Source organism: Carya illinoinensis, chromosome 16 (assembly GCF_018687715.1).
Source record: "Carya illinoinensis cultivar Pawnee chromosome 16, C.illinoinensisPawnee_v1, whole genome shotgun sequence".
Classification (NCBI taxonomy): Eukaryota; Viridiplantae; Streptophyta; class Magnoliopsida; order Fagales; family Juglandaceae; genus Carya; species Carya illinoinensis.
Genome location: NC_056767.1, coordinates 24,420,990 through 24,493,078, shown reverse-complemented (window position 1 = coordinate 24,493,078; position 72,089 = coordinate 24,420,990). Strand labels below are relative to the sequence as shown.

Sequence of the window (72,089 nt, the reverse complement as noted above, 5' to 3'; positions counted from 1 at the left end):
TGGGAAAGTTGTGTATTTTATGGTAAAAGAAGATGCGTGGAAACTTGAAATTCACTACTTTGGTTGCAACTCTTTATCTTGTACTGTTTTTCTTCCATTCATTTTTGGATCGATATCTGCTAGCTTCTCCAGTGCTCTCTCTCTCTCTCTCTCTCTCTCTCTCTCTCTCTCTCTCTCTCTCATTGGAAAAGAAAATGACGAAGTGAGGGGATATGATTGGATGGTTTAGGAGTTCACGAAGATGGGATGCTTTTCTTCATCTCGTTTCTTTTTTCCTTTTTTTTATAACATATCATCTGACTTGATTCCCGGGGCGTTCCCCACCCCGATTGCCAATAGAAGAACTCTTGACTCAACTTCGAGCTAGCCATATTGCATGGAAGCAAAAGCATTATTTCTTGAAAAATACTTAAATTATAAAAGGATTACAAAACATATTTTCGTAAAGTGACATGGTTTGATGTAGTACATAAAATTGCAAAATCATTTTTATCATAAATTAAATCTCATAGATCAAATGATGACATGTTAATTTATAAATTTCTTTAATTTAAATATTCTCTTTATAACTATAGTAATTCTAAACCAATCTTTTCAATATATAAGTTCTCCTTTCAAATTTCTAATACTTTTATAATATATAAATATATATATATATATATTGTATAATTGTTGATGGAAACCAAGGTGGAGGTAGCCTTAAAGATCTTTTGCAAGTTCCAGATGGACAAATTACAAGATCAAGAGCCAAGAAGATTAAGGAAGCAATGCAAAAATTGGTGCAAACCACTTGGGATGAAGCTAGGAAAAACCCAACACTCAAGATGGGTTTGAAGGAAGGAGAACCAGTTTTGATCTACTTGATACAAGTTGTGGAAGACATGACTTAGAAATAGGGCCTATTATTGTTAATGCTTTCAATTTATTATTAGTTTAGAATAAATGGGCTTGAGCATGCTTAGCCCATATACGTCATATTTTTAATGAGCTAGGGTTTTTGGATAGGCCTTGTATTTAGGCCAATGATATATTTAAAAAGTCATTATTTTAAGTGAACTAGGGTTTTAGAAGTTACTGTAGCGCAATATTGTTCACACTACAGTACCCGCAGCACTATTCACTTAGGGTTTTTGGGGATTGTTATTTAAACCACTTGTAACCTCATTTGAAAAGGTTAGACAATATTAAATTTTTATTGTGAGTTGAGTTTACTCCTCTTGTTCTTGATTGAACTTCTGAACTTATCAAAGGTAAATCACAACCTTTGTGACGTTCTTCCTTGTAATCTGAGTTCTTGAGACGGGTTCTTCAACGGGTCTAGATTTTAATATAATCTAGGTTCTTGAAACGAGATCTCAATGAATCTAGATTCTCCATTCATAGACTTGAATTTGGCTTTCTCGGGTTTGGTTTTCCAATATTGTTGTTGGATCTCAAAGCGAGTCGATTGGGGTTCACATCATTTGGTATTCAGAACTCGATTTCCAATCAGGTCTGATTCTATCTTTTATTTATTGCATCTTTAATTCTAGGACTTCATTGTTCTAGGGTTGCAAAAAAAAAAAAAGTGCAGAAATTCATTTTTCCTAAGGCTACCAAATTAATTTATCATTTGGGTTTCGTATTCATCATCATAGGGTGGCTAAATTCCTTGTTTAAGGGCTGCCAAAATTTGCACCATCTAGGGTTTGAAATTTCTAGGGTTTCATTGATTCTCTTCTATTTCCTTGTCAATTTTTATGTGTTTGAATTCAATTGTTTGATTATCACAATTGAATATTTCTGTTTGTGGTTGAATTGTTGAGAAGAGAAAAGAAAAGAAAAGAAATCGAAAAAAAAAATCTGAATTTTTATTTTATTGATTGAGCATTATCTTTAAAGGGGTTGAATACATCTTTCTAGTTTGTATCTTGTTTTGTAATTACTCTTTCCATCGTATAAATTCCTTGAGTCTTATGTCATTTTATTCCTTCCATGTTTTTTCTTATTCTTTGTTTCTTGGACCTAATTACTAGTTGGAACAAAACAAGATTATATTGTTTTGATTGAGTTCAATTAGTTCTTAAAGAACTTGAGTGGAAAAACTCTTGAGGTAAAAGGTAAGAGAGTGAGATCATTATTGGAAAAAAAAAAAAGGGGCCAATTAAGAGTGAAACACGAGTGGAGTGCCGTTATTCGAGTGTAAATACGTAAGGGAGCGTGTGGGGTCTTTTCCACTAACATTTTTTTTGTGCAACGCGTACGATATCCCATAAAAGTGACACATCACCAAAGGGGATGGCAGATAACTCCTTTGTGTTGCAGGCCATGCAACAACAATTTGAGCAGTTAAACATGATGTTAGGGGAAGTGAGGGATAGAATGGATCAATAAGATGAAGATATTAGAAATTTGCATGATGAGAGAGATAGGAGAAGACATGAACCTAGAAGAGAACATGAATATGAAGATGAAGGAGATGGTAAGGATGAGGAAGACCTAATGTCTGAAGTTGGGATGGGTAGGCATAAAGGAGTTAGGCGTGAAAGAGGATTTAGGGGAAACCCACGGGGTCGTGATGGAGTTGATAGGGACCTTGAGAACATCAAAATGAAAATACCATCTTTTCAAGGTAGAACTGACCCTGAAGCTTATTTAGAGTGGGAGAAGAAGATAGAGTTGATCTTTGATTGTCGTAACTATTCAGAGGAGAAGAAAGTGAAGTTGGTAGTAATTGAGTTCACTGATTATCCTATTATTTGGTGGGATCAATTAGTGACCAATGGGAGGAGGAATTATGAGAGGCCTATTGAGACATGGGAAAGTTGAAAGCTCTCATGATGCGGAGATTTGTACCTAGCCACTACTATAGGGACCTCTACCATAAATTACAAAATCTTACACAGTGCTCTAGGAGTGTGGAGGACTACTATAAGGAGATGGAGGTGGCTATGATATGAGCCAATGTAGAGGAGGATAGGGAGGCCACTATGGCTTGATTTTTGTGTGGTTTAAATAGGGAGATAGCCAATGTGGTTGAGTTGCAACATTATGTAAAAATAGAAGACATGGTGCACATGGCTATGAAGGTGGAGAGGCAATTAAAGAGGAATGGGATGTCAAGGTATACTTCGGTTTCTAGCACTCCTTGGAAACCAAAGTGGGAGAAAGATGATTGAGCTGTAACAAAGACAAAGACCGAACCACCTAAGGAAAAAGATGAAGGAACTAACAACAAACCGAAGGTAGCATCCAAACCTTCTAGAAATAGAGATATTAAATGCTTTAAGTGTTTGGATTAAGGGCACATTGCTTCTCAATGTCCAAACAAACGTGTGATAATTATGCGTGACAATAAGGAGGTGATGACTGCAAGTGAGGATGATAGTGATGAGATGCTCGAGTTGGAGGATGCTAGTGATTATGATGGAGTAGAATACCCCGTAATAGGTGAGTCTCTTATTGTCAGGCGTGCTCTCAACACACAAATTAAGATGGATGATGCAGAGCAGCAGAGGGAGAACATTTTCCATACTATATGCCACATCAATAGCAAGGTGTGTAGTATGATTATTGATGGGAGGAGTTGTACTAATGTTGCTAGGACTACTTTAGTTGAGTAATTGAATTTACCTACCTTGAAACACCCTAGACCATACAAGTTGCAGTGGTTGAATGATTGTGGGGTGGTTAGGGTGGATAGACAAGTTTTAGTTACTTTTTCTATTGAGAAGTATAAGGATGAAGTACTTTGTGATGTTGTGCCTATGCATGCCGGCCATATCTTGTTGGGAAGGCCGTGGCAGTATGATAGGAGAGTGATACATGATGGATGCAAAAACATGTACAACTTTGTAAAATAGGGCAAAACAATCAAGTTTGCTCCTTTAACTCCAGGACAGGTCTATGAGGACCAATTGAAATTGAAAAGTGAGGTTGCTAAAAAAAGAAAGAGTGAAAATGAGAGTGATAAAAAAAAGAAAGAGTGGAATTGAGAGTGATCAAAAAAGAAAGAGTGAAAAGAAATTGAACAAAAAAGAAAGAGTGAAACAGAGATTGAGCAAAAAAGAAAGAGTGAGAGTGAAAATGAGCAAAAAAGAAAGAGAGCCTGGAGAGAGAAAAGGAAAGACAAAAGTGAGTTTCTATGCAAAAAAGAGTGAGGTTAAGAGGGCTTTCTCAGCAAATTGCCCTATGATTTTTCTTGTTTATAAAGAGTCTTATCTTAATCTTGATGAAACTAACCAGTCTCTTCCTAGTTTGGCTGTTTCTTTGTTGCATGAGTTTGAGGATGTATTCCCAAAGGAAATGCCTAATGAGTTGCCACCCATTAGAGGCACTGAGCACCAGATTGATTTTGTGCCCGGGGCTGCTATTCCAAACTGACCAGCTTATAGGAGTAATCCAGATGAGACAAAGGAGCTTCAGAGGCAAGTTGAGGATTTGATGAGCAAGGGATACGTGAGGGAGAGCATGAGCCAATGTGTAGTACCAGTGCTTCTAGTGCCTAAGAAGGATGGGATGTGGTGAATGTGCATTGATTACAAGGCAATTAATAATATCATGGTAAAGTATCGTCATCCCATTCCTAGATTAGATAATATGCTTGATGAATTGCATGGCTCATGTATTTTTAGTAAAATTGATCTTAAAAGTGGGTACCATCAAATTAGAATGAAAAAGGGTGATGAATGGGAAACTGCTTTTAAGACTAAGTATGGGCTTTATGAATGGTTGGTTATGCCATTTGGACTTACAAATGCGCCCAGTACTTTCATAAGATTAATTAACCATGTCCTACGTGCATTCATAGGCAAGTTTGTGGTTGTATACTTTGATGATATCCTAGTGTACATCAAGGACTTAAATGAACATATTGAGCATTTGAGATATATGTTTAATGTGTTGAGATGTGAAAAGTTGTATGCTAATTCAAGAAATGTACCTTTTGCATGGAGAAAGTTGTTTTTCTTGGTTATGTTGTTAGTACAAAGGTATTGAAGTTGATGAAGAGAAAGTCAAGGCCATCAAGGAGTGGCCAACGCCAAAGAGCATCACTAAGGTAAGGAGCTTTCATGGTTTAGCTAGCTTTTATTGGCTTTTGTTAAAGACTTTAGTACCATTGCTGTACCACTCATTGAAGTCATTAAAAAGAATGTTGGGTTTCATTGAGGGGCTAATCAAGAGAATGCTTTTGCCACTATTAAAGAAAGGTTTTGCTCTGCACCCTTGTTAGCATTACCTGATTTTAACAAACCTTTTGAGATTGAATGTGGTGCCTCAGGAATAGGGATTGGAGCCGTTTTGATGTAGGATAGGCGGCCCATCGCCTTATTTAATGAGAAGCTAAATGGGGCATCCCTGATTATGACAAAGAGCTTTATGCTCTTGTTCGTGCATTAGAGAGTTGGCAGCACTACTTGTGGCCTAGGGAATTTGTGATCCACACCGATCATGAATCATTGAAGCATCTCAAGGGTCAAGGTAAGTTGAATAAGAGGCATGCTAGATGGATGGAATACATTGAGACTTTTCCATATGTCATCCGTTACAAGCAAGGTAAGGAGAATATTGTTACTGATGCTTTATCCCGGAGGTATGTACTTCTTACTTCTATGAGTGCTAAAATGCTTGGGTTTGAATATGTGAAAGACATGTATGCCGATGACGTTGACTTTTCTGATGTGTATATGGCATGTGATAAGGAGCATTTGGTAAGTTTTACAAGCATGATGGTTACTTGTTTAAAGAAAATAAACTATGTGTGCCTAGTTGTTCTATGCATGAGTTATTGGTGCGTGAGGCACATGGTGGGGGATTAATGGGATACTTTGGTGTCAAGAAAACCTTAGACATATTGCATGAACATTTCTTTTGGCCTAAGATGAAAAGATACGTCAATCGCATTTGCAGTAGGTGCATCACATGTAAAAAGGCCAAATATAAGGTTTTGCCACATGGGTTGTATACACCCTTACCTGTTCCTAGTGAGCCATGGGTAGACATATCTATGGATTTTGTTTTGGAGCTGCCTAGGACAAAAAGGGGTAGAGATTCTATTTTTATGGTTGTGGATAGATTTAGCAAGATGACACATTACATTCCATGCCATAAAATAAATGATGCCACAAACATAGTTGACTTGTTTTTCAAAGATATAGTGCGACTCCATGGTGTGCCCAGGAGTCTTGTTTTTTATAGGGATGTTAAATTCCTTAGCTACTTTTGGAAGGTGTTATGAAGGAAATTAGGTAGTAAGCTCTTATTTTTCACTACTTGTCACCCACAGACTGATGGTCAAACTGAAGTAGTTAATAGGACTTTAACTCAGCTTTTACACACTGTTGTTCATAAGAATTTACTGATTTGGGAGGATTGTTTGCCATTTATAGAGTTTGCATATAATAGAACTATGCATACTACTACTTCATACTCTCCTTTTGAAATTGTTTATGGTTTTAATCTATTTACTCCTTTAGATTTGATGCATTTACCTGTTGATGGCGGGAGTAGCTTAGATGGACAAAAGAAAACGAAGTTGGTGAAGTCACTTCATGAGAGAGTACGGCTTCAAATTGCCCAAAAGAATGAAATGGTTGCTTCACAGGTCAATAAAGAGCGAAGGCGTGTCATCTTTGAACCAGGAGATTGGGTTTGGGTTCACATGCGCAAAGAAAGATTCCCAGCACATAGACGGACTAAGTTGCATTCTCGAGGAGATGGACCTTTCCAAATTCTTGAGAAAATTAATGACAATGCATATCAAGTGGATCTTCCAGGTGAGTATAATGTTTCTGCTACCTTCAATGTTTCTAATCTTTTTCCTTTTGATGTAGGTAAAGATTTGAGGTTGAATCTTTTTTAGGAGAGGGGGAATGATGGGAACCAACGTGAAGGTAGCCTTAAAGATCCTTTGTAAGTTTTAGATGGGCCAATTACAAGATTAAGAGCCAAAAAGATTAAGGAAACAATGCAAGGATTGATGCAAACCACTTGGAATGAAGCTAGGAAGAGCCCAACACTCAAGATGGGTTTGAAGGAAGGAGAACCAGATTTGATCCACTTGATACAAGTTGTGGAAGACATGACTTAGAAATAGGGTCTATTGTTATTAAGGCTTTCAATTTATTATTAGTTTAGAATAAATGGGCTTGAGGATGCTTAGCCCATATACGTCATATTTCTAATGAGCTAGGGCTTTTGGGTAGGTCTTGTATTTTGGCCAATGGCATATTTGGAAAGTTATTATTTTAAGTGAATTAGGGTTTTAGAAGTTACTGTAGCGTGAAAAGAGCGCGGTACTGTTCACGCTACAGTACCTGCGGCACTATTCACTTAGGATTTTTAGAGATTGTTATTTAAACCACTTGTAGCCTCATTTGAGAAGGTTAGACAATATTAAATTTTCATTGTAAATTAAGTTTACTCATCTTGTTCTTGATTGAACTTCTGAACTTATCAAAGGTAAATCACAACCTTTGTGGCGTTCTTCCTTATAATTCGGGTTCTTCAACGGGTCTAGATTTCAATATGATCCAGGGTTTTTAAACGAGATCTCAACGGGTCTAGATTCTCCATTCATATACTTGAGTTTGGCTTTCTTGAGTTTGATTTTCCAATATTGTTGTTGGGTTTCAAAGCGAGTTGATTAGAGTTCATATCAATTGTTCTTCAGACCTATCATCGATCCTCCAGTCAAATCAAAAGGCTATACGCACTGGAATAGATCAATATGCATTCAGATTTCCACCAATCTTAAACGGAAAATGATATAAACGAATGCCAATGGGAGTTTCCACTCTTATTTTTTATTTTTTATCTTTTTAAACTTAGTAATTGAAAAATTATTTTTTAATAATGTTTTTATTTTTTTTGCTTTTTGAAAATATATTTAATAATATTTAAAAAAAGTCAAAAGTCAAAAACGGGGAGCTACAGTGGGATCCTAGCACCACCGAAAACAAAGAATTCAAAGAAAACTAAAAGGTAAAACTTAAACATCGGAGTGTCCGTAAATCAATTCAATATCCCATCGTGATAAGACATATTGCAGAGCAGTCGTCCGGAAAATCCTAAAAAGTCAACGCACGTTTCCATCAGCAGCTAGCCCTGCAATTTTTGGGATTAAAAGTCCTAAGAAGTTAATGGTACGTAAGATCATTTATATACATAGAGAGAGTGATCGAGGAACTAATTCATGAATCCTCATGCAAAAAATATCATAGAGAGAAAGAGAGAGATGCAGGAAGAATCATATGTTATGATCGGTGGAGATGGACGACACAGCTACGCCAAAAATTCCAATCTGCAGGTACTTTTGGGAAAGAGTACTTTCTTACTGTGGTTTTTCCATTTGATCGGTCTCTTTGTCCTTGGTATGCATAGAAAAAGAAGAGAATAGCAGTCAAAATTTGAAAGAAGTTTTACATTCTAAAGAATAAAAGCAATTGAGTGAAAAAAAAAACAATAAATTAATCTCACACTTCATGATATTACACACATGACATACGTATATATTAAGATATAAAATAAATAATAAAATTTATATTTTTCTATTGGTTTAAATTTTCTGAACAAACGGTACAGATTTTACAATATCCATCTTACTTTTATTCTCAAATTTATTCTTCCTTTCAGAGAGTGGGAGCTGATCATGCCAAAACCCTGATAATGGAAGCGATTACTGAAAATCTCGACATTGATGAAGATGTCTCATGTCCAGTTTCAAACATATTTGGGATTGCCGATTTAGGCTGTTCTGTTGGCCCTAATACAAATGTTTCCATGAGAAACATCATAGAAGCTGTGGTACAAAAATATAAAAGCAAAGGCCGTCACGATTCTAGCCTCCCGGTCTTTCAAGTGTTCTTCAACGATCATGTTTCCAATGATTTCAACACTCTCTTTGCAAATCTTCCGGTCGACAGGCAATACTTTGCAGCGGGAGTTCCGGGATCTTTCTACCATAGATTATTTCCAAAGGCATCTTTGAAGTTTGTATACTCTGCATATGCACTTCATTGGCTTTCTAAGGCACCACCGGAGGTTGGGGACTTGGATTCGGCTTCATGTAATAAGGGAAAATTATATTATCAAAATGCAAAGAAGGAAGTTGGTCAGGCTTATTCTGCACAGTTTGAGAAAGACATGGAATCCTTTTTAAGTGCTCGAGCAGAAGAGCTTGCTCCTGGAGGATTAATTGCAATCCTAATGTCTGGACGTAAGGAGGGGACTCTTCCAATACAATCCTCACTTGGCCCCCAGTACCAGCCCTTGGAATCATCTCTTCTAGATATGGTCAACGAGGTATATATATAACCTGAAAGCAGCTACTTTAGTGGTTCTTTTTAAATCCTTTTGGGAAGAAATTTTACTCACTAACTCATTCAATTCTACACTTACTTTGCTATTGCTTTGCTTGTGAGCCGATTTGTCAATATGCCACTTGTTTTGAAATTCATTATAGCTATGAAAATAAGTCGCTTTATGCTAGCTGATGTGTGATGCTTTCATGCACGAAGTGGGGTACTGTTGGGTACGTGTGTTAAAGTTCTTGACCGAACTAAAATCAAGAGAAAGATAGACATATAAAGTAAATTCTATGAGAATTTATTAAACCTTTAATGTTGCCTAGTCATTAATGCACTCGGATGACTATAAATGATGTAGAATCCGCTTCATATATCACTTCATGTGTCTATCTCTTTCTCACTCCATACCCTTAATTAATTAAACTCTAAGACATCTCTATCAGTTAATCTCATAAAAGAGGATTAGAAGCTAGAGAAAATAAATAGGAACTTCATATACGTAGGCTCCATGACCATTTCTTTTTCAAACCTATATTGGAATAAAATTAATCCAGATCAGCACAATATTTTCTTCTATTTTTTAGTTACATTTAAATCAAACTTGGATTGAGTGACAATTTCATAAATTAGGAGAACCAATAGAATTCTTGGCCCCATAAAAATCGTATATAATTAATTATAAAAATGTTTGATTCTATCATGCAGGAAATAATAAGCAAAGATAAAATGGACTCCTTCAACTTGCCAATCTACTCGCCATCAGCGGAGGAGATAAAAGGCTTTAGTGATAAAAAATGGGTATTTTGACATTGTGAGATTGGTTACTACTCAAACCAAAAACTCCAGCCTTATGGCCATTACCGTAGAGGTGTTTAGAGCTGCGTTTGATGACCTTTTCAGCAAGCATTTCGGAAGCGAAAACATGGATCAACTTTTCGATCGATTTTCCAAGAAAATTGCTGAGATGCCTCCTCTCAGTGGTGATGATTTGATTAGATTTGGTTTGAACATTATTCTCAAGCGTAAGCCATAGTTATGATCAACATCATCTCGATATAAAGTCAAAACGTCATGAGTTATATATTTAGTTTAGTTTATTTTATCTTTAAGTTGTTTTCTGTAACCATGATTTTGATGTAATCATGCATGGCTTTCTTCAATCCATCATTTAAATTTCAAGTAAAGAAGTGTTAGAGCTACAAAGAAATCACAAAAAATAAATTCACAAACTGACATGACTTCATATAATACAATAGGTCTATTTTACAATCTAATGTACTATATTAAGTCAAGTCAATTTGTGAGTTTATTTTTATAAGATATCTTTATGGCTGAAGCATTTCTCTATAAAGGTAATGAATAAGGTTTTTTTCTTTTAGAAAATGTTATTGTATGTAAAATAGGAATTCCTTCTTAATAGTGTTTTTCTTCTTAATAAGGTCATTTTAGTGGGTCAGAACAGCCAATAATTTCTTAGCTCTTCTGAAATTAATTATTGGAAAGCAAAGAGCTATAACCCCGGCCCTCATCCCTCCCCTCGGTTTGGCTTGTAATGGGTATCAAAATATTATGTGTTGTAGCTTGTAATGGGTATCAAAATATTATATGTTGTACTCTCATGTAACTGTTATTTTATTGTAATGATATGATATTGTCCATTAATCTTTAAATTTGCTATTTCAAAAAATAAGATTTGACCTAATAATTAAATATCGAGACACAAGGAGGGAAGCTTAATTAAGAAAGTACATAAGAGAAACACTAGAAATGACAACCAAAGTGATATATATATATATATATATATATGCCTATAAATGATGTAAATGTGTCATACTGATCCATATGATTAGAAATGACAGAATTCAAAATCAATCACAACATTTACCAGAAAATCAAAACTTACATTTATCGGAGGCTCTTTTTAGGAGGTAATCCACTCGCAGCGGTTATGGCACGAGTGGAAACAATCAGCATTTGCTAGAGAAGATGATGTGCTGGTATTGTTGTCTAGGTGTGGGAGGTCAAGCAGTTGAGTGGCTAGACCTAGGGGTGTAAACTATTTTTGGTCGATTTGATCCTCTATTTGTGGGACTAAATGGGTTTCAGTCCGGTCCGAGGTCTATGATTTTTGGACAAGACCGGACCGAAACTGACCAAACAATATATAAATTTTTAAAATATTTTGTATGTATAATATATTATTTTATATAGTAATTGTATAAGATAATTATGTAATTTTCATTTAATCTATTGTCATTGACCATATAAGATGTTAAATCATATATGTTATCAATTAATATATAATATATCATAAATCATATGATAATTTATGTCATTATATGTGGATACATCATATATACATTCAAACATACTCTACTATTTACACTCAATTAAAGTAATTAGATAATTTTTCTTAAGATAACTAGGTTGCAAACAAGCATTCATAATATATACTATCAATTAATAATATATCATAAATCATATGATTATTTATGTCATCATATGTAGATACATCATACATTCATACATACTATACTAATTATACTTAATTCTTTTTCAAGTTTTTTTCTTTTTGTATATAAATAATTTTAGGCTGAAAATGGGATAAAATGTCAAGACTTGGGCTGAAATCTAACTATAAATGTTAGTTGGGCTAAAAAATATATAACTGGCCCATTTGGTGTTGGGTCAGACCGGTCCAGGTGGGAAAAGGGTGGATCGAAGTGGTCTGGTCTAATCCCAACAAGACCCCTAACTAGACCAGACTGAATTCATCCCTAACTAGACCCGCCTGTTGACTCTCAACAAGGAATTTAGAAAGGTCAGGCAGTCCATGGCCTTTCCAACCATGAATTCGTCGTGAGCGAGGTTGTGACGCCCCAACTATCACATACGGAACCGTGGGAATCGTGACGTCAAGATGATGAAAACACAGGTCACGCACCCCAACAATAAGTGCTTAAAGTGTATGCAATATGTACAATAAAATCGCAGCGGATAAAATAAAGAAATCGATTAAGTACCAGAATTTTAAATACAAGACCACCCAAAATAAAAGTATTACAAAAAATTATATAGTTATCCAGAGAAAATAAAGTAAAAACTAATATTTACATAGCCAAAAAGAGATACATAACCATGCTCCAAAAGTGACCACATGTCAATCATCCGGCGGAGCCAATCCCTTAGGCTCAACATCTTCCTCTGCATCAAAATCTACGATTCTATAAAACAGAATCGTAGAAAATAATACCACGTGAGATTGTCAATCTCAGCAAGTAACCAACCAAATAACCTACGAGATATAAACACATTAATGCAACCAACATACATGCATGCACATGAAGAAACAAGCCAGTGACCCAAAACCATCATTTTCCCCAAATATGAACATTTTCCAACGCACGCCAAAAATCTCGTTTGACCTAAAAGAAGCCATTAAATATCATTGGTCATTTTTCTAAAAAATGGTCCAAACATAAACCTACAATTTTCTCAGAAAATTGTGCTCGTATATGTGACACATCCAACTCTCACGTACGGACACGTGGAAATCGAGAAGTCGGAATGATGACAACACACGTCACACATCCCATCGCCAAGTGCCAAGTGTGTGTACAAGCTAAAGTGTACAACAAAAATAAAGCAGCGGAATAATAAAGTCAGTCGACTAAATACCAGAATTTATTTAAATACAAGTTCGCTTAAAAATAAGCATACCAAAAATATTACAATTAACCAGCATAGATATAATACAAATAAACAACAATAAACAAAAACAGGAAATAAATCACAATCCACGAGTGATCCCCGATCACTCCTCCGGTGAAGCCGCCTCATCAGGCTCAGTCTCCTCGTCCTCTGCATCAAAATCTATGGTACCAAAGACGGTACCGCAGGTAAGTACTAATCCAAACGAACCACAAGATAAAAATACATTCGTACAATAACCAAATGCATGAACATGATGCCATATGCATATGTCTCGAAAATCATCCTTTCCCGAAATAACCAATTTTACACGCATGCCAAAATCTCATTTTGGCCTAAAAATCCAATCTATTAAAACAACCACCATTTTTAGAAAATGGCCCACATATCTAAGTCTTGTCATTTTCCTAAAAAATGACCCAATAACCAAACATCAGAGCACTGTAGGCGAGACTCTACTACCGTCCCTACCTACCACCATTGCTACGGGTGTACCGTAGGCGGAAATCACATGCGGGACTCTACCACCATCCCTGCTTACCATCATCCCTATAGTACCTCTGGCTCAAACCAGTCAATCCAATCGTTCAAATATATCCAAAATCATTTCTCGCTTGAAAATCCAATTTTCAAATATACATATGAACATACATGCAATTACACGAAAACCCAGTTTTCCTTTTCAAACATGAACATGCATGCACTATGCAATGCTTACGACAAGATACCAAAAAATAACCAACAACAACAATTTCCAACATCAAGCAATTATATACACAACTCTGTCCTCCAATCCAACCAACCCCCGACTCCTCGAACTAAGTCCGGCATAACCAATTAAAACACAATTATTGTTAATGCAAAAATATATTTAAATCTTAAAGAAAGTTTAGAATACTTAAAGCGCTATAAAATATTTTTCGAAGGATCACGAAAATGCAAAAAGCGACAGCAAGGTAACGTAACAATGTAAAACGCACTGTGACCGTGGTTCACAAAATACCCACTTTTGAATGGGGACAAACTAAGACTTGAAATTGATAGGAAATGGCTTATAGGTGTTGGTGAAACTAATGGAAGTGGTGGTTGGTCGTGGGTGGCGGCAAAAACAATGGTGGAATGCCAAAAAGGCCAAATCGGATTTTAGCTTCTGATGGTTGCTCCAACGATGGATTGAAACTGGAAATGAGTGGGTTAGGTCGACTAAATGTCGATGATAAAGTGGTGAAAAAATGGTGACTGGAGGTGGAGCGACGGTGGTGGAATGGCCCAAAAGCCATGTGGCTTGGAGGAGTTCGTGGTGGTTAATAGCGGCACTAGGTGGTCTAAAAATTGTTGGAGGTGTTCACCGACCAAAGGGGTACCAAATGGTGGGGGCGGTGAGAAGCACGGCGGTGGGCTGGAGAAGAGGAAAGAAAACAATAGGAGAGGGGAGAAGAGGATGTCGCGCAGGCTGGGGGGAAAAGGGAAGGAAAAGAAGAAAAAGAAAAAGGAGAAAAAAAAGAAGAGAAGAAAATAAAAAAGGGAAAAAGAAAAATGAAGGAAAAGAAAGTAAGATCCAACCCTTACATCTTGGGTCAAGAAACTGATTCAACGAAAACTATTTTCAAAATAACAAGTTAAATAAAATAATTCAAACGCAGTGATTAAATAAAATAAAATGATAAAATCTAAAAACACAATAATTTTAAAGCCCAAAATTAACTAATATAAATTAAAAATAAAATTAAAATATAATATAATAATAAATAGCAAGAAAGCACGTTAGAATAATTTCACAACTTAAAAATCATAAAATAATATTGCAAAAATACCTTTAATTTAAAATAAGAAAATCACTAATTATAATAATTTAAATAAGATTACTCAATAAAAATAAACGTAAAATGGGGATATCACAGTATACATTTAATCATAAACTGTCATTTTCTCAGAAAATGACCCATTAACTAATTATCAACTCATTGTAGGCGGGAATCACAAGCGGAACTACCACCATCCTTACCGCTTGCACCGTAAGCTGGAATTATAGGTAGAATTACCACCATCCCTACTCATCATCATCCCTACCATATGCACCGTAAGCGAGAATTATAGGTAGGACTCTACCATTATCATTGCTTACCACAATCCCAATAATTCTTTTTTTTCCTCTTTCTCAATCCTTTTAATTTATCCATTACAAACCTACCAAATATCATTTCTCATATGAAAACTTAGTTTTCATTTACAACACATGAACATGCATGAACGCAAAGATGAATATCAAGACATCGAACACCACACATACGATATCCCAACATGACATAAAAACACCAAGCATAAACCAATTTAATAACCAATCCCATCCTCCAATCCAACCAGACCCCCATATTCCTCGGACTCAAAGTCTGGCACAACCAACCAGACTGTAGAAAATTTGTTAGTGCAATAATATATTTAAATATCAAGAAATTCTTTGAAAAATTACTTACAGTGATAAAATATAATTTTTGAATGATGAAGGGGATACTAAAGGTGGCAGCACAACAACGTAACAGTGTATTTCAAATTATAACCATGGGTCTCAAAATGTCAAATTTTGAATAGGAACAAACAAAAACTGGGGCTAGCTAGGGAAGGGCCTAAATATGTTGGAGAACCTAGTGGTGATGGTCGTTGGCCGTGAGTGGCGGCGTGGGTGGCCGTTGGAGGCCAAAATGCTCAAATAAAAAATGGAGATGGTAGGACTTCAAGGGTGGTAGATCGGGGATAAGGATGGGTGGGTTAGATAGCTGGGGGGTCGCCAGTGATGTGATGAGAAAATGGGGCCAATGTTGGTGGCACGGCAACACGCGAGCTCAAGGAAGCCGTGGCTTCTGGCCATGCATGAAGGCTAACAGCGACACAAGAAAGGCTAAGACTGGAGGGGGAGAGTTGCTAGTCGGTGGGGAAGAGAATGGGAGGAGTGGTGACGGCCACGGCAGCCCACTGGGAGGATGAAAAAATGATGGGGGAGAGGGGGTAGCGCGCAGGAAGCAGGGGAGGAAAAAAGAAGGAAAAATGAGAAAAAGAGAAAGGAAAAAGAGAAAAAAATAAAAAGGAAGAAAAATGAAGGGAAAGAAATGAGGTCCAGTTCTTTCAACCTAGGTCTCAAAATTAATCCAACGTAAAGAATTTCAAAACAGCAAGTTAATTAAAATAATTTAAACATAGTGGCTAAATAAAATCCAACAATAAAATAATTTAAATAATGAACAATCTTTAATAACAAGAAATTAATCACATTGAAATAAATTTCACAACTTAAAAAAATTATAAAATAATACAACAAAACTCATAAATTTTAAAACAAGAGGACCAATAATAAAATAAATTAAATAATAATTTAATTAAAATACACATAAATATAGGGTATTGCAGAGGTTAGGCAATCGAGTTGCTAGACCCACCTGTTGACTCTCAACGGGGAATTTAGAAAGGTCGGGTAGTCCCTGACCTTTCTTGGCGTGAATTCGCCATGAAGGAGGTTGGGTCAAGTGGCTAGACCTACTTGTTGACGCTCGGCGGGGAATTTAGCAAGGTTAGGCAGTCATTGACCTTTCCCGTCGTGAATTCTCTACAAGGACGTTGGCCAATCTAGTGGCTAGACTCACCTATTAACTCTCGGGAAGGTGTGACCTTTCTTTTGTTTGAAAGAGATACTTAACCATGCTAAAAATGTCAAACCAGTTAGCTTAGATAATCCAAACCACAAATGTGAGATTTGCAAACTTGAATTGTCTTACTAAAACAAGGCAAAGGTTTGAGGTGCACTAGCGAGGCATGTGGGCAGCCATGCTTTGGCAATGATGAAGGTCCGAGGTGCCCACGATACTGAGCAAGGTTATGTATCTGGTGTCTTGTGTTGCGCTGGTGAGTTCTAACAAAATATGTTCCCAGGGTGTGCTAACACTGAGATTCCTGTGGAACCTCGAGAAGTTTGGTTAAGAGACAAGGTGATGAGGCTGTTGTTTCTGATTTTCGCTTGACTGAGTTTGTCCGCTTTCACACACCTTTTGGCAATGTAGACTTATCTACCTCCGAGGACATGTAGGTGTGTAAAAATATGAAGCATCACATAGGACAAACGTGTTCTGAGGACATGCAACACTCTGTCTTTGTATGGAATGTGCAAGGTGTGGCTGAGGAACTATGTTGTTCACCCCATTTTCTATGCACGGCCATAGGATCTCTATTAGTCAATCAAGCTGCAGGGGTCCATTTTTTGTTGGTCTAGCAATTAGGGGTGCCTGTGTGCATTTTAATGCCAAGTAGTCTATTCTGATGGAGACATATTGAGACATCCAAGTTATGTCCAATTGGGGCTATGTAGCCAATGTTTCACACCACAAGAATCAATTTTGTTAGTAAAAATGGAATTCATATAAATTTAGAGGGAGACAAACTAGAGTAATTTAGCTGTTGTAGCCAGTCTTTGCATGACTAAGATTGTCCATTGTTGATTGTTGCTCTTTCATTCCTCTTTCTTTTTTGTTTTTTTTAATTACGTCATTGGGAAAATTCACCATTCACGTAACTTTGATTTCCTTGACGTTCTACTGAATGAGGCCGACAATCGTTATTTTTTAGGTGGGAATAGTGGGTCAATAGGCCATGGATGTCAGTCAAATCTAGGCGGTGCGTGGGTGTATAAGTTGAAAGCAACAGTCAAAGATGGTGAATCAAACATTGTATTCATTGTAGTGGAGGACTTGGAACGTTGCATGGGCCATGCAACGTGTGGCCAAGTAGGACTTTTGTGGCCCGAGAACTCCCTATCAATGATGGAATATGTTGGTGAATGATGAACCATGTGATCTGAGTAGTTTCGACAACTACCATGTCTGAGCAGTGTTGTGGCTAAGAAAGAGTAGTGGCCGAGCAAGGTAGATGAAGCACTTTGCATGGCCTATGCAATGTGTCATGGAGGCAGTCTACGCTAGGTTGGGCCTCTCCTTGTGGCCGAGTGGCTTTTGGTGGCCGGGCAAACCTTGGCTAAGCAACTACAATGTGGCAGTGATGCTCTGTGGTCGAGCAACTCCAAGTGGCCAAGGGACTCCAACAAGCTCAGGTAGTGCATGCATTGGTGCCAAGCAAGCTACTCACGTTGGGATGGTTGTCCTCTATGGGTGAGGGAGCTTTGGCCATGCGAGTGGTGCCTCAAGCCGAGCAACTCTGGCTAAGTTGGCTTTGGCCAGGAATTTTGACAGTTGCTGAGGAGGGTGCTCGAGGAACCTGTGTTCGTGTAGTGGTTGAGGAGTTGTGTGTCAGAGCAGAAGGGCTCAGGCCGAGCAAGGCTCAAGCCTATTTGTTTAGTAGGCAGTTGCTTGCTTGCATGGTCGAGTTACTGGTGGTCAGGCAGCCAGTGGCCGAGGAACTACATCTAGCTTAACAAAGTGGTGACCGAGCACACACAGGTCAAGTGAGGGGTTGCCCACTGTATAGTTTGTGTAATAGTTGCCCACGTGCATAACCGAGGAAGAGGTGGCCGAGGAACACCCACTGGCAACAGAATATGCTAGTGGGTTAGACAATGATCGTCGTTTGCTTGGTGGTGGTCATACCTAGCTCCATGAGCTCACGGTTGGCAGTTTTGTTGTTGTCCCGTGGTGGGTTTCGATTGTGGACCACCAGCGGCAAAACACGTTGATGGTCCAAGCAATTTCCAAGCCATGGAGGTTTGGTTCTCTGAGCTCGTCGAGCAAGCTCCAGCCGTGCACCTGTTGCTCTGCAGTGCACACCCCCATTGCCAGAGATTGTCTCAATGGGAGACAGAAACCACTCATAGACCACGTGGTGGCCGCCTGTGCTGCTCACTGGGAGCCTCCTAGGTGCACAGCAACATGCACCTGTTCCACACACTGTGCATGGCGCCTATGGACGAGTGCCAACGAGGTGCAGACATAAACATCCAATGGGTTAACGGGGCTCACAACTGGCTACCGTGAGCCTGCCAAGTGCACAACAATGTGCACTCGTTCTGCACTGTGCATGGCATTGTGCGTGCCATGCATAGTTTGGACATGCATGGCATTATGTTGCACTGTGCACTTAAGCGCACAATGTTTGCATATTGTATATGTGCATTTAAGTGTACAGAGCACTTACAACTTAAGTGACCAGGTAACTTATCTTCCCAGGTATTATATGTTGGGTTCATGCAGTTTATACACTACGTATTTAAGTGCACATGCACTTAACCACATGGGTGAGAAGATGTTTACTCGCCCAATTTTTAGCAATAGTATTGCTAATAAAAATAAGAGTAAAAAAGTTGAAAACACTTACTTGGAGAAAAATTTATCTGCTTAGTTTGAGATGATTTTGTAAATCAAAAAATCATCATTCTCCCACTTCCAGTGTAGAAAATTAGTCGGGTCTCACAAGCAATGCCAAATGTTGATGCCAAAAATGGCAAAACATGCTAGAAGGGAAGAAATAGTTATTATTGGCCCACTATGACTATTATGGTTTCAATTGGCATGGCTTGGAGCCCCCGACTAGTGTGGTTGTATGGCATCTATACGGAAATAAATCTAGCAATGAATTGAGGAAAAATGAAAGAGATGGAGACAAACAGATTTATATGGTTCAATATTGGGCCTATGTCCACAAGTCGTTTAGAGAGAAAATCTACTATAATTTAATTATTTTATAGTCTCTCATGGTCTCACTTTCTCACTATACAATAAAAGTCGAAGAGCTATTTTCTAGAGGAGATCCTCTCTCTGGAATTCTTGTCCTCAAGTTGAAAAAACTCCTATTTTCTTCTGCCCCCTTCTTCTTTATGTCGCATATCTCACTTTTTTATATCATATACTCTCTTTTTCTTTGACACAATATCCATCCCTTCGCCTTTTGTCTCTCATTTTCCATTCTCTCTCTTCTTTTTTTTATGAGATCGGTCAGGGGGCTAGGCTTGGTAGATTATATTGGACTTAAGATATTTTATCTCTTTTAGAATTTAAAAAGTTTCTTGAATCAACAAAATGAAAAAATATAAAAACTTTGATCAAAACAATAAAAAAGTTAAAAATCATAAAATTATAAAAAAAATAATATCGAGAATTTCTAAAACACAAATTATCAAATTGTTAAAATTATAAAAATAAAAAATAAAACTTAAAGGATAAAATTTAAATTCTAAAAAGTATTAAAAACTAAGACAAAATTAAAAAAAAAATTCTTTTTTAGTAAATGGCCATCCAGGTGGTAGCCATCATTTTTCACTTTTTCATTTTATTAATTTCTCTTAATTCTTTTTATCTTATTTAACATTTTATTTTTATCTTTTTAAGCGTTTTATAAATCTTTAAGAATTTTCATAATTTTTTTTTATAACTAATGTGATTTAGAAATTTTAATATTATCTTTTATATTTGGTTTTATAAACTTAGGTCCTACTTGGAATTTAGACTGAACTGAAATTAACTCAATTCAATCAAATTTTAAGCTGAGTCTAACATTTAAATACCAAACTTTTCATTAAATTCATCTCGACTCCACATTGCTTTATACGTGGGATTCACAAACTTTTCAACTCAACATCTTTTTACATATGAGACTTACAACCTTTTTTAACTTCCCATAAATACATTTAAACTCATCTTAATATGATCCAAACACATCTAAACTCATCTTAAGTAAGCTCTACAAAATTCATTCAATCATTTCAACTCAACTCAACTCATTATCCAAAAGGGATTCTATTTATTTATGTTTTTTTTTATAATTTTTTGTTATTTTCTAAGTTTTTATGTGTTTTTTTTTTAATTTTGTTTATTTCCTAAAATTTGTCTGAAAGTTTTTTAATTTTACGGTTTTTAATTTTTTTTAATATTCATAAGTTTTTTAAGGTTTTTATTTTGTTTATTTTAGCAAATTTATAAATTTATATTTTATCTTTTAAATTATTAGTTTTGTTTGATATTTCTTTAATTTTCTACTGTTCGCTGAGGTGATATGTTGACCATCAGGGCAAAAATATATTTTTTCATTGTTAACAGAGAGGTTTAATTTGGATATAAAAATGCTTTGATATCATCCTAACTCATTTTATCTAATCTAAATATCTAAATATCACAAATATAAATATTTTTCAATTTTAATTTTTAAATTTTTTTATCTAATCATTATCTAATTATTACAATTTTTCTAAACTTACAAATAAAACATAAAAAATAATTTAATTTTTTTAAATTTTTTAACAAAAATTATATTATAGTAATATTTTAACTTTATAAATTTTTTATTCAACTTTTTTTCTTTCCTTTCGCAAAACCTCTTAAAATATTTTAACTCAAATCATTTCTAACTCATCTCATCTCAACTCAAATATCTCATTACTATTTACAAATCATCTCAACTCGACTCACTATCCAAACTAAACCTAAATAATAAGTTGCATATCACCTTAATTGCCATAATAATATTTTTTGTTCAAAAATTCTATTTCGATGTGTGGAGCACACACAGCAAAATATTTACATAACGTAATTTGATTTAGAAAAATTTTAAAATTTAACTATTATAAATCAAATATTATCATTTAAGTAATTTGAATTATATGATCCATATGCCAGCTAAATAGAATAACTCTTTTTGGTTAAGAGATTTAGGGAGAACCAATTACTTGTTTTTGTTTTAAATTAGAGGTAACAATTTTAAGAGTAATATACAATCTTATGGTATACAAGTCTCACACACATTCTTTTTTTTAAATATAATCTATCATTTATATGAATATTATATTTACCCACTTTTAGGACTGAGTAAAAATTCAAAAATCCGACTATGAATCTGGCTTTGTTCTAACTCCGACAAAATAGATTGTTTTTTTTTTTTTAAATTTAGTTGAACTCGGAGGTGTCGCTAGATCGACTCTGATCCAACTACAAATTTATACTCCAACTCTAACTCTGAATTTGACTCCAATATTGTACATATATTATAAAAATATGTATTTATATATATATATATATATCATATATACTAGTATAGTTACATAGTTATATAAGTAGAACTTACATAGTTAAATTCAGTAATATACTAGTATGAGTTAATTATTATAAAACAATATATTTATACTATAATATAAATAGACTAATGATAGTTTAGTATATATAAATATCATAATATTACTACCATGCATAATCAAATATAGAAATAAATTAGACACTAGTATTTAAATAAGCCTAATATAATAAGTTAATAACACATACTAATTTACTAAAGTATAATAACATATAATTAGACACTAGAAAGTCCAATATATAATTAAACTAGAAATAAGTTAGACATTAATATAATAACATATAATATTAATATATAATAACATGTAATTAGACACTAAAAATGATATGTAATACCATAGTCTAATAACATATAATTAGACACTATAATATAAATCAATTATAAAAATAAATTAGATTTAGTATAGAGGTATATTAGCGGTGAATGATTTAGTTTTAATTTTAAAGTTCTTGGAAAATTTGAAATTTGAATGACCACAAAAAATTCTTTTTTAAAATGTGTTAAATATGAAACTTAAAAAAAAAAAGAAAAAACCCAAAAGTGGAACCTAAATCTAACTCTGATAAAGTCAGATCAAAGCCGACATAAGTTGGAATCGAAATTGGAGTTCGAATTTGAACTCTAACAAAGTCGAAGTTAGAGTTGGATTTGAACTCCAACAAAGTTAGAGTAGGAGTCGGATTTAGGATAATACAATTCTGATCAAGTCGATGCTCACCCCTACTCACTTCTTTTAAAAAATAAGTAAATTGTGCTTGCACACATTGGACTTATTTTGTTATTAAACCATCTCAATTAATCTCATATAATCATTACAATTTTTTTAAATTTTCATATAAAATATAACAAAAAATTTAATTTTGTAAATTTTAAAATAAAAATAATATTAAAAATTTATATTCATCTAATATTTTATTTAATTTTTAATTTTTATCTATGCAATCTGTGTAACCAAAAGCCTAAAAAGAGGAAAAATAAAAAATAAAAAAATCAGTCCTGTACAAGCGAAAACCCCAGCCACTGGCAAGGCAAAACCTCTGCAGACCCCTTCTCACCTGTCTCCCTACCCACCACCCAAAACATAGCAACAGTCCGCCACCGTACCAGAACCCTTCTCTCTCTCTCTCTCTCTCTCTCTGTGGCATACTCGCAAAACCTCCTCTACCATGCCCTTCTCAGCCATTTTCCGGACGTATTTCAGAACAAACATGACCTCTTCTTCTCTTATCATGTCTCTCAGACGCACCACCACAGTTCATGTGAGGGTCCACAAAACCCTGAAACCTTCCCTGCTTACTGCCTTGACCAGGCATCGACCACCTGGGATTAGGAACTCGCATGTGCGGCCCTATTCGAGACCGCGGCTCATATGCTCGGCGGTTCAGGTCGACCGGAGGGTGAGGCATAGGAGTCTTCCTATCCCGTTTTGGGACCAGCAGAGCTCGAGTTACGGCCGGTTCGCGTACGAGGACGTCTCCAGCGACGAGTCGGACCGTGAGTTGGGGTCCTCTCAGCGGCAATTGGTCAGTTTACGACTCGCCCATTACGTTGAATTTCATTTCTTTTTATTGGTGTTATGGCATATTGTTGAGTTTGGAAAATTTTCTTTGACCATTCCAAGTGTTTAATGGTTTCAGAAGCTAGAATTTAGCTTTCGTAAGAATCGAAAGTAGTTTTGTTCAGTATTAGTTTGATTTGTTGGAGTGTCTTGTGATGCTTGTTTTTATTTTCTTAAGTGGAGAAAAGGTTTGGACCGGGGATTTATATGGCACAGCCGCGAACTATCCGTTTTCTGTAGTCCCATGTTGAGTAGCCAAAAACGTCGAGGGAAAGAAATTTACAATCTTACAACTTTAATCTTCCAAGAAAAAGAAAAATATGTCGAGTGGTGCCTTTTGCACTTATCGATAAAGAATATTAGTTATAAAAAAAATCCCTTTGGTTTTACTTATCAAGATAAATTCCTTTGGTTTTCTAGCTGCCCTATGATCATATTTTGACCTGAGTATATTATGTTTGATGAATCGATTTCACATTGTATTGATAGATATATAACTTGAAATTGACAAGCAGCTATATTGTTGGCCTTCATTATTAATTCTAGTTACTACTTGCATGCATAAAATCATAGATTACTCAGTCAATTTGTCCTGATGCCACTAGAATTGGGATTATGTTTTCTAGAATGAGTTGAATCATAGAATTAGACCAGTGGGCTCTGAACCCTCTTTTGTTTCCACTTGTCTTTTTTCGCTTTTCTTTGTTTTATAAATAAGAATCAAGGAAACCAATTCCTAAACTAGGTTTACTAAAGTTGTATTGATAAGTAGTTAAAAATTAAAAATTGAGGCAACATATCTAAGATAAAAATTCTGAAATATACACTTGGATTAATGACTTACATCTGAGAATTTTTTTAATTATAAAATTTTAAAACTCTATAAGTTTGTTTTTTGTTTGAGTATATATGTAACGTCTCAATGAAAGGTCCAAACCACATAACTTATACTCCAAAAGGACTAATGACTGATACAATTAGAGCCCCATTGGAACCTTATAAAGAGCAAGAACTTCTCCTTCCCAAACAATGTGGGATCCCATACACTACTTACCCTTATCATTATCATATGGGGTATCACAGTATAGAAGTTAGAAATCAGGCTCTCTTATTTTGAAGACACTAATCACATCCACAACCTAGACCTATTTTACTAATAGCATGTAGGGAATAAGATCCGAAATATATGAAATTAAAATGCTAGTTTGTCAGATAATCAGCAGTTTACGAATTCAATGTGAGCATGGATTGCTCTTTGTTGAGTATCGTACTAAGTGACATAAGGTGTGTGTGCCATTTTTTTTGTTTTCATTTTCATATTCTTTCTTATTGTACCAAGTTACACTTGATACATGAAACTGGGCCCAAGGCAAGATTGTGATTGATTCCAGACCTCAAATAATTTTTGCACTTTTCATATATGTATGTGTACGTGTGTAAAGGCTCAAAATATGTTTTGAACTTTAAGATTCTATATAAAGTTGCACTGCGATTACTGTTGGTCTCACTCTTTGATCTACTTGCTTACTATGTTCATTTCAACTGCCCATGTGATATAGATGGACTATGATGTTTGGATCAGAGTATGTGAACATTTTACATGTTGTACTTTATTAATACATTTTACATGTTGTACTTTATTAATAATATGTGATTGTTTTAATTGAGCAGTTACACTGTCATTTTGGAATGTTGTTAAGCACTGGTGATTTCGTGTCACGCATTTCATTTTTCTACACGTTAATGTTTCTTGCTATATATTCTTTATGGTGCTGTGGTCTCATGCATTCATCAATTTACTTGTCAATAGATGCTTCTTCTATGTTTGTGTGTAACGTGCATTTCTGATAGATAGAGTGCTTGTCTTTTTGCAATGTTGATTTATTGTTAGCAGTGCACTTCAACTCTTGATAATATTGATGGGTGGAGATGGAAGTTAACTATGCTGCTTCGTGACAAAGATGAGCAAGAAGTGGTGTCACGGGAAAAAAAAGATAGACGTGATTTTGAGCAACTTTCAGCATTGGCTAGCAGAATGGGTTTACATAGGTGTTTAATTAAATCTATATAGTAATATTTCGTAATATAATTAGATATCTTCTGTGGCTTATAATATTTTTTTTTTTGGCAGCCGTCAATATGCAAAAGTTGTCGTATTTAGTAAAGTCCCTCTGCCAAATTACAGATCTGACCTGGATGATAAGCGACCACAGAGAGAGGTATTTTCTTGTGTCCTCACTCTTATCTCTTATCTGCATCTTTAGTTTACTTCTTGTTTGGAGAAAAGGGATGACTTGCTTCTCTTTGACCATTTTGTGAAATGCTAAAAGTATGTGTATAATTCCTGAGGGTACTAGATTTTGAATCTTAGTGAATCCAGGGTGGTTTACTTAATATGTTGCGTGCCAACAGGTGATCTTACCTTTGGGATTGCAAAGAGAAGTAGATGGTCATCTCAAAGCCTATCTTTCTAAAAATCCTATGCGTAGTGGAAGTTTCTCAGATAATTCATTGTCAAGTGCAAGCAGTGTTGGAAATGTTGATAATGATGAGGGGTTTTACAAGCAGCAGGAGCCCTCGATACCAAATAGTGCTGCCATGGAAAAAATTTTCCGACCGAAAAGTTTGCAATTGCGAAGTAAACAACAGATATGGCAGGTCTGTCTGAAACCAAGGAACCTTCTGGAGTACTTTCTTTTTTCTTTAGTAATCCTATCTGGCACTTCTGCCTTTGTTATTTTTCAAAATTTATGTATTCCCTCAAAACCTAACAATCCATTAATTAGTCTGAAAAATACCATATTATGATTTCTTTTCCCTTGTCACTATTAAATAACTTAAGTGTTTTGCTAAGTATCTGTTCTTCTATAGGAATCTACTGAAGGTCAAAAGATGCTTGAATTTCGTAGAAGTCTCCCTGCATTTAAAGAGAAAGATGCGTTATTAACAGCCATTTCTGAAAATCAGGTGAGTTATCATTGTTTGGTTACCATTGTAGATTACAATTAACTTTCTTACCTTTAATTTCTTTTTTCTTCCTTTTTTGACAAGCAAGAATCAAATTTTATTGAATCATAGAAAGAGGCGCAGCCGTAGCACACAGGATGTATACAAGAGAAAACGCCTAATTACGAGAAGTGATGGATACAAGGAACTCACTAAAACTAACTCCATCAAAATCTATAGCTGTAGTCCAGAGAAAAAAAAAAAAGTTTTAAAAGAGAGACATTCTAATGAGCATTCCCGATCTTCAAAGCTCCTGTCATTCCTTTCCCTCCAAATACATCTTTGAACGCCTCGTCTCTACATTACCTGTTGTGCCAAAATTAAATTGTGGAGCCATCTCCCACCACATATCTGGTATGCCTAGAGAATTCATTGTGACCTCTTCTAATATTCTTCCCAATGCCACTCTATAAGCTTCTTTTGCTTCATTTGAATACCAACCTCCCTAGGCACCCCCATACTTGTCTACATGCATGAGTTTCCTGAAGAAGAAATTAATCACTAATGTCTTTTATGACTTCCATTAATAATTAATTTGCTATATGCATTGTAATTTATACAAGTTTTTCATTAATTTTTTTTTTTACAAGTAAGAAGATATTTTATTGATATTCAAATAGGCATAGCCCAAGTACACAAGAAGTATACATGTGATTACACCTAGTTAGGAACTAGAAATAGATACAAGGAAATCATGAAAGTGAGACCATTAAAGTCAAGAACTATGGCCCACATAAATAAAGTCTTCTAGAAAAGACTCTTAAAATCTTCCGAGGAGCACTCTCTCGATCCTCAAAATTTTGGTCATTCCTTTTACTCCAAATGCACCAAAGTAGACAAATGGGAGCCATCTTCCACACAGCTGCAATATCCCCTCAACCCCTTCCAACTAGCTAAAATAGGTCAACGACCCTCCCTAGCATAACCCATGCTAATCCCATTTTGCTGAAAAGTAATTCCATGAGGCCCTTGCAAACTCACAATGTAAAGTAAATGATCAACTGTTTCGCTGCTATTTCTGCACATACAGCACCAATCATAAGGATAAACCCACATTTCCTTAGGTTGTCAATGGTCATGATCTTCCCTAAGGATGTGGTCCAAACAAAAAAAGCAGCATTAAGAGGTGCTTTACTTCTCTAAATGCTCTTCCAAGGAAAGTGATTACTAGCTTGAGTAGTAAGAACCTCATAGAAAGAGCATACAGAAAAATTTCCTTTACTAGAAGGAGACCAAACAACTTATCCACCACTGTATCATCAGTTCCAATGGTGTATAACAGTTTAAAGAATTCAACAAGGGCACCAACCTCCCAATCATGTGCCTCCCTTTTGAGGTTTTCGCTAACAAGTTAAAAAATTCCATTATTGTTATGTTGTTGTAAAAGATGCAAGAAATAATAATAAATATTTATTTTTTCAGTACTTAACAATGAACAATCATCTGGAACATTCTGGACTTATCCAATGCACTCTAGAATTTTAACATTGACAGGAATCCTTTCTACCATTTGTCTACTTGTCAGGCCATATATTTCTTTCAATCCAGACACTAAATTAGACCATTTTCTGTTATTGGAAAAAGAACGCTCTGTTCTGTGCCAAAGGAATTTAAAAACAGCAGGCTGGGTGGGAAAAAAAATAAAAATTTTTGTCACTAGTGCTTTATGTTATCCTGAATGTCATTTCATACTGGGGAAGTTTATTTTCCATAACACTGCTGTAAAGCTATCATGTGCACTTTTTTATAAACTGAAGTGTCACAGAGGTAAATTTGCAGTACCAGGTAGGCATACAGAGTTGACCTTGATCAACGAGTTCCCCATTTCTTTTCAAAGTTCTCAGTGTAGATAACATGATTTGCATCGACTCGAAATTAGTCCGCTAATGTCATATATGATTTTGCAGGTCATTGTTGTCTCAGGTGAAACTGGCTGCGGCAAAACCACACAACTTCCTCAATACATCTTGGAATCTGAAATTGAGGCTGCTCGTGGAGCTGTCTGTAGTATTATATGTACTCAGCCAAGACGAATATCTGCCATGTCAGTTTCTGAAAGAGTTGCTGCAGAACGAGGGGAGAAACTGGGAGAATCTGTAAGTTTTGGCTGATCTTATTACTCTTGCTTCAACAACTTAAAGCCATGTTTGGTAAGTCCAATTTTCAAAGTTTTTCAAAAAAATTTCGACATCAAACCAAATATGTTTCAATCTTAAAAAAAAAAATTGTTCTTTCAACTTTTTTTCAAATCATTTGCCTACATTTCAATGAAAAGTAAAAAACACAAACTAAAACAACCTTTACAAAGACTAAAGCAAAAATATCCTAAAAATATTATATATAAACAAAATTTCAACTCTTCCCATCCACTTTCACAAATCCAATAAAACATGTTTTTGAAAAAATATATTCAAGTTTTCCTATCTGCCTTCACATAACCCAATAAAAAACACATCTAATAAATTTCGAAAACAATTCTCAAAATTTAATTAACCAAACATGGCCTAAACTTGCCAAATATTTTCATTATTCTTTAGCGGAACAAAATTTGACTGTCCCCAATTAAATATTATCCTTTTGAAAGGTTGGATACAAAGTTCGGCTGGAGGGAATGAAAGGGAGAGATACTCGCCTTCTTTTTTGCACCACTGGAATATTGTTGAGGAGATTACTTATCGACAGAAATTTGAAAGGTGTAACTCATGTTATTGTCGATGAGATTCATGAGCGTGGAATGAATGAAGGTAATGTTAAGAATTGACTTCCTTTTTGTTTGTCAGTTTATCAAATGTGATGTTTGATGTTTTTTGTTTTCTGCCAGATTTTCTTCTTATTGTCCTGAAAGATCTCCTCCCTCGTAGACCGGAATTAAGGCTGATTTTGATGAGTGCAACCCTAAATGCTGAGCTTTTCTCTTCCTACTTTGGTGGTGCTCCAACAAGGCATATTCCTGTAAGTTTTCAGGATGGTAATCACTAATAATATATGTACGTTTGAACCGCACCACATATTCAATGAGCAATCATAACTTCTCCCCTTGTAAGAACAAAGTGTAGGAAGGTTGTGGGTCGAATCACCAGGTCTGTGTGGAACTTACCGGTAAAAAAATTATTCCATTTGTAATGGGTCTAATAATGTTTTCTTAGTTGTTTGATTCATTGGTTCTTACTTGTCTGCTTAATTTTTGGGTGGTGATAAAATTGGAAGTACAGATTCCTTTACTCTGTTTTTGATCCTCTTTTACATCTACAAGAAAAAGAGAGGATATGACATGATCTGAATGTAAATAATGGTGGACTGACCTTTTTTCTTGGGCTTTTTTGTCCAATTTAAATTTCAGGGTTTTACATACCCAGTGCGCACACATTTTCTGGAGAATATCCTGGAAATGACGGGATATCGATTGACACCCTATAATCAAATTGATGATTATGGTCAAGAAAAGGTGTGGAAAATGCAGAAACAAGCGCAAGCTCTTAGGAAAAGGAAGAGCCAGATTGCTTCTACTGTTGAGGTACACAAATTTTGTGAGCTTATCTGGTTTTTGTTGTTTGTTCTTGGTTCTATAGCAATCTATTCCTGCCCTTGTGAATAGGATGCACTTGAAGCTGCTGACTTTAAGGAGTGCAGCATACGTACTCAGGAGTCTTTATCCTGTTGGAATCCGGATTCAATTGGCTTTAACCTCATTGAGCACGTGCTCTGCCACATAGTCAGAAAAGAAAGGCCTGGTGCCATTTTGGTTTTTATGACTGGTTGGGATGACATAAATACTTTGAAGGACCAACTCCAAGCTCATCCTCTCTTGGGTGATCCGGGAAGGGTGTTGCTGCTTGCATGCCATGGATCCATGGCAAGTTCTGAGCAGGTGATTGCATTATTTATCCTTTATTGTCTTCTCTATTCATGTATATTACCATGATCTTGTCATGGAAAAATATTTGAAACTATTAATATATTCTAGTAAATTCTTGGGCTATGCGTATTTACTTGGTAATAAAATTCTCTTATTATTTATCCAAATATATATATATATATTCCCGTAAATTAGATCCTTTTTTAGGCATCAAGTAAGTCAGTAATGTGTTTTCGTATGAATTATTATTGATCAATCACATCCCTTTTGCCTTGAATTATATATCCATTTACTCTTGGTAGTTTGCACTGAAGATGACTACAGCATTGCTTCATTCTAGCATTTGTGTGTTTTACATCATATCTTATGTACAGGTTAAGATATGAATTGTAACATTCATCTAGTGATTGTAGATTTTCCTGATTCTTTTTTATTTGTTTTGCTTACAGAGGCTAATATTTGATAAGCCTGAAGATGGAGTAAGGAAAATAGTTCTAGCTACAAATATGGCTGAGACTAGTATCACCATCAACGATGTCGTTTTTGTGGTTGATTGTGGAAAGGCAAAAGAGACATCATATGATGCACTAAATAACACTCCTTGTTTGCTGCCAACATGGATATCAAAGGCTGCTGCTCGTCAAGTAAGATCATTATGTTCTGAAGTTAATTATCATGTCCAGATTAAGAGATTATATCTGACATGAGACAGTATTTTTTCTACTTTGGATTTTTCTTTGTTCCGTTCACAAAATGCATCAGTTACTGTCATATGTGCATGCCCAATCTTGTAGCAGGATCCTTGTCAAAATGCTTTCCCTTATGCTGTTCATCATCAATATCATAAACCTGTCATAGCAGGTCTATTTGTGTTTGGTTGATGGCTCACTTGCGTCAGCTAAACAACCTTATTTTGTTTCTTGTATTTGCTTTTTTTAACAAGGTTAGAGGTTTGCTCCCTTTCCATTTAATAATGATTTAAACACCTTCAATTTAAATCTTGGTTTAGCTAAGTACACACACTTGTTCTGGACTGACACAAGTAGTGTCCTTTGAATCCACTAATGGACATTACTTATATATATTAAAAAAAAAAAAAAAAAAAAAGAAAAACTTCCACTTGCATTGTAGTGCACTTATGGTTGTATAATGTATGATGTAACTAGGAGCTTTAAAACCCTCTTGGACTTCTATGAAGTTCATATCAAGGCCCAAGAAAGGAAGTGGAAGTGAGTGGGAATTTGTTTGTGTATGTCGTCCTGGATAAAGTCATCCCGTTTATCCAAGTGAAGGTGCTCATGAAACTCATTCGCAGAAGTTGTGCCACACAATGTATGGCTTAAGTGCCGCCAAAAAATAAATTTTGGATTATTTAGGAGTTATATAGCACTCAGTTTAATTTTTAAGGTGTTTCATTCCGAGTTCTGATTCTTCTTATTGAAAACTGATAATATTAGTTTTTCACTTCTGTGTCGTAGAGGAGGGGAAGAGCTGGTCGAGTTCAACCTGGCGAGTGTTACCATCTCTATCCCAGATGCGTACATGATGCTTTTGCTGATTATCAATTGCCAGAACTTCTAAGGACACCATTACAGTCATTATGTTTACAAATCAAAAGTTTGCAACTTGGGAGTATTTCACAATTTTTATCTAGGGCATTGCAGTCGCCAGAACCTCTATCGGTAAATTTCAAGTCAAGTTTGCTTCTCAGAATCTGCAGTTTTTCTATTGCTTTTTAAGTAAATTTTTTTAATAATGCCCCTATTTTTTTCTGATTCTATGGTGATTTTTAGGTTGTGTTTGGCCACTTGAAATTTTCATCTCAAACTCAAAATTCTCATCTCATCATTACAACTTTTCCAAATCCCAATACAAAATATAATAAATAATTCAAATTTTTCTTAACTTTTTCAAATCCCAAAACAATAATAATATTAAAATATAATATTTTAATATTTTATCTTAAAACTCAAAATTTTCATCTGAAAATTCTTAGTGGCCAAGCAAAACCTTAGTTTCATGTCAGTTCTTTCAATCATGTTTATGGTGTAGGTTCAAAATGCTGTAGAATACTTGAAGGTCATTGGGGCTTTGGATGAGAATGAAAATCTGACTTTGCTAGGTATGGAAATTGTACATGCACACACACCAGCTTTTATTTATGTTTCTATGCTGTTTCAAGGAATTGCTTGTGGTAAATATCCATCATGACATTGCTAGCAGGACGCAACTTGTCGATGCTTCCAGTTGAGCCAAAACTTGGGAAAATGCTCATATTTGGGGCTATTTTCAACTGTCTAGATCCAATCATGACCGTTGTTGCTGGCCTGAGTGTCAGAGATCCATTTCTGATGCCATTCGACAAGAAGGATGTATGTATCATCCTCTGTTCAACAATATATATTGACGTTTTTATATGTTCTAGTATGTATTAGTTAGTGTGTTAATTTATGTTCAGCTTCCCTGCATCCCAGCATGATGTACTTTTGAGTCATTTGGAATTGGTATGGTTCTTCCCTTTATACCTATCCTCTGATTGAACTGTGAGTGATCATCTACAAACTGAATACAAATTAAAAAAAAAAAAAAAAGAAACTGAATACAAATGTATGACATTATGTATAAAGCACATAATTTTGAACTGTGGATTAAAAGTAAGGGAATAGAATTGTTGAGATCATAAATTGATTGTGAGTGCTGCTGGAGAAGTTGGAATATGTAGGTGTAAGACATTCAACTTGGAAGAGCCGCTGCATTTGTTAACTTGTTTTCCTTTACATAAATGCTGTCAAGAATGACTTATGCTGCTTGTATCAGACTTCCAGTTAGTATCAGGTATCAGGTTCTCAAATACCAAGGACTGAGGAATCACATTTTGTCCTTTTCTCATTTTTACAGCTTGCAGAGTCAGCAAAAGCGCAATTCTCAGGCCGTGAATATAGTGACCATCTTGCACTTGTCCGAGCTTATGAGGGTTGGAAAGTTGCTGAAAGACAGCAATCTGGTTATGAGTACTGCTGGAAAAATTTCCTTTCTGTTCAAACCCTGAAAGCCATTGACTCTCTTCGGAAGCAGTTTTTCTGTTTGCTCAAGGATAGCGGTCTAGTTGATCACAACACTGATAACTGCAATAGATGGAGCCATGATGAGCATCTTATCCGAGCAGTCATCTGTGCAGGCTTGTTTCCTGGAATATGTTCTGTTGTGGTAAGTCAGGAGCAACCCCCCTCCTCCCCCTCCACACAGTCAGAAGGTGTACATATAGATATATCTTTTTATTTTTGGTCTTGCTTTTCTTTTAAGCAGAAGTTCCATTTAGCAAAAAGAGAAAGGAATTTGAATGTATTAATCTGGCTGGCCAATAGCCTCCTGAAAGTATATTTATCTCTTAGGCATGCCAATGACTTGTTCTGTGTTATATAGCATGCACTGATAAAATTTTGGTTCCACAGAACAAAGAGAAGTCAATTACATTAAAAACCATGGAGGATGGTCAAGTACTTCTGTACTCGGTTAGTTTCTTGTCTTTCAGCTCCTTATGTAGATCTTACGTGCAACATCATCATTTGAGAACTCTAATGCATCAAAATTCTGATTGCACTTGTGGTTTTTAATTGTCAACTCCATCGAATAGAATTCTGTGAATGCTGCGGTACCCAAAATTCCATATCCATGGCTGGTTTTCAACGAAAAGGTGAAAGTGAATTCTGTATTCCTCCGGGACTCAACTGGTGTGTCTGATTCTCTGCTGCTCTTATTTGGAGGGAACATTTCCAGGGGTGGCTTAGTAAGTTCTTTCACTTCAGTATGCTAATTGCTTCCAGGATGTATTATTGATGGAAAGCACTGACGCTATAACTGGCTTTTGATAGGATGGGCACCTAAAAATGTTGGGAGGATACTTGGAGTTTTTCATGAAACCTGCTTTAGCAGATACTTATATAAGCTTAAAGAGAGGACTTGAAGAATTGATACGGATGAAAGTAAGAGTTGACCATTTTTTCCAGCTCAAAAGTCAGATAAATAGGAATCGCCGCAGATGATCTGTTTCAGTCTTATTTCTTGATCCAAAGTTTTCTCTCTCTCCACACTTGCATGCAAGAACACATAATTCATTTATAAGCACGAACTTCATAAACTATAATTTGATTGGCCTGAAATACCAATCAATAATTTCATAGATGTTCAATATTTAGATAAGGAACTTAAAAAGAATGGAGCAGTAAAACTCCAAAAGGAAAGAGTTAATAATTTAAATGACTGCAAAATCAAGGTTAGTTGCCCCACTCTATCAGCTAACTTAGCAGTTTGCAAATATTTTTTTTAAAAAAAAGTAAAAGGTAAATCTTATGAACAATATCTACGTCTAGGGTAACATAGCCACTCTAGAATGGACCCATTATAATACCGCCCGCTGTAAATATATAATCTTTCTATTTTCAATTAGGTGTTTCTCTTGTATATGTCATGTGTATTTGGGCTTGCGTTTTGAATTATCAATAAAACTTTATTACCTAAATAAAAAATAAATAAATAAATACAGCCCACTCGAATATAATCCACGCCAGATATTTATGGGTGTAACTAATGAAGGGATCTTACAAGGATCAATAAATTTTCTTTTTACCTATCAAAAAAAAGAAAAAAAAACTAATGAAGGGATCAAAGCTTCAATGAATTGGGCACTATGAAAAAAAAGGTTTCATGAACACATCACTTATTGCTAGTAAATAAATTTGTGTTTGTGTCTGTGTATTTTTGTTGATGTATACATTGATTCCTTGCTTCTTTCTTGGGCAGCTTTTGGATCCCAAGCTGGACATAAAGTCGCACGATGAGCTCCTGTTGGCTGTAAGATTACTGGTCTCAGAGGACCAATCCAATGGTAGATTTGTCTTCAATCGCCAGATGCCAACACCCTCAAAAAAGAAGATGAAAGAGACGCTACCAGGAACCCTTTTGAAAGGTGGAGGTGAGGGTGGTAATTCAAAGAATCTGCTACAAACATTGCTTGCCAGGGCAGGACATGAAGCACCCACCTACAAGACAAGACAACTGAAAAACAACCAGTTCCGTTCCACTGTGATCTTTAATGGGTTGAATTTTTCCGGGCAACCTTGCAGCAGTAAGAAACTTGCAGAAAAAGATGCAGCTACTGAGGCTCTGCTGTGGTTGAAGGGTGAGAGCCATTCAACTCCCACAGATATTGATCACGTGTCTGTGCTTCTAAAGAAGAACAAGAAGAAGGATCAGAAAAGAACCTCAATCCGTGGTGCGAAGTGGGGTTAATCAGATAGAGGAATTTATTGTTATTTCTTACCAACAAAAAATTCCTAGTCCCAAGTGAAAGGTTTCCCAGAACAGGATGGGAGTTCATATCTTTCCAGAGATGAAGTGGCAACCAGATTGGGGGGGATAAAATCATAAGTAGGAGCTGACCTTAGTGAACTCTAGAATATATTTCTGGACATGAAGTTAGAACTGGAGGAGATGCTACAGTTTATGATATCTATGACAGGTGCTGACATTATAGAATCTTATAATTCTGGAAGGGGATAACATTACATGGAGGCCAAAGGTGGAGATTCTGCCTCAAGTGTCAAGCACCAATGTAGACGGATAATGGCTATATTTTTATGGAGGTTGATTATTGCTGCATAAGAAATATACCTTAACCCTTGTTACATGGAGGTTTCAGTGCAGTGGTGAAGTAGTGAAAGGTGAAAACAGACAATTTTGCAGTATTTATCAAAGATAGAAGAAGCTTAAAGCAAAAATGTACAAATTAGACCAATTTATGCAACCCATTTTTGGTCAATCCTATGCCACCTGATAGTCAGGACCATGTATCTGACTTATATACAAATAGACATGACTGGTCCAGGCTTTAATACCTTATTGAATTGTAGCCCAATGTTATTAATTAAAGAGCATTTCAGCATCTCAATCTTTATAAATGTTAGGTTATTTACTTACCTTTGATGATTAAGTTATCCTCACTATGAACAATGGGATGATATGTTCTCAAGGAACTCACAAAGAAAGAGTGAGGAATGGTACTCAATTGTTATAAGATGAGATGATTTTAGATAGAAGATGAATGTTGAATAAAATATTATTTTTTAATATTATTATTGTTTTGAGATTAGAAAAAGTTGAATTGTTTATTATATTTTATTTGAAAATTAAAAAAAAAAATTGTAATAATGAAATGAGATAAAATGAAACCGTTTCTATTTCCAAATAGGCACCTTAGATGCTATCAAGTGGTTTCATATATCAATAGTTTACATATAAAAAATAATTATGTGTGAATAATTTATTTGCACAATTAATGCGAATATTAATTTTTAAAAAATATTAATTTATTAAGAAAATTCTTGAAAAAGTTATATGTATAATAATAAAAATACCAAAGAGGAATAAAAGAAATTAAGATCCTGAAAACGATGTCGTTTGGTTGGGTTTTAAAGTAGGTAAGTTTCCCTCTGATCTCCCGAACTCACTCGAGCGCTCCCTCTCCAGAAACCTCTCCCGCTTCACTCACTCTCTCTGAAACCCTCTCTTTCTGGGATTAGGGTTAGGGTTTTTTTAATATCAGTTGTGTTGTTGCAATGTCGTCCGCCGCGGTGTCTTCTCCAATGGCCTCCTCTTCCAAGACCGAGTCGTACGTGGATAACAAGCGCAAGGAGGACATCCGCCACGCCAACATCGTGGCGGCGCGGTCCGTGGCTGATGCTGTCCGTACCAGCCTCGGCCCTAGGGGCATGGACAAGATGATCTCTACGGCCTCCGGCGAGGTCATCATCACCAACGACGGCGCCACCATCCTAAACAAGATGGAGGTACTCCAGCCCGCCGCCAAGATGCTCGTTGAGCTCTCCAAGGCCCAAGACTCCTCTGCAGGAGATGGCACAACTACCGTTGTCGTCATCGCTGGCGCCCTTCTCAGAAGCTGCCTCTCCCTCCTCTCCAACGGAATCCACCCCACCGTCATCTCAGACTCCCTACACAAGGCCGCCACCAAGGCCGTCGAAGTCCTCACCGCCATGGCAGTCCCCGTAGAGCTTTCCGACCGCGAATCTCTAGTCAAATCGGCCGGTACATCGCTGAACAGCAAAGTCGTTAGCCAGTACTCAACTCTCCTCGCTCCTTTGGCTGTTGACGCCGTACTCTCTGTCGTCGACCCGGCGAAGCCCAATCAGGTCGACCTGAGGGACATCAAGATCGTCAAGAAGCTCGGCGGCACTGTCGACGACACCGAGCTTGTCAAAGGCCTTGTATTTGACAAGAAAGTGAGTCATGCCTCTGGAGGTCTCACTCGTATGGAGAACGCTAAGATCGCGGTCATTCAGTTCCAGATTTCGCCGCCGAAGACTGATATCGAGCAGAGTATCGTGGTATCAGATTATGCACAAATGGACAGAATACTGAAGGAGGAGAGGCAGTACATTCTGGGAATGATTAAAAAGATTAAGTCGACCGGGTGCAACGTTTTATTGATTCAGAAGAGCATTTTGCGCGATGCCGTGACTGATTTGTCGCTTCATTATCTCGCCAAGGCGAAGATTTTGGTGGTCAAAGATGTGGAGCGCGAAGATATTGAGTTTATCACCAACACACTGAATTGTTTGCCCATTGCGAACATTGAGCATTTTCGGGCAGAGAAGTTGGGGTTTGCAGATCTTGTTGAGGAGCTTCCGGTTGGGGATGGGAAGATTGTTAAGATTACCGGGATCAAGGATATGGGACGGACCGCGACGGTGTTGGTCCGTGGGTCAAATCAGCTGGTTCTTGATGAGGCGGACAGGAGCTTGCACGATGCTCTGTGTGTGGTCAGGTGCTTGGTGAGTAAGCGGTTTTTGATTGCTGGTGGTGGGGCGCCAGAGATTGAGCTGTCTAGGCAGTTGGGTGCTTGGGCGAAGGTGCTTCATGGGATGGAGGGCTATTGTGTACGATCCTTTGCGGAGGCGCTTGAGGTCATTCCGTATACATTGGCTGAGAATGCAGGGTTGAATCCAATTGCCATTGTGACGGAGCTGAGGAACCGGCATGCGCAGGGTGAGATCAATGCAGGGATTAATGTGAGAAAGGGGCAGATTACTAATATCTTGGAGGAGAATGTGGTGCAGCCGCTGCTTGTGAGCACAAGTGCGATCACTCTGGCGACAGAGTGCGTGAGGATGATCTTGAAGATCGATGACATTGTCACAGTGAGGTAGTTTTGCTTGGAATTTGAACAGCATCAGAGGACAAATGTTGGCCTTGTTATCTTTATATCTTTGCGTGCTATTTTAGTTTGTGGTATGTCTTCTATTACGATCATTATGTTGAAGAGCTTTGACATGCTTTCGTTGCCACCATTTTCCTTGAGTTTGGTATTGTTTGATGCTTGCTAGAGATTTTGTTGGTCTTTATCTGTTCTTATGCATTTTAGCTAGTAATCTGTTTTTGTTGCGTTTGGATATGGGATAACTCAATTCATATCTTTGAAATGCAATTTTGTTGTGGTACCGCAAATGTGGCATTGATCTGTTACTGAGTTTGTCATGGCCTCAATGTTGATTCGCCCCATTGTTGAACCTTCTCTCCATTGCGACTTAGCTCTACTCTTTATTCTACATAAATGCTCTTCATTTTAATTTCTAGTCATTGTCATAAAGTTTAACTTGCACTTATATCACAACAAATGGAGTTACGGATTAATTAGATAGTTTTTTAGAGGATTTTAGAAGCTTTTGTGGGATTTAGGCTGCTTGAATTGGTAGAGCACAAACAGCAGTAAATACACCCTTTACAGAGTTATTACAGAAGGTTTTAACTGACTGGCCCAGATTGTTACATGCTGGACCCATATATGTGTTCCATGATTGAGTTACCGTGTTTTTGTTTCCTCCCAGGGGTTCATAGGAAATTATCGACGATATCTATTATCAATGTAGGCAATAACTGCGAACTAGGAGTTTTTGCAATCTTGCATGGGAATGATAATAACAATGAATAGGTATTAATATCTTGGACGATGGGTTATTGAAAATTGAAAGGTGATGCCCTTCTCTTTCAATATTTTCCGCTAGGATTCTTGGGGAACCCAGGGTTCATTTCAAGGTTTGAAACAAGTAATAGGGTACGTCCAGCTTTGTCCTTTCCATTTGGTGTTGATTCGTGCAGGTGTTCATGCTTGATTCTTCCATATATATATATATATATATAAGACTGGATATAGGACTTGTTGAATTTCTAGAAGCATTACTTACATATATATATAAATACTTTAGCTATAAAAAAAAAAAAAAAATACAAAGGTAAACATATAAGGTGATTTTACGTGGTAAGTTAGATTATAAAACTGCTTTTTAGTGTAAAGTAAATCTCACATATCATATAAAGTCAATTACAAAAGATCTCTTTGTAGTAATAGTACTTCATATATATTTTATATAAGGTAGTTATAGTACTTCATATATATATATATATATAAAAGCGTTACTATTATGACGGGGAATAGTGACTTGGTTAACAATACCTTGTCTAGTATTGAGAATGTAAATTGTGCTTCCAATTTCTTCGAATGTTAATTCGCAATGTAAAAGTATCTAATCAGTGTAGTTTGTGGCTGACTGGGGTTCTGTAAGGGTTTTTATTCGTATTAATTATGTTCTGACAAAGGCTTCCTTCTCCCAGTCTATTCCTTTCTTTCCTCGTAACGGCTAATATCGAAAGTTGTACCTTGTATCCCAGATCATATCGAATGAATTCTCTCTTACGTTCTGTTACTTTCGCTATTTCCGAGTAAAGTTTTGGTTAATTTTAAATAGGTAATGGGGATTTCACATTTTTATACGTTGAGGTATGGGTTTCCAAATTTTCAAAATTGATACTGAAGTTTTTTTAAAAATATAAAATTTTGCAATTAGGTAATTTCTTCGATTTTTCATTAAAAAATTCATGGAAAATTGTACGAGACATTATTATATTACGAGTCAATCTTGAATTTCTACGTCAAATTATTGAGAGGAAAGGAAAAATTCTTTCATATGGTTGTGACATGGTAATGTCTGTTTCACCCACGAATCGGGTCCCCAACAATTCAAAAATCTCATTTTCTAACAGATGATGCAGTTCTGCGGTGGGAATTTACCAAGAAGATGCTGCTAACTTTCTAATTTTCTTTATCCCCATGATGGCGGCTCTCCACTCCATGCAGTCTCTTTGGTGTCGTGTACTTCTGAAATAAATGTTGCGACTCTGTAGAAGCATTTAAGTCAGGTTCACACGAGAAGATCCCTGGATGTACAAACATGCATGCAATCCTTGACAATCTTTTGTAATCTAAAACGAATAGTTGAACAAGCAAGAGCAGCCCACTTGATGCAAGTACTTGGATAGCACAGCACAAATAGAACAGCAGAAGTAGATCTGGCATTAAGGAATACTAAATTTAGAGCTACAAACTACCCAGTGATTGTTATTGCACCCCCCCACATATTTCAAACCTTTTGAACAGTCAGGTGTCCAGCTCATAAAATGGCATCCAAAGTCTATTTCTACCAACTTAGCATGCAAAACGGAGCAACCATCGAGATATTGAACAACAGACGATACACAAGCAACATCCCAGGAGCTTTTACACAATTGAAGAAGAAACAACACCTCAATGCAATTAATATCCAGTAGCAGGATATTTCTTCTGGAACAATGTTGATGCCTATGAAATTACTTGCGCCTGAAAACAATTACAATTGCAGTGCAATTGTCTTTACAATGCCTCTCACGAACAGCTTCCTTTACAAGACGGCGGCTCACAGCAGTGACAGGTAAGCCCTCCTGTTAAGCACTAAGTTAAGCCTTCTAAATAACCAACTTGACATAATAACAATACGAGGTGGAGCTCACAAAAAAGAATCGATCGTACAGACGAAACAGCATAGGGTAAGCAGTCCCAGGAAATATTTTCCTTTTCACAAACCCCCCCCATCAAGGGAAACAAATATAAATGTCTCTGGCTTTGTGGGATAATACAGACAATAGTGCCTTATACCACTATTGATATAAGAGTATATGGCTCGCCAAATAAGGTCTATGTTAACATGGGGTCCAGTAAAATGATGGGAAATTGTTCATGTTATGGATAGTTTTACAGATGGAACAGTAGTTACTTCACAAATCAAGCACTTTCAGTGGTTCTGACAGTGAATGGTTTCACAGAGAGAGAGAGAGAGAGAGAGAGAGAAGCCTGTGATGAAACTCAGTCGAGGACTTCCCAAAAGATAAACACATAGGTGCTTCTTTTTTTTTTTTTTTCTTTTTGATAAGAAAACACACAGGTGCTTCTATCTCTATCGCAAATTGAATTAACCCATATTCCCCACGATATAGCCAGATCAATTGTGCAATAAGGAGAGACTGGAAATAGATATGAAGATGAAAAATACAACCTAAAAAGATTTAAATAGAACCTAGTGTGCCATATATTAAACCAATTCTAGAGAAAAACAAGCCAAATAAATGGGAAGGAACCATTTGCACTATAAGACTCTTTCAACTTCCCTGATTACTCCAAGATCCCCTTTTACTAACAAATGATCAAAAAGAAAGCAAAAGGTGTATTCTTACCTTCAATAATTTATGAACAAAATTAACAGCATCACCTGGTCCAAATACCTATAAAAAAAAAATCTGGAATTACATTTCGTGCAATACCAGTAGAATCCAAACAAGAAGATCCAGCTATAAAAATGAAAATAATATTCTATAACATCCTATAGGTGTCCATGTGAAGAAGAGCAGCACAATATATCAAACACATACCCCCCAGAGGCCATCACAACCAAGAATGATGAAGTGCTCTCTGTCTGTAAGGTCAAAAGAGTGAAAATCTGGAGTTGCAATAACACCCACCTGCCACTCATGAAGTTTCCAAGAATCAATTCATTATAAATTGTTCTATCTTTAGGTGGCTTCAAAATAGTTTATCCAATAGAGAGGGGTAGAGAGAGATAAGAGAGGTGGACTCAAATTGGCAGGAGCTAACACGATGCATGTTTCTGGATGGGTGCAGTTGGGGGGGATCAAAATATATACAAAGGTACACTAGATATGGTCACATAATGAAGTGTTCCAATCCATACAAAACCTTGGGAAAAAATCAACCAAAATCATTGCCAAGATTCTAGAACACAGATAATTTTTTTCATTTTCAAATTGTTATGTGAACCATCTATTTCTTTCTACTTGGCATCTAATTGATCTCTCCTTTCTGTTTAATCTTTTCCTCTCTGTCATCAAACAATACCAAGTGACTATATTGGGGTAGACTATTAACTGTTCCAACCCCTACAAAAAATTAAAGGAAAAAAAATCCACTCGAATAAATTACCGAGGTTAAAAATTGCTCTCCCTTTTGTTGACCATTGGTAACTCCATTGTTGTCTAGAACTTGATATTTGTAAGTGCACAGTCTATAAGCCATAGATCTTATTAAGAATATTTCAATTCATGGTGGATGTTGAAAGCAAAATGGATGTGTTGCTTTAAGCTTCAAGACATTTGCTGCTTATTTCAATCTTTCAAGAGTTTCTTTCCACGGCAAGTTTTCAATCAATCCAGGTGCGGGTCAAAACATTACAATCTATTTAGAAAGAAAATAAATACATTCTCATTCGTAACAACCCGAGGAAAACTCAAGCCATATCTGCACTCATCCTCCAAAAAGACTATAGACGAAGTAACAATTTTTTTTATAAGTAGACAAAGTAACAATTAGAGCCCATTAGGATCATTATAAAGAGCAAGTCAGACCCCTTAAAAACTTCTCCCTCCCAAGCAATGTGGGATTTCATTCACCACCTTTCAATACTCAATCCAGGGCATTATTTAGTTTAATACAAAGTACTGCTTCACCCATGCATATAAGTCAGATCCCTTAAATGTGTGCAAAACATGACCATATAAGGCCTATGTGGCAGTGGGGGCAGTTGGGGGAATAGGGTGAAGGTGATGTTGACATATATTCATTTTTCATTAAAAATGTCTTAGAAACACCTGACGAAGAAAGAAGGAAGAGAGTCGACATATATATATATATTAAGCATTTATCAAGATAAAGCTAAGCCAAGATTCTTTTTTTGATTACTAATCGAGAATTTTCTTGATGGAAACAATGGGCATAACCCATGTACACTGGACATATGCAAAAGAGACGCCTAACTAAGATTTGCAACAGATACAAGAAAATCATGGGTACACAGCCCATTAAAGTCTATCGCAATTTCCTAGAGAAACAAAGTGTTAAAGAAAAAAACTTTAAGCTTATTCATTGCCCACTTGCAATCTTCCAAGCACAAATTCTACTGGGATAAGATACAACCTAAGCAAACATGAAACCACAAAATAAATTGTCTGAAAAAAGAGAAATTAAAAACCTTTTTGAACTGCCGATCTCCAAAGGCCCGAGAAACTTCCAAGCGCCCCTGTAGTCGTCCATTTGAACTTATTGTACCACCAGCCTGGGTATCAAAGAATACTTGATATCAAAAGACCAGAAATATGCATTCTAAGTAGATTCAGACATAGTTAATCATACAGTGGAATCAATCTTCTCTCGAATACCATATTATCATGTGGACTGTTGAGCTGAGGATCACTATCTTGTCCACCATGAACTTTTGGTTGATCCTTTCAACTCAATTTGTCATATTTACCATATGATAGAAGCAAAGGAATGAATATGATGCATCACTCTAAAGGTATGAATATGGATATAAAGAATATCCCGTGTACTTGGGCTATGCCTATTTCTATTAATAAAACTTATTGTTTACCAACAAAAAATGAATAAACATATGATCTACATGCACCGGATGTTAAGAGTAGAAATTAGGCAAGAATATTTGTACTTCATAACATATTCTTCTAACATTCAGGAGCCTGGTTATCAGAACTCATAATTGAGTAAAGAGGATAAGGCAATCCTCACGTACTACTGACGAATCCCATTGTAATATCATTCACCAATACCAAAAAAATGCACTAAGGAGATACACAGGGCAACCAGTTACCATTTTTCCCCAACAGCACATTCTTGGCAAAGAGATCTAAAAACCAAAGTTCGCGTGATCATCAGCTTTTTAAATGACCAATTTACACAACCCTCCTGGATCTCCTGATCTTAGTGGACAATCAAGACATTTTTTTCCATTCATTGGTTATAAGGTCAGGACAAGAATTTTCTGACGGTACCGACTTCATTCTATTTGCAAGAACTTTGACCAAAATTTTGCTGACAACACCCCTAGGCTAAAGGGCCAGAAATCCTTAATTTGCATTGCTCTAGCTTCTTTGGGATAAGGGCAATGAAAGTAGCACCAAAGCTTTTCTCAAAATTGCCTTTTACAGGCGACTCACCGGCACCTTCATAACATCTTCCTACACATCATCCCAACATGCTTGGAAGAAATTCAAGGAATAACCATACAGACCTAGCCTTGTCACTGTTTAGGGTTTTAAAACACCCCACAACTTGCTCTTCTTAAAGGGTCTTTCCAACCACCAAGCATCAGCCTCCTCAAGAGAAGCAAATGAAAGTTGATCCAACTTGAGTCTCCAAGTGAATTGTTCTGTATATAAACTCTGATAAAATTTATAATGTAATTACTAATCACCGAAGGATCAGACGAAACTACACCATCCAGATATTTAGAGTTAATGGAACTATAGAACTTTGTGCATTTATCTCCCACTTGAAGCTTTTCAACCTAATTTCACTATATTCAAATGTCAATGTCATTCAACCAAATTATCCAAAGATCTTATAACTTTACAATTACCTGATGTCATTATTATATATAAATATTAACTTGGAAAGTAAAAGGAAAACAAAGGGAAAAACACAAACAGAAAAATGAAAGTATTTTGATGTCAAAAATCTTTAAAATTTTGTTTACAAGAGGATGCAACCATACGTTCTACTGCTAACCATACGTTCTACCATTTGTTTCTGAGTAGCCTGTGTTTTAATGCTGGTTTCTGGTAATAACCATATACACATTCATACATGTGCAGTCCTCACCTTTTGAATGCGAGCACGCTCCAGTGGATAGATGGCTTTGTGTTCCCTAGTCAAAACAATGGCCTTCGGTGAACTTCCTCCATCTGAATGATTCTGCAATCCATCAACGGTAGATGACCGTGCTACCACTGCTTTTGCATCCCCAACATTGGCAAGAAAAACCTAAAAAATGTCCATGAGTACCAATTAAAATTTCGATGGCATAAACTAGAGGAAACAGCACAATGCATAATCCAAAGCAAAACTAACCCTAGTATTGTGAGCTTATCACATTTCCAAGAAGCCATGGGAATTTATCTGCTACTGTCCTCCAAATGTGCCAACAACAAGCTAGGCTTGCAGGACATCTAAGAAAGCAGCGTAACATACTAACATGGATCATAAACCAGTACACGGTACATTTACCAGGCCTTTTATATTGCCTTCATCAATGTAGCCTGGGACATAATGATCTTAACACCACCCTCCCAAAACCAATTACGATCGGTCAATAGATAAATGTGTAGAGAGAGAGAGAGAGAGAGAGAGGGAAGTAACTAGTCTGGTTTTACTCATGAAATGAGCGAAAGTGAACTCTCATTCAACTTCCATAAGCATGAAAGGTAGCTAGTCTTGGTTTTAGCCAAGAGAAGTTTTTCGCAATATGGCCCATCAAACATATATCCTTTATCATCATGATGCCAAAGCCATGGCCTAGAGAGAGAAAATGCGGCCCATTAGAAAGCCCATCAGAAAATGCAGCTCATGCATACTTCATGTGTACTTGAGCTATGCCTATTTCAATATCAATAAAATATCTTCTTACTTATCAAAAAAAAAAAAAAACAATCACAAAAACTCTGGCTCCAAATAATGTCTCTACTAGTTGTTCGTGATCCCTAGTCCCTCTATTTGCACCTCTCATATTCATATCTTAATTTAAACTAAAAGAAATAACCAAATTAATATAGATTGAGCGCTATTCTTTGTATTGTACTAGAACAAAGTAACACTATTTTTTTTACCTGGTTCCTTCTATAGGAGCTTGTAAATGGTTGGACTTGAGAAAACCCTTTTCCTAGACTACAATGCTTTATATTCAGTAAAAAGATCTTCATTTGAAGTGAAAATAAATAATTGATACTTTAAATTTATATTGAGACATATTTTTCTTAAGTAATAGAAATTGTATAAAAATTAAAGGGCCAACATACATTTTGCACCTCTTAATGATCAAACTTTTTTTCAACTTCCATCCTAAACAACAAAACCCAACAATTTGCACCTCAAACTCTCACTTTTTGGCATATGATATCCTTAAGTTTATCTTATAAAGGAAACTTTATGAGTCATTAGTACGCACAATAGTGGAAGATGATACCAGCCTATTTGGCAAAGAAATGAGCATAGTGTCGAAGATTGCGAAAAATATATTCAAGCTTAAGTCATGCTTTCTTAATGCTTCATATCATTAGATTAAAATTGCCATACTGAATGGTGAGTACAGGTGGTGTATAGAATCCCACATTGCTTGAAAGAGAGAAGTTCTTACTCTTTATAATTATTCCAATGTGGCTCCAATTGTACCATTAACTAGTCCTTATATGTACTAAGCCTAGATGTGACTTGGACCATCCCTTAGGGCGTTACATGGACAGTGCTCCAAAATAGTGTAGAGTCTTCTATGTATACCTTTCATGAATTTCTAGCACTTTTTCTTTTTACCAATTAGATGGCTCTATTGTATATTAACCCAGTTTACCTTACTTATCAAAAGAGTTTAGACAAGAATGTTAAAAGTGATGAATAATAGAACGTAGCACAATTTTTTATGGCCAAATTGAGATCACAGTGAAAATTTCCAAAAAGTAGAAGTTTGGGTGCAAATTGACAGTTTCAGAGGTTTGGGTTGCAAGTGAAAAATGGGTGGTATTTTTTTTTTATAAGTAATATTTTTTTTATTATTATAAATATCAATAGGAGTAACCAAGTACACTGGACATATACAATAAAACACATAGCCCATACTAAAAAGCCCCTAATGACCCAAAAAGCCCATGAAAACTACATAAAATACACCAAGCCTGAATTTGAATGGAACACACCTCCCCAACCCCAGCCCCTTGTTTTTCTAGTTAACCTAATCATCTACTCGAAAATCCCACTACAAGAATGCCCAAAAATCCTCTTCACAATGTCCTCCTTTTAGTCTTCCCTTGACTTGAGTTACCTCCCTTAGCATCATAGTTGATTGCCCATGAAAGACGCTTTAACTCCATGCTTTTCTTGAAATGTGATTTGGTTTCAAGCACGTGGCTTGCCTCAATTGCAGTGAGTATTGCTTTAAATTGGTCTTCATATTCTCCATGTGAAAGCCCCAAGATTTGCAAACACTCGTTAATTTTATTCAAAACGCAATCCGATGGAGAACCCACTATATTGTTTACCAAAGGAAGAGAAACCAGGGGAACGACATTATCCTCACAGTACCCAACTGCACTCCCGACTCTAAAGCTTCTTCCACACAAGGCACCAACGATAAACCAATAATTTCATTCCTGCCAAATGGTTGCTCAACAGCTACATTGCGTGTATGTACTCCATCACCTACTGCTCCCTCAGGAGACATAGAATAGGTAGGGGAAACACAACCTTTTGTTACCCTATTTGCATCTTCTAAAAGAGGCTCGAATGTTTCTTCCAAAGTACACAAGACCCTAGAGGGACTCCCATCTTCAACTAAAAATGAACCCTATACAGAAGTACCAACCCCATCTGCAACTGGTGTCTAAGGCCCTACTGATCCCTTAGGAGGCATAGCGACATTGGCATGGACAAAGATGCCAGCATCCAACGACCCTATCTGTGACGGTGTTGAAAACTTTGCCAGCACACTTGTGGCCTTCAAACCCGAAGGATCTACCCACCCGCCCTCCCTCATCCATTCTCAACCCACCATCAAAACCCTTGACTAGATCCAGCCCCTTATCCACTTTAATCATTAGATCTCTCACATACTCCATAACTCCCTTCAATTGAGCTTTAACATTCCACAAGATCCCCTCCACTTCTCCCAGTGTCACCTGATGACCTTTGTCTCCTACAAGTGCCTTCCCCTTTCCTTCTACCGTTGAGCTAAACTCAGCCGGACTACTCGCCAGTGACCTTAACACCTTAGCATATGAAGCACCTTTGAATGAAGGCGGCCTTCCCACTGTTTTTCCATCAACAAACTCTCCACTATTTGCATGCTTCAGAATAGTGGTTTTGGACTCGGTAAGACTTTGAATGGACTGCAGAAAGCCTCTCCAACCAAAGCCATTTGTCCCCCCCCCCCCCCCCCCCCCCCCCCCCCGGGATTAACCAACAAACCTTTCCTCCTTCCATTCCGGAATTCTGAGAGTTGCAGAAAGTTACCCCTTGCATTAACATGCTGTTGAATTATAAAAACTCCATTATCCATCCTTAACTCTCTGAAGAAACCTTCATGACAATTAAGTTCTAAACAATCCTCAATCCCCTTAGCCACCCACGAAACTGCCATCCCACTTAGACACATGAACTTAGCTATCCTTCTGCTACGTTCAAAAAAACGAAACTTACCTCCCTCTTTCGTCAAAGCGAAAGTTTTTTATTCCACTTTCAACCGCCTCTCACCTTTCAACTGAGACAAATCCGCATTGCGCGTCGTCATCGACAGATCCCAAATCCCATATCAAAGATACCCTATTGCTCCCACGACATCCTCTTAACGAAAAGTACAATTTTGTGCCCAATACAGCATGATCAACCAATAACCCCGATTAAACAAAGACCCAAATCAGAAGCTACAATGCAGCATGATCAAACAAAGGCCCCAAAAAAACACCTACGGAAATTTCTGTGCAAAAAGGAGATAGAAAATCTTTCCACTATTGCAGGAGAAGTTACCAGCGCCGGAGTACTCCCAGAAGTTTCGCCGGTCACGGTCGACCCTTTTTATGTCAATGGCCATCAAATTCAATGGTGGTACGATCACTATTCAACTATCCGATAGCTACCCTTGTGAAAACCTCGGTCGCCGAAAGGAGAAACAGAGTCGGACATCCCTCGGCAAGGTTGCTGGGACCTGTCTGTGCCGGAGGTGAGACGCCACTCGCCAAACCAAGGGTGGCGGCGTGTAGGGTTACAGTGCTCTCTCTCTCTCTCTCTCTCTCTCTCTCTCTCTCTCTCTCTCTCTCTCTCTCTCTCTCTCTCTCTCTCTCTCTCTCTCGCAATCCCCACTCAACCAAAGACATAAATTTGGTAATTTTTTTATAAGTAAAAATTTTATTAATAAAAGAGTAGGCATAGTCCAAGTACATAGGACATATACAAGAGAAAACGCCTTATTAGGAAGAAGAAAGAGATACAAGAAAATCATGAAAATTAGGCCCATTACAATCAATAGCTATTGCATAAGAATAATGTATTGAAGAAGATCTAAGCTCCTCTAACAAGTGTTCCCTGTTTTTGAAACACCGATCATTTCTTTCCTTCTAGATGCACCATAATAGGAAAATTGGGATCATTTTTCAGACTGTAGCAATCTGCGGTATACCTTGGGATGTATCCAACTTGCAATAAAATTAACCACCTTCTCAAGCATAACCTTAGCTAACCCAACCCCTCTGAAGAACTCATCCCGCAGGTCCTAGGCAACTTCACAATATAGAAGCAAACAATCCACTCTTTCACCACTTTCTCTAGACATGCAACACCAGTCCATAAAGATAATGCAGTGTTTCCATATGTTGTCCATGGTCAGGATCATCCCCAATAAGATTTCCATACAAAGAAGACTAACTACATAGGCTGATTGGCTATTCTATTTATCCACCAGATTGTCCACATGATACGAAGAGAAAGTGCTCCTCAAAACACATTTCTCATGAAAACCAAGTTTCCCTTAACAACTTTCAAACACTTCGATCATAGAAGCAGGGATCCCCCAATGCAAATCCAAATAAGGTTAAGGCTAACAACCACGATTCTCTTGCCACAATGCAATGTGAAAAGGAGAAAGTATACCATCTTGCCACAATTCTTTCGCATGCAACATTTATCCACACTTAGTTCTTTTTTCTCAGGCAATCAATTGTCAATATTTTACAAAGACTAGCGGTCCACCCAAAGATTTCTACTTCTCTCAACACCCTTACACACCAAAGTTTCTTTCCAAGAAATTTAAAAAACTACGTCTTACATAAATAAAGAAAACTTGCTAAGCACCTACTTCTAATAGTTTTAATATATTATTAGAAAGATAAGAATTAAGAACTCACCGTTTGTCCAACCACCCAAACACAAACTGCAGTAGCACCATCCTGCCAACCCGCTGATAAAAATGGGATTAGATCACAAGCAGTAAGAATAAATTCTTAAGTAAAGCATAGCAAAACTTTTAGCCAGAGAGAGAGAAGTGACAAATGACTTCATCCATGTGCAGCCTATGATATCATCTCTCATAGTGACCAGGGAAATGAAGGCCAACAGAAAAAATATCGTGGTCTAAAAAGCATTATTTAGTAAAATTTGATTGATCGAATAAGCAACTAGTTTTGTGTAATGATTGATTTTTTTAATGAAAAAATATAAGACATTTCATTCCATCCAAAAAATCTGTAAGGTTCTAGGACAATAATTGATACCAGAAACATAAGTACCACCTAGGCCCCTTACTACTCTATACTAAATACCATTTCCAACTTCCAGGTCAGAGATTCAGTTGAAGCAGTGACTGTCATTAGCTAGTTATAACAAATTTACCCTCATAGCAAAAATCCTAACTTGGACCGCTGTTTTTTCTGGAAAAAATGAAAGGTATGCTTTAGGCGAAGTGCTCCAAAAGTCTAAAAATGACATAATACATTAAAAATATAGTTCATTTATTATCATTTTTTTTTTTTTTTTGGGCATAAATCTTTATTAAAGAACACAAAAGGCACAACTCAAGTACACAGAAAGTAAACAAGAGAGACACCTATCTAGAGGGAGAGAAAGATAAGGATAAGAGTCATGTATTTAAAGATAGAATGTTGAGGGGCTTAACTCTTAAAAAATATCTTACCTGTCGCACTTTCTTGGAGAAGAGATTCATCAGTTTTTCTAAAACCTAATCAAGAAAAGAAATACATATAAACAACAGACAAGAGAATCTCATAACACTGATAATGGATCAACAAGAGAGACACGAAATGATTTCTTACCATCTAATATAGCTCGTTTGGCTGCTTTTACATCTAACTGCACCAGCATAGAAAATGGGGACATAAATCAATGACAACAGTATACAGTCAATTAGAAATAGGAATATTGTAAAGATGCAAACATAAAAGTGAATTGCATAATCTTTTCTTTTATTTTTTAAACTGTTGGATGCTAATTACAACACGTGGATGAAATTGCATGGTATTACTGCCATATATTTTAATAATTCATGTTGATTAAAGAAATCAGAAGGCCAACTGAACAAGTAGAAGAACGAAAATCATGAAATACTGCGCCCATTTGTTTATACAAGTGAAATAGTGTTCCCATATCAGAAAAGTTATTGTTTTGTAAATTATATGTGAACCTAATACGGTGATACAAAAGTGCATATTAAGATTTTTCATATCAAACGTCGGAGAGAATATAAAAGCCGCATTTTCAGCATCAGCACAGTAGCAGAAGTAGCCATTCGCAATGAGTCGATGAATTCAAATAAACAGTAACAGTTAATAATGTCTATCTACAGTACACTAAGTGTCTCACTAAACGAAATGTATGGAATTAGACAAAGCTAACACACCAACTCACGTGGTAAGCCAGCCGAAAGAACATTTGCATGTAAATGCTTTTGAGCGTACTCTGCAGCTAACCGACCGCCATGTCCATCATAGATTGCAAAATGAGCACACCTGACAAGAAAACAACAAACCAATAACATAACTAACAAATTTCTTTCCAAACATCATAATAGTTCGAGGAGTAAATGCAAATTGCCAAGAGCAACAAAGATTAAAATTGTGCTAATTACCCGCAACTAAAAACAAGTTCCGTAACAATAAAACCCAGGTTTTGCAAAAGAACGAAATGCACGAGATTGCTTACGGAAAGAAAATCAATACAGCATACGAAATAAAATGAAGGACCTCAATTTTCCAGGAGAACCGGCGGTGGCGTCCAAGAGCACAACCCACGCATCTTCCATGGTGTGCCTAGATCCCTTATCCTCCGCCGCATCCGCTTCGATCTCGAAAGAAGCGCCGGTTTTCGGCTTCTTGACGACGCCACCTCCATCGGAATGATCCTCGGAATCGCTTTCGCGCTTGTTGTTAGGGTTAGAGCTGGCGTTCGCCTCACTGCGGGGGGCCGAGTGGGTGCCTTCACTCATTTTAGGTAAAAAGTAAACCAAAATCAAAAGAATTTGAGTTGGTTTGGCTGCGGAGGAAAAACGGAAACATGCAAACAATTCAAGTTCAGGTATTCGAATTCCAAGAGGACAGACTCCACCTCCCAATTCTACGCAGAATCAGTATGAGAAATTTCTTCCACGATGGCGAAAGGGTGATTAGTTGGGTGGGAAGTTTTTGATTATTTAAATATATAAAATAAATTTGTAAATTCATGTACTCGGTGTTATGTCATATTGAAAATTTTGTTTAACTTTAAAGTATTTTTACTATAAAATAAATCTGACCCATCAAACCAAATTACATATTTTATAAATTTTGAGATTTTTAGAAATAATTTATATATCATTTCATCTTATCTCATCTCATTTTTTTTTCAAACATATTCAAACACAAATATTTTTAAATTAATTATTATAATTTTTTTAAACTAATCATTATAGCTTTTCAAAATTTCAAACAAAAAAATAAAATAAAATAATTCAATTTTTTTAAATTTTTAAATAAAAATAAAAATAAAATTTTATATTATAATAATATTTTAATTTTATAATATTTTTATTCAACTTTTTCTCTCTCATTCCTCAAAATCTTATAAAACATCATAACTCAAATCATTTCACTACTATTTATAGATTTCTCATCTCATTCTCCAAACATCTCCTTATTTTTATAAAATATTTTTTGTAAAACTAAAACTTCTCATACACTATTAAGTAGAGTTAAAATAAAATATCATTTTCTTCATTGAAGTATTAAAATTGGGAATTTGTAGAATAAGCAATTGGATTTTATTAATATAAATTTTTGTTAAAATTGATATATAATAATAATAGTAATAATAATAATAATAATCCAACAATCGAATTTAAACTTGATTAGAGATTTTCAAGATTTTATGACTTTGGGATACAAATTCTAAGATTTAAAAAATATTGGAAAGAGAAAAATAATTCAAGAATGCAAAATGATATTATTAGGTAAAGATAGAAAGAGAGGAGAGAGCCCAACCAATTATTCTTCTAAATTCTCTCTCTTCAACTAAAGGGTGGGTGTGGCAAGTTATTCTTCTAAATTTCGATATGAGAAGATTGTAGTTCGTTTACTATGTATGAAGATTTATCATATCTGTGTGGGAATCTCTTTCTAACATGCCTATGAAATGGAAGAGTAAGAATCAGGTTGGCAATATTGAATCTGACATAGTGTTTGGTCTAAATGCTACTAAAAAATCCTATGCAGGAATCAGGTGATAAAATAAATTCTCTTGTGACATCGACGGAGGCTGGCTCTAGCCCTGCCAACAAAAATAAATCTTAAATTGAAACTATTGAGGGCTTGGCAACCCTCAATTAGTTTGTAGTCTTTACCAATTGGTAAAGAAATATAAGCCACATTTGTTGTTTTTAATGGAGAAAGTTAATATGGAATATTGTTCAGCCTTTGAAATTGAAACTGAGCTTTAATCATCTTATAATTGTTGATAGTGTGGGAAGAAGTGGTGGATTACCATTATTTTAGCACAATGATCTTGATGTTTAAACTCCGTAATTTTTCTCTACCACACATTCATATTACAATCAGATTGCAACAGAGTTCATATTGATGGTTCTTCACAAGGTTTTATGGGGCATTCAATTTCATAGAAACAGAAGGAAGGTTGGGATATAATCAAATTTTTTAGTAGGGGTATTTATTCACCTTGGGTTTTAATGGGTGATTTTAATGAAATTCTGAGTCCCTCTAAGAAGAAAGGTGGTGTTAACAGATCTGTTCAACATACAGATGACTTCCAATCTGTTTTGATTGATTGTGGGCAATGTGATATGGGTTATCAGGGTCTAAAATTTACTTGGTGCAATCATAGATCAAATGATACTTTCACTATGGATAGATAAATTAGATAAAACGCTTGCCAATCATGAGTGGCTCACTTCTTTTGGTAGAGCTACTGCTAAGGTTCTTCCACAGTCAATTTCACATAATAATCCAATTCTAAGTTGTGTTCAATCTCTAGGTTTTATTTCTCATCTTAAGAGAAACATATGGAGAGATATGAGGCTTGCCGGAACTTAGATGATAGTTGTAAAACAATTATTTTGAATACTTGCAATTGTGGGGGATCATCAATATGATAATCTGGTAGCCCTTACTTGCTCTTTGAATAATTGTATCGCAGCTTTGAAAAGATTGAGCAAATGCAAATATGATAACAAGAGGAGAGAACTCCATCTCTTGTAAGAAAAGCTAGAGGCACTATAGTTTGATAACTCATCTAAATCGATAGCTGAGCTTAGAGATGTACAATATGCAATAAATGTATTACGTGAGAATGATGATATATGATGGAAGCAAAGGGCTAAAGTGGATTGGCTAAGATATGGTGATCGCAATACAAAGTTTTACCATTCTTTTGCAAATCAGAGAAAAAGAATCAATCATACTATTTTGTTCAGTTTTTCTTAATCTCTTGAGGATATTGAAACTTGTTTATCAGTTATTAACCACATAGTGATAAATTATATGAACAGTAGTTTACAAAAGACCTTCACAATCGAAGAAGTCAGAACAACTCTTTTAGATGTCTCCCTACAAATTACTAGGTTTTAATGGTTATTCTATCTATTTTTTCAAGCTAATTGGAATGTGTTTGGAGATAAAGTATGCCATAGTCTTCTCAGGTTCCTTAACGATGGAGATTCTTTGACAGTTATAAATCATAATTATCACCCTTATTCTAGAGGTTAAAGAGTCAGTTAAGGTAACAGATAATCATCCCACCAGCTTATGTAATGTCATCTATAAAATAATTTCAAAAGTCTTAGCCAATCAGCTTAAGACTATTCTGCCTCATATTATATCAACAAACCAAAGTGTATTCATACCCGCTTATCTCATTACTGACAATGTGTTAGCTGCCTATAAGACATTTCATACCATGAGTTCTTGTTTGAAAGGAAGAGAATGTTACATGACTGTTAAACTTGATATGAGCAAGGCTTATGATATAGTTGAATGAGATTTCTTAAAGCTTGTCTTGGTGAAGATGGGATTTGAGCAGAGATGGGTTTAACTAATTATGGAGTGTGTTTCCTTAGTGTCCTACTCCATTCTAATTAATGGTGAACCAAGAATGAGTTTTATACCTTCGAGAGGTATCCGACAAGGAGATCTATTTCTCCTTATTTATTTATCATTTTTGCTGAAGTATTAAGTCAACTCCTATCACATGCACAATTGACTAGAGCTCTTCATAATGTGCCATTTTCAAGAGGTAGGATTCGGATCTCCCACTTGTTCTTTGTTGATAATAATTTGTGAACCCATGGGATTAAATCTTTTGAACCTATAATCAATTTGAAAACTTATCCAAGAAAACCAAAATCAAGTCAATAGAAAATCTAGACCCATTAAAGAACTTGTTCCATGAACTTAGATTATAGAAAATCTATACCCGTTGAAGAACTTGTCTCAAGAACCTAGATTACAGAAAAGAACGTCACAAATGTTGTGATTTGTCTTTGATAAGTTCAAAAGTTCATTCAAGAACAAAAGAAGCTAAACTCAACTCACAATGAAAAATATTTATCAAATTTCATAAACTTTGTAAAATGTGGCTTCAAGGAGTTTAAATAACCCATCCCCCCAAAAACCCTAGCTGAAAATTAAAATATTTTTTTTTCCAAAATACCCTTGGATGGGTGCCCACTCTACGCCTTCTAAGAAGAAACCCTAAACCAACAATACAATACCCAAAACACCCTCTTGGCTGGTGCCCCCTATAGTTCCCTTTAGTGTTTATATTTCCCTTAAAACCCTAGTTCACAAAACATAAGACATATTAGGCCAAGCATCCTCAAGCCCAATTATTCTAGACTAATTCCTATGACTAATAAAATAAACCATTTTAATGAATTAACAAGTCCAAAGCCTTAATCTCATAATCATAACAATAAGCCCAAGTAATAACTCTAAGTCATATTGCACTCTTCCAAAACTTGTATCAAATGGATTAAAACTAATTTTTCTTCCTTCAAGTTCATTTTGAATGTTGGAGTTGTTAGTTTCATCTCAAGTGGATTGCAACAATTCTTGCATAGCTTCCTTAAATTTTTAAACTCTTGACCTTGTAATTAGCTTATCTAGAACTTGTAAAACATATTTAAGACTCAATCAGCTTTTGTGCCATCAATTTGCTTTTTATTAAAGCAAATTCAATAGAATGAAGTAGGTTGCAAAGCATTTTACAATGCTATGAGAGGTCTTTTGGCCATCAATTGAATAGGGCCAAGACTTCTCTTTATTTTAGTAGGAATACTGATAGAGCAACTACATCTACTATTCGGAACTGGCATTCAATCGATTGGTAGCTTTGAGAAATATCTTGATTTACCATCTATGGTGGGTAGAAACAAAACAATTACTTTTAATTACATTACAAATAGAATTTGGGAGAGGATCAATGGTTGGAAATCAAAATTTCTTTAGTAAGGCTAGGAAAGAAATTCTCTTTAAGGTTGTCATCTAAGCCATTCCAACATATTGCATGGGTGTATTATTTACCTAAGACCCCTTTGCTCTCAAATTACTCAGATGATGCAGAGATTTTTTTTGGAGCCATATGGAAAATGACCATAAAATTTACTAGTTGAGCTGGAGTAAGATGGGCATGGCAAAAAGGAAATGAGAGCTGGGCTTTAGAGATATATAATGCTTTAACACTGTTATGTTGGCCAAACAACCTTGAAGGCTACTACTACATATGCCATCATCATTGTCTGCTCAAATCCTCAAAGCAAGATATTTTTCTAACTCTACTCTTTTTGAGGCAACAATACCTACAAATACATCTTATGCTTGGAAAAGCATTCTTTCACCTCGAGATTTGTTTAAGGAAGGCTTATGGTGGAGAGTGAGAAATGGTAAAAGTACTTATATTTAGAAAGATAAATGGATAATATGTCCCATGCCTTACTCTATTCAATCTCCAAGATCAATTCTAGATGAGAATGCCAAGCTTGAAAACTCAATACTTCCAGGTTCAACTGAGTGGAATATGGATCTATTGCAGACTTTGTTTAGTGCAAATGAAGTGGCTTTGATTTCTAACATGTCTTAGTTATCTTGCTAGTGAAGATAGCTCAGAATGGAGATGTACAAATAATAGTAGGTTCTCTATGAGAAGTGCCTACTGTCTTCAGTAAGATTTATGCAACATAAACTCATGTGGTTCTTCTGAAGGTAGTACTGCACAAAAATGTTGCCTGAGCATTTGGCAAACCAATGTACCTCCAGTTGTGAAGACTTTTATGTGGAAAGCTTGCTGCAATATCCTATCAACCAGAAAAAATTTAAAGATGAAAAATGTTGTGAGAGATGCACTTTGTCCAATTTGTTTCTTAGCATATGAATCTACTAAACATATTTTGTGGGAGTGCCTTTCTACTATTGATGTCTGGTGTCTTTATAACAAGAAACTTCAGAAAAGTAGGCTTACGGGTCTCAAGTTCATGGACATAGTTATGTTCCTAGAAAGATGTCTTGAGAGTGCATATTTTGAGTTAATGATAATTACTGCTAGATCTTTATGGAGGAACAAGCCAATTTATGACAACATTTTCCAGCATCCATCTCAACTATTGTCGACTATTGTGTATGGCTCATAATTCTCTAGAGAAATTTCAAACTCTTAAACAATCTTCATTTTTCAACTATTTCCAACAACAAGAACTTGCACAGTCTTGGCAACCACCAAAGTCTGGATATCTTAAGGCTAATTGGGACATTACTTTGGATAATTTTCACCAAAAAATGGGAATTTGTATTATTTTAAGAAATGAGAATGGAGATCTTCTAGCCTCAAAGCAAATTTCGAAACATGGATGTCCTCAACCACATTGTAGAAACCTTTGGAGCTTTCATGGAAATTTCATTTTGTTTGGAGTTGGGTTTTCACATAGTTGTATTTGAAAGTAATGCAAAGAATGTGGTGGAGTTGGTTCAGAGAGCAGGTGGCTTATTTTGTACTTGTGGGCATATTTTTCATTATATTCAGATTTTGCTCCCTAACTTACATTAATGGGAATTTCACTTTGTGAAAAGGGTGGTACTATAGCCATCGCTGGGAGTTATCGTTAGTTACTTTGTGTGTCTTTTTTTTTTCCCTTTTTTATATGTATTTTTTTAATACTTTTAATTTTTTTTAAAATACAATATTATTAAAAAGCATTTACTTAATCATTAAACAAAAAAATAATTAACAAAAAAGCTAGTGGTAACCCCAGCGGGCTCCCAAGCATTTCCCTTGTGAAAATGGATGTTAATCATTTGGCACAATTTGATTAACAGACAATTTAGCCAGTGCCGCACTTTATTTAAAAAGTAATATTATGTATAGTCATAGAGTACACAAATATTGTGCAGTCACTTTAAAAAAGAATAAAATTTATTATTAAAAAATTAATTTTTTTTCATATAAATCCCGTATATATTCAAATTTTTCAAACTAATTATGTGATGCTTATACATTCACAACTAAAAATATCATGTCTCTTCTTAAAATCATGTTAAATAATTAAGAAAAATTATTATTACTTATTTAATCATTTAATATCATGTCAAAAAGGTTTGTTAAAGAATTGATAAAGTCCTTCAATACTCAATGCATATAAAAAGAATATTATGTACGTGTTATAAACTATCTTAAATTGTATGACCACATTTATCTAGTCGTCAAATGCATAGTGCATAGTGCTAGCAAAGTACTGGCATAGTAAATGGCCGACATATGCACAGTGCATAGTATCAGCATAGTACTAGCATAGTAAGCTAGCATAGTTCCCTTTGTACTCCTATACATATCGCCGTATCCTTTAAGGAATTCATAAGTTTGATAAGAGATTAATAAGAGAAATCCTCTCTCTCGTTCTCTCTCTATCTAAAGGCTCTCTATTTTCAACAATTTACAACACGTTATCAGCACGATTGTGATTTTTTTTTTCTACCACGTTATCTGCAACCTTCTCCTCTCAGATCTGCTCAGCCTTCTCTAACAAAGCTGATGCAGTCTTCTGGTGATTCTCTTGGATAGATCTCATCAACTCCGGAGGCGCGGTCAGAGAGAGAGAGTGGAGACCTGGCTTGCAGCTTGTTGAACACCATAAAAGCTTTGGCGTCTACTTTCTTTTTGGGCCTTCTGTACTAACTATCAACAACCTCCATGGAAAACAAGCACAGTAACAGCAAAGCAAAGAATGTTGTTCTCGAAGACGATGGTAACCATCGCCGACGGCTGTGGCAGATGCTATGTTTCAGAATTGCCGTGGCATATCATGTTGGAAATCTTGCTCAAGCTCCACATCAAAGGCAGATATGGTGCGCCGAGCTGTCGAGTCGGCGGCAGCACCTGATCCGGACATCCGGCGGAGCCTCTGAGATGGGATCCTTGGGATTTGCATCTTACTCTGTCTCATCGTTATTCCATGGCCATCGCAGCCCAGCATCCGAGCTCTTAACAATTGGTTCAAATTAAATCTTATCCCAGTTGAAAGCAGCTTAAAGGAGGACAACGGCCCCGCCAAAACGATGTGGGAAATTCATGAAGAGATTTGAGCGATCGTTGCCTTTGTAGATCATTTGCATGGTGTTTTCTGGGCTTACCAAAGGGGCATAGGTATTACGATACACCTAGAGTAGCTTTTGGGTAAATCCAATAGCTCTAAGTCCAGCTGGGAGATTAAATTGGGTAGATGAGCTAGAAGAAGAGTCCTAGCCATTGGATCAAGCACATCGATGCACGGTCAACAACCTGCAAAAAGATCAACTCATAAATTAGATGCAGTTGGAGATATCTGAGGACATCCGGCTGAGTTCCCCAGACGATGGGTCCAACAATATGGACTCGGATTTTCACGTTCTTGGCGTGATTCTTGGTTCATGGGTTTTGTCAATTTTGACACCAGAGGGTTGTCGGCAACATCTGTCAAAAAAAAAAAAAGTCAGCAAAAGGGGCGTTTGTTGATGAAAATAAAATAAAAAATGATAAAAGTTAAAAATGGGTGGGTGGAAGAAGACGCCCATTATAACTCCTCTTTTCTTATATTATTATATTTTTTTATTTTATATTATTATATCTTGAAAAAGTATAAATATAAAAAGAAAAGTTTGATTTATTTAGTGCGGTGGATACCTACGCATGCAACTTAGTGTTGTGAGGTGAGTGTTGCTATAAAGTTTTCCTACTCAGTTTTGCGAGTTGCTAGCAAAGGACAGGCAGCCTGGTAAATCATGTGGAGTGGGGTCCAGATACCATCAAGCCAATTTAAAATCCTTTTCGGTGGAGTTCAAAGTAAACCTATACGACAGAGTTCGAACAGGATTCAGTGGGCATTTTTACTTCAAGTAAGTTTTTCAATATATTATTTGAAATCTTTAAAGTAAATATTGGTGAATTAAAATTTTCATAATTTACATATCAATTATATCTGTGAATAATTTTATTCACATAGTTTAGATACAAGTTTTATTTATTCTTTTTGTACTTGTTATGAATTATTGATGATATAATTTATCTTAGAATGAAAATGGAGCATCCCTGAAGGATCGTTCTAAATCAATAATTTTATTGAGTACCTCATAGTTTAAATGAGTAATACGTGTACCAAAAACTCATTATGATTTATGCACCTGAAGTTGCATAATTGAAATTGTGGAAAGAATATATATTTAAATGAACGTCTCGAATATGCTCCTGAAGTAGCAATATCGAGTATGCTCCTGCAATATGAAATGCAAACATTCATAATATATTCTAAATTTAAATCTGGTCTTTCAGTGACTGGACAAAATAATGAGTTTTTTTTAATAAGAATCATTATTCACGTCTTACTAGATCTACATCATTTCCTGAAGTGAATAATAATGAATTTATATCATTCTATTCCCTGAAGTGAAAAGAATAATGCGTTTCATTCAAAGAAACTAAGAGATTGGACGTGATAATGAATATCTTTTCTGGCCAGAAGCTCGTATTGGAAAAGCTGTAAGCTTTCTCTTTGAGATGATATTATACAAATTATTGAATCAAATATTATGATGCATCAAAAGGTGATATGATTCAAAATATTTATATTTTTTCATGGTTATCTTGATCATCCAAAATCAATTACGATAAGTCGAATGATTTTCATATGGACGTCTATAAAAGAACCAGAAGATTCTTTTACTATAAAGTCTTACCACCAGAAGTGGAAAGAAAAATTTGCTTGAAGCAAATAAGATGAAATTATTCAACGTTATCTTGATTATCATATGTGAACCAGAAGTTCAGATGATAATTAAATTTTGGATGCAATAAAATATAAATGTCTCATATTCTAGCTGCTAAAATCCCAGTGAGGATTGAAGTCCCTGTAGGACAATTAAGAAATTCAGCAGTCTAAAAACATGTATAAAGGCATGTGAGACTTATCGATACAAAAGATAGAGTATCTCAAAAGAGAAAGACACAAATAATTTTGTGCTCCTGAAGAGGCCATACCCACAAAACAAGCAATAAAGTCCATCCAAATTTTTTTGTATAAAATTCTCCTATATAAACTCTTAAAGAGTGCTTCCTGAAGAGATTTTTCATGAAAATGTCTTCCCTTGAAGAGGGACATGTACCTGAAAATAACGAGATCTCGTTACATTTCATGAATAATGGAGAAATTATGGATAGAAATAAAATCGTTGTCGACAACGTATTTCCATATGAGATGGCAATTGACATTACCAGAAGTAATGGAGAAAGTGAATCAAGAACCGTCGAAGAATACGACGTAAAATATTGGCCAAATTTGAAAGAAACAATTCCTGCAGAATTGATTCACTAGTAAAATATGATGCATCGGGACTTATAGTCCAAATACCTAAAAGAGGTGATGCTTGTTGAATGTCAGTGGGTATTTATGGAAAGGAAATAAAAATGTGATATATAAATCAAGAGTCAGTTTCTCAATTCCTGCAGAATTGATATCACTAAGTAAAATGTGATAAATATGGACTTGAATTCCAAACACCTAAAGAGGTGATTTTTGTTAAATATCAGTGGATATTTATATACATGATATAAAAAGCCTGAAACTTTTAATATGAAAATGTGATACAGAAACCACAAGTTAGTTTCTCGAAGAAACAATATTGATATGATTTTAAAGTGGTTGAAATCATATTGAGATTTTTATTAGCTTGAAAGTTACCGAGAGTTTGGATATGCATGATTAACTGCATATTTATATGGATCATTGGATCATGATATATATATGAAAATCCCTGAAGGATAGAAAATGTCTGAAGCTTCTAATATGAATATATCTGGAAATATGTATTCTATCAAGTTTCAAAGATCCTTATATGATCTAAAGCAATCCAAACGCAAATGGAAACAAGCTATTATTGCAGTTTATATATATGATTTAAATGTCATTAAGGCTCCAGAAGAGCTCATGAAAACTGCACATATTTGAAATATAAATCTGAAACCCTTGCGGCTTCAAGGGGAAGATGGATGATGTTATTAATCATGAAATACTATCTTTTAATATAATTAGTATTTCAGATTCATATTATGGGTTTGATATGAAGTGTGCATTATTAAAGAAGAAATAAAAGGGAACACACAGAACATCTACCAAAAGATAGAAATACAAATATGAATATTTGTGAAATATTATTTTATTATCTTGAAGCAAGAATTACAAAAATTTGAGACACTTTGCCTCATTCTTCAAACGCTCTTGTTCTTCAAGAATCTGCATAGCATCCCTATCTAAAGGGGTGGGCGATCGAAAAGAAGATTTAAGCAAGAATTTTAAATTCCTATTCTCTTTCTTTATTGATTCTATCTTCATGTTGGACTCCAGAAGAAGTCGCTGAAATATAGCAATATTCTCGTGGAGATCGTCAACTCCACAAGTTCTGGATTGCAGTCGCTGAGAAAATGCGACAATGGATTATGAGTATGGGGTACCGAGACTCACAAGCTCATAGATAGCTTCATTATCTGCCCTACGAGTCAGATCATTATATTGCATGATAGCACCTGTGGTAGAAGCAGGAACAGCTGATGAACGAGGTGCCGAATACCTCATATATTGATCCTGAGAAGATTGCTGAGCCATTGCAGAGAGAGATTACAGGATAACAATGCAGAAAGAAATTACAGAGTAAAAATGCAGTATGATTACAGAAAAGTGAAGAAGATGAGATGCGAATGAAGATGAGATGCGAATGAAGATGAGCTGAATATCTCTTTTATAGAGAAAATCATGATACAGCATCTCTCGTGAAGCAAGAGAAAAGAGATGGAATATAGCTTCATAGCTCTGCGGCGCCTGACAGCACGCCTGACAGCTGCGGTGCCTGACAGCACGCCTGACACCTACAGAGGAGTTGAAAATCCGCAGTGATTGTCTGATCTTAAAAGGCTGGCCACCGTTTTTATTAAAAAATGAGGTTAGCGGTTTAATGTTGATGAATTCTCCACTAACTGTGTTATTTACAAGAACTCCAGAAGAGTACAACTTCAGAAGAGTAGTGATGAGCAGAAAGATCCGGTTGAGATTATTTTATCAACATGGATTCCACAGTTAGTTGGATGTACAGATGCGAATTCTTTTTCAGATACACACAAGAAGATCATTGCAATTCATGAGAAGAAAGTTAAAATTGATATCAAGAAAGTACGGTCAAGTAAAAATCTGGCAGATTTATTCACTAAAGCATTACGAACTTCAACATTTAAGAAGATTATGCAGAACATTGGAATACGGAGGTTTGAAGACCTGTTATCATGCACTTTTCAGGGGAAGTAATGTCTTGAAGACTTGTGCTGATTGTACTCTTTTTCTTTCGCTAAGGTTTTATCCCACTGGATTTTCCTTTGCAAGGTTTTAATGAGGCAATCCTAAAGCACTCGGCGATACACATGAATACTATACTCTTTTTCCTTCGCCATTGGTTTTTTCCCACAGAGTTTTTCCTTGGCAAGGTTTTAACGAGGCATATTCTTTAAATATGGTCATCCAAAGGGGAAGTGTTATAAACTATCTTAAATTGTATGACCACATTTATCTAGTCGTCAAATGTATAGTGCATAGTGCTAGTAAAGTACTGGCATAGTAAATGGCCGACATATGCACAGTGCATAGTGTCAGCATAGTACTAGCATAGTAAGCTAGCATAGTTCCCTTTGTACTCCTATATATATCGCCATATCTTTTAAGGAATTCATAAGTTTGATAAGAGATTAATAAGAGAAATCCTCTCTCTCGGTCTAAAGGCTCTCTATTTTCAACAATTTACAACAGTACGCTTCTTTTAAAGAAATAAAATTTATTATTGAAAATAATTTTTTATGTGAATTATAAATTTATTATTTCTTTTAGAATGTGCATAATTTATATATGCTAAAATTATAAATATTATTTTTTTACGTATAATATTATGGATAATTCATTTCACCACTTATAATTTTTTTTCCTGAATAAAAATGTTACCTCTCTCCGTATTTAATGAGTTACGAATAATTAACGTTGGTTGTCCAACCAAACAACACCGCCAACATGGCAACACCTCTGCTTCCTTTCCGTTCCACGTTTTATTTATTCCCATCGTCACAAACCTCTGCATCGCCAAAGCAGGAAAAAGGGGAAGAACCCAGTAAAAAGAAAAAAAAGAAAAAAAGAAAAAAGAAAAAACACACGCAGAATTCTCGTCTCTTCTCTTTCTCAGAGTATTTTGGGGGGAGACTCGGTTGCTGGACGTGGCCAACGAAGCAACCCCGTTTACGGAGCTCAAAAAGGCCTGGAGAGATTGGGCTTCCGATAGCGCTGCCGGAATCTATTTGTTTTTTCTTCGTCGTGCTTGTTCATCGTCTAGGGTTACGCTGTTTTTCAATTACTGGCCTTGAGTTGGCGTTGTACTCTGTTCGATGGTCATTTAATTATGAAACAAGTCAATTTTGGAGCTAGCTAGATTTGCATATACTTTTTTTATTTTTTATTATTGTTATGGTTCTAAATTCCAATTTGTTTGTGTTTTGGACTTTGTTTCCACCCAGTACTGTAAAATCAACGATTATATCATTTTTGTAATGTTTTCCAGATTTTATGTTTTTATTTGATTTTCAATGGGAAAAAAAGAGAGAGTGAACAAAAAAGTCTGAGATATTATCTATAATTTGCTGATAGCATCCACATATTGTCAAAAAATGGAATCAAGATAATAAAACCAGTGGCAGTTTATATATATATATATATATATATATATATATATATATATATAAATGGAGCGCTCTGGATTGATGAATCGGAATAATGGGCAACGGTTTGGCATCACAGAACCAATTTCGTTAGGTGGACCGACTGAGTCCGATGTGATCAAGACCCGTGAACTTGAAAAGGTTATGTTTTTGTGTTTTATCAAATTATAAATTCACATTTACCCATTACCTGGTTTCTAACTATATACCATAAATCTCTGAACTTGGTTTCTGGGTGGTCAGTATCTGCGAGACGCTGGATTGTATGAGAGTCCGGAAGAAGCTGTCAGTAGGGAGGAAGTGCTTGGAAGGCTTGACCAGGTTGAATTTCTATTACATTGGTTGTTTGTTTAATTCTGAATGCAATGCTGACTGGTGTTTAATATTTTATTATTATTGTTTTGATAAGTAGACTGATGTTTTAATATTTATATAGCTTGTACTTATCAAAAGAATATTTATATAGATTGTAAAGATTTGGGTCAAAGCAATCAGTCGTTCTAAGGGGTTGAATGAGCAACTCGTGCAAGAAGCAAACGCCAAGATTTTCACCTTTGGTTCCTATCGGCTAGGGGTGTGAAATCCTTCTTTCTATTTCAAATGTTTTTGGTTTTTTGTATTATGTTTTGTCGTTTCGGGAGTTTTCCTTCATTATCTACTTCTGCTTTGTATTTTGGTTTTTTAGGTGCATGGCCCTGGTGCAGATATAGACACGCTTTGTGTGGGACCAAGACATGCTACAAGAGACGTGAGATCCACTCTCGCTTATTTCTGGTGCAATACATTTACTATTCTTCTTTGTGGTATTGTCTTCTGAATTTAGTATTTGATTAAATTGGCTGTAGGAAGATTTCTTTGGTGAGCTATTTAGAATGCTCTCTGAGATGCCTGAAGTAATGGAGTTGCACCCCGTGCCTGATGCTTATGTTCCAGTAATGAAATTTAAGTTCAATGGCGTTTCCATTGACCTTCTGTATGCAAAATTGTCACTCTGGGTTATTCCTGAAGTAAGAACTGGATTCATCCTGGAAACCCTCTTGTCTGCACCTGCTCCTTTTTATATAAGTTTTGGCTAACTATATTATATCATTTGGAAGGTTGTGAGTGAAATGAAACTTGGAATTTATTAATCATGTAAAAACCATACGGAATATGAATGATTTTTCAAGGTGCCAATGTGGCATGGATTGTGTAGGAGAAAGATCCTAATTTGGACAATTTAGCCCATCAAGCCCTTGTTGTCATTGGTTAGCCCTTACAAGGTAATATAACTGGGTGCAATCCTCTTGATGAATCTAACAGTCTTACCTGTCTGGCTTTCCTTTTTCCCAAGCAACTGCTCAATCCCTCAAGAAGTTAGTCCACAATCAAAAGTATATTTTTGCAACATATATGTGATGTTAATCCTAGGGCTTGTTTATCATACAGCATATGGGAGACAATAAAATTCTCATGCAGGTTTATCATGTGGCAGGATTGATCAAATGACCTTCGGGTAGATCCAAAGGAAACTAGCACTTTGATTTCATGTTTACATGGTGCTTTAAAGCATATATCTTGTATGTTCACCTTTGTTTGTATGCATTTCTGTTTTAAACATGCTATTCTGGTGCAGGACCTAGATATCTCGCAGGACTCAATACTACAGAATGCAGATGAACAGACAGTTCGTAGTCTCAATGGTTGTAGGGTCACTGACCAGATTTTGCGTTTGGTTCCAAATATTCAGGTGTGGCCATTACTTTCTTTTATTATATGTGCATTGAAGTTTTCCATAGAGTTTATCATCTCCAATTGCTTGTTTGTTTTCTGATGTGCAGAATTTCCGCACAACTTTGAGGTGCATGAGGTTATGGGCAAAGCGTCGTGGTGTTTACTCAAATGTAGGGTGTGATCGTTTTAGCTCTTATTTATTACTATTCTTTCTAATTTATCAGAGCACTTTCCTCCCTATCACGTGCAGGTTGCAGGGTTTCTAGGTGGTATAAACTGGGCATTGCTGGTTGCTCGCATATGCCAGCTATATCCCAATGCGCTGCCCAATATGTTAGTGTCTCGATTCTTCAGGGTCTATACTCAGTGGCATTGGCCAAACCCAGTAATGCTCTGTGCAATTGAAGAGGGATCTCTTGGACTTCAAGTTTGGGATCCTAGAAGGAATCCCAAAGACAGGTCCCATTTGATGCCTATAATAACTCCTGCTTACCCGTGCATGAACTCTAGCTACAATGTGTCGTCAAGTACTTTGCGTATTATGTCAGAGGAGTTCAAGAGGGGTAGCGAGATATGTGAGGTATGATTCCATGATTTTATTTGTGATATATTTTCACCTTAAATTTATGCACATATAGGTTTGGATAACTATTTCACATTGATTTGTATATTGATTTGATGCACACACCGAATCACAGATTTGCAAATTATGATTAAGGTGTGGTTTGGATAGTGAGATGCAATGAGATGGTTTTAGATGAAAGTTAAAAGTTGAATAAAATATTATTAGAATATTATTTTTTAATATTATTATTGTTTTGGGATTTGAAAAAGCTGAATTATTTATTATATTTTGTGTGGGAATTTGAGAAATTTGTAATGATGAGATAAGATGAGATGAAACACTTTCACTTTCCAAACGGGGCTAAGTTGACCTCTTAGTTTAATCAACTTAAATTTTTAGGAAGTTTTTTTTATCACTGTTATTATTGTTACTACTTTTGGAAATTGATGTCTGCTAGTGCTTGCAGGCTATGGAGGTAAGCAAGGCAGATTGGGATACACTTTTCGAGCCTTATGCATTCTTTGAAGCATATAAGAATTATCTGCAAACAGACATCACTGCAGAAAATGCTGATGATTTAAGAAAATGGAAAGGCTGGGTTGAGTCTCGCCTTCGCCAGCTAACATTGAAGGTGTAATCTATATTTTTCATTGTTGGCTATTTCCAGCTGTCTTGTATTTGTTCTTTTTCCTTTTTCTTTCACGATGTATAGATTCCTAATACAGCTTGTCTTGTGTACTATACTCCAGATTGAGAAACATACCTATTACATGCTTCAGTGCCACCCACACCCAGGGGATTTTTCAGACAGATCTAGAGCTTTCCATTGTTGTTACTTCATGGGTTTGCAGCGAAAACAAGGAGTTCCAGTGAATGAAGGTGAACAGTTTGATATGAGGTTTACTGTCAAGGAATTTAAACACAATGTGCTTATGTACTCGTTGTGGAAGGCGGGGATGGAGATCAGTGTATCTCATGTAAAACGCAGGAATATACCCAACTTCGTATTTCCTGGTGGTATTCGACCTTCCCGCCCATCTAAAGTAACTTGGGAGAGTAGGAGGAGTTCAGAACTGAAAGTTTCTGGTCATGCTCAAGATAATTCTGGTGTAGGTAAAGCAGTTTTGAAAGGAACAGATAATGAAAGAAAGAGAAAGCACGTGGATGATAGTTTAGAGACTAACCTGAGAAACACAAAGTGCTTAGCTACAGTGCCTCCATCTACAGAGGAGTGTTGCCCTTCTGTCAGTGCTATCAGCTCATCTTCTATTAAAGATGACAAAATGGATACCCACAGGGTAGAGGAATCCGGAAAAGAGAAGTCTGAGAATGATATACCAGACAGCTTGGGAAATATAACAAATGTAGTGGAGGTTTCTTCTCAGAATGGTCAACCTAATGTATCAGTGAGATGCAATTCACCTAACAAAAACCCTCCTGCTGATGATGCAGCAAGCTCTAGAGAAACAGAGAAGTTGGCAATTGAGAAGATTTTGTCTGGTCCATATGGAGCCCACCAAGCTGTCCCAGAAGAACTTGATGAGCTCAAATATGATTTTGAATATAGAAATCAAGATAAAGATATTAGAGAAAAGTTGAAAGGTGGCCATTTGGAGTCTTTAACAGAAAATACAGCAGTTTCAGTGCCAGTAACCTCTAGCAATGGATCTGCTTCTTCCTGCGGTTTATATTCCAATGGGAACTTAGAGGAGCTTGAGGTCTTATTTGCTAACCTTTTAACTTCTTTTTTTCGCCAATATGCCTATTGGGTTCTTGTTGTTGGTCCTTACTTTTATTTTGTTTGCATGTGGGCTATTTGTGGTTATTGTAAATGGGTGAAGTATATGCTTTTTGATTGCGTAATCTCAAGGGTTAAAAGAAAGTAAAAAGTTTAACCTTTTTATTTGGCTTATGGTAACTTGGATTCTGATGATTTGCTTTCATTCAGTGTTTGAGAATTCTTCATGATATATGAATTCATTACCCATGCAAAAATTTGTATGTAGAGGGTGTTTCCTCCACACCAGCTTGCAAATATAATTTTTTTATGGAAGTGAGCAGGTTTTTTTATGCCCTGGATATCGCTTGAAACAACAAGCTTTTTAAAATTTCATTTTGGTTTTCTGAGAGCACCTTTCTGGTTTCAAATAGTAACACATAAATATTATTCCATTAACAAGTATTAGCCAAACAAAAGCTGCACTAGGTTTTCTCTGGCTTCTTTTGAGGTGGAGTCCCCACCGTTTTATATATTATATAGTCTATATAAATATTGCTTTAGCCTTATTTTACTAATATAGCCGTTGCAAATAAAGTCTGTTCCTTTATGTTATATATGTAGTGGGCAGTTCTGACAGTATTTACCATTTCTCTTGGCTTGTTTTTTCCCCCCTATTTTTTTTCCTCTGCAAAGCCCACCGAACTTGTGGCGCCATTGTTAAATATGACTCCAGCACCTGTGGTACAAGGGAAGCCACTAATCAGGTATACTTTCAAAGTGATAGCGAGTAGCAATGAATATATGTGATACAATTATTAAAAAAATTTATTGTTTAACTTGGAAGTGATAGCCCTAGGTTTTTTTTTTTTTTTGGTAACTTTTTTTTTTGCCTTTTGTTAGATCCCAGTATTCAAAACTAGGGGTGACAATATGTTACACGATCCGTTAACTAACACGAACATGACATGATAATAATGGTTTTGGGTTTTGTCTTAATGGGTTTGGGTCAAACCAGGTTGACACGACACGACCTATTATGTTAATGGGTCATGTTAGGGTTTGAGATTTTGAGATGATAAGCTTAATGGGTTGGGTTAGGGTTGACCTATATAATATAATATACATGCTTTGATACGACACGAACACGATCCGTTAACATGAATTGACACCCCTACTCAAAACCCAATGCATGAAGGTTTTAGAGTGTGTGATACAAGTCTTCTATATTGTGACTTCTTTTTGTATCTTTCCCTCTCTTGTTTGCAGGTTGAGCTTCACATCCTTGGCAAAATTTACTGACAAAAGCTTATAAAAGGGATATTGAGTGTTGCCCGGAGCTAAGGGGGCGTGACATTGTTGTCAGAATGTTTGATGTATATAAAGAGAATATGTAATGGTAATTACTTACTCAAATGTTGAGTGAATGAAGTCACCTTTTACTATTATACATGAGAGTCTCACCAGTTCCAGGGAGTAAAAACACTTTGAATTTTTTAAAGCCTACTTGGCTGAGAAGCGTATGATTTATTGCCCATTATCATCCTTAGAATGTTTTGGCTTTTACTCACAAAAAAAAGTGGTCTTTTCTGGAACAATTGCTTAAACATCTAGGTATTAGTTGTAATTATGTGTGAGACTGTTGACAGTTAAATTTGGTTGTTTCTTGGTGGTCGACCACACAACATATTTCTCATAAATTACATTGGTTTTGACAAAAATAAACATGGGTGAGGGAATTCTAGCACATTTATATGGATATACGCCCCATGAATACGATTATGGGCTTGAATGAACCCGTCGGGTCTCTGCCTGCCTCGGTCCTACATGAACCCTACAAAATAGATAAAATGATCTA

At 36.0% G+C, this 72,089-nt stretch overlaps 4 protein-coding genes and 1 pseudogene across 9 annotated transcripts; 4 read left to right on the top strand and 1 right to left on the bottom strand.

Moving 5' to 3' along the window:
* Positions 1 to 8,145: 8,145 nt before the first annotated feature.
* LOC122299753 lies at positions 8,146 to 10,899 on the top strand (annotated as a pseudogene).
* Positions 10,900 to 23,044: 12,145 nt separating this feature from the next.
* LOC122299288 (DExH-box ATP-dependent RNA helicase DExH3) lies at positions 23,045 to 36,413 on the top strand. Of its 2 annotated transcripts, none has more exons than XM_043109436.1 (19): positions 23,045 to 23,575; positions 25,502 to 25,659; positions 25,742 to 25,829; positions 26,023 to 26,268; positions 26,482 to 26,577; positions 28,524 to 28,712; positions 29,201 to 29,360; positions 29,438 to 29,568; positions 29,957 to 30,130; positions 30,212 to 30,484; positions 30,922 to 31,116; positions 31,951 to 32,154; positions 32,525 to 32,594; positions 32,696 to 32,844; positions 33,371 to 33,679; positions 33,925 to 33,984; positions 34,107 to 34,259; positions 34,345 to 34,455; positions 35,273 to 36,413. In XM_043109436.1, exons 1-19 carry the CDS (start codon positions 23,219 to 23,221, stop codon positions 35,759 to 35,761), a joined length of 3,612 nt encoding a protein of 1,203 aa, XP_042965370.1. In that variant the 5' UTR covers positions 23,045 to 23,218; the 3' UTR covers positions 35,762 to 36,413. The 2 variants fall into 2 exon arrangements, with proteins under 2 accessions (XP_042965370.1, XP_042965371.1); XM_043109437.1 differs by having other exon boundaries at positions 23,046 to 23,575; positions 25,505 to 25,659.
* A 552-nt stretch (positions 36,414 to 36,965) lies between these two features.
* Positions 36,966 to 38,992, top strand: LOC122298615 (T-complex protein 1 subunit delta). The gene has a single exon (XM_043108438.1). The coding sequence runs from the start codon at positions 37,087 to 37,089 to the stop codon at positions 38,692 to 38,694; it is 1,608 nt and encodes a 535-aa protein (XP_042964372.1). The 5' UTR covers positions 36,966 to 37,086; the 3' UTR covers positions 38,695 to 38,992.
* A 1,490-nt stretch (positions 38,993 to 40,482) lies between these two features.
* LOC122298616 (probable protein phosphatase 2C 8) lies at positions 40,483 to 53,112 on the bottom strand. 5 transcript variants are annotated; one of them, XR_006239476.1, is made up of 11 exons: positions 52,676 to 53,111; positions 52,333 to 52,441; positions 51,749 to 51,785; positions 51,610 to 51,654; positions 50,825 to 50,877; positions 45,543 to 45,704; positions 43,897 to 43,980; positions 42,284 to 42,373; positions 42,089 to 42,136; positions 41,126 to 41,299; positions 40,483 to 40,759 (listed from the first exon to the last, which is right to left on the bottom strand). XR_006239476.1 is itself a non-coding variant. In XM_043108439.1 (10 exons), exons 1-10 carry the CDS (start codon positions 52,915 to 52,917, stop codon positions 41,189 to 41,191), a joined length of 981 nt encoding a protein of 326 aa, XP_042964373.1. In that variant the 5' UTR covers positions 52,918 to 53,111; the 3' UTR covers positions 40,873 to 41,188. The 5 variants fall into 5 exon arrangements, 3 of the variants coding, with proteins under 3 accessions (XP_042964373.1, XP_042964376.1, XP_042964374.1); XR_006239475.1 differs by having other exon boundaries at positions 40,483 to 40,720; XM_043108439.1 differs by lacking the exon at positions 40,483 to 40,759 and having other exon boundaries at positions 40,873 to 41,299.
* A 12,413-nt stretch (positions 53,113 to 65,525) lies between these two features.
* On the top strand, positions 65,526 to 71,776 carry LOC122299287 (nuclear poly(A) polymerase 1-like). Its single transcript, XM_043109435.1, has 13 exons — positions 65,526 to 66,218; positions 66,251 to 66,377; positions 66,480 to 66,557; positions 66,703 to 66,810; positions 66,922 to 66,984; positions 67,082 to 67,243; positions 67,852 to 67,965; positions 68,057 to 68,119; positions 68,200 to 68,529; positions 68,981 to 69,145; positions 69,264 to 70,232; positions 70,928 to 70,998; positions 71,501 to 71,776. Exons 2-13 carry the CDS (start codon positions 66,261 to 66,263, stop codon positions 71,544 to 71,546), a joined length of 2,286 nt encoding a protein of 761 aa, XP_042965369.1. The 5' UTR covers positions 65,526 to 66,218; positions 66,251 to 66,260; the 3' UTR covers positions 71,547 to 71,776.
* The last annotated feature ends 313 nt before the right edge of the window (positions 71,777 to 72,089 follow it).

Bases quoted from the DNA above. Each gene is read 5' to 3' on its own strand.
- LOC122299288 (XM_043109436.1), top strand. From the start codon at position 23,219: ATGCCCTTCTCAGCCATTTTCCGGACGTATTTCAGAACAAACATGACC. The intron at 34,260-34,344 runs GTAAGTTCTTTC...GGCTTTTGATAG, and splicing joins ACATTTCCAGGGGTGGCTTA to GATGGGCACCTAAAAATGTT. The intron at 34,456-35,272 runs GTAAGAGTTGAC...TTTCTTGGGCAG, and splicing joins AAGAATTGATACGGATGAAA to CTTTTGGATCCCAAGCTGGA.
- LOC122298615 (XM_043108438.1), top strand. From the start codon at position 37,087: ATGTCGTCCGCCGCGGTGTCTTCTCCAATGGCCTCCTCTTCCAAGACC.
- LOC122298616 (XM_043108439.1), bottom strand. From the start codon at position 52,917: ATGAGTGAAGGCACCCACTCGGCCCCCCGCAGTGAGGCGAACGCCAGC. The intron at 45,705-50,824 runs GTGAGTTCTTAA...GACATTTTTTAG, and splicing joins TTTGGGTGGTTGGACAAACG to GTTTTTCTTGCCAATGTTGG. The intron at 42,137-42,283 runs GTATGTGTTTGA...TTTTTTTTATAG, and splicing joins GTTGTGATGGCCTCTGGGGG to GTATTTGGACCAGGTGATGC.
- LOC122299287 (XM_043109435.1), top strand. From the start codon at position 66,261: ATGGAGCGCTCTGGATTGATGAATCGGAATAATGGGCAACGGTTTGGC. The intron at 67,966-68,056 runs GTGTGGCCATTA...TCTGATGTGCAG, and splicing joins GTTTGGTTCCAAATATTCAG to AATTTCCGCACAACTTTGAG. The intron at 69,146-69,263 runs GTGTAATCTATA...ACTATACTCCAG, and splicing joins TTCGCCAGCTAACATTGAAG to ATTGAGAAACATACCTATTA.